The sequence below is a fragment of the Bos indicus genome, chromosome 20, assembly GCF_029378745.1.
Source record: "Bos indicus isolate NIAB-ARS_2022 breed Sahiwal x Tharparkar chromosome 20, NIAB-ARS_B.indTharparkar_mat_pri_1.0, whole genome shotgun sequence".
NCBI classification, from domain to species: domain Eukaryota; kingdom Metazoa; phylum Chordata; class Mammalia; order Artiodactyla; family Bovidae; genus Bos; species Bos indicus.
In genome coordinates, this window is record NC_091779.1 from 70,731,542 (window position 1) to 70,800,901 (window position 69,360).

Here is a 69,360-nt window from a genome sequence, read left to right on the forward strand (position 1 = left end):
TGGGGGCAGAAACCCCGGGCAGCCTCTCCACCTACAGCAGGCACGTGCCCACGGCACAGCCTCGGGGACTCGTCCAGCGGGCAGAGGCTGACTCAGCCTCTGGTGAGGCCGCCCGGCTCAGGACATGCCCTGGGCAGAAGTGCGGGGTCAGGGGATGACTCAGGATCAGCTCAGGGAGCCAAGGAAGAGCCCATGCCGGCCAGCCCCCTCGCCCACACCCAGCCCGATTTCCACGTCACTCTGGCTGCCCCCAGGCACCGCTGTTTTTAACGCGTCTTCTACGCAGCAACGAGACCCGTTTGATGTTGGAGACAAAGCTATGGAGAAGATGTCCCCGCAGTAGTGGAGGCCTCGCACAACCCGTCCCACCAGGAGAGGCTGTCCAGGGTCCCAGGGGCCCCTTTACATGCCTGCTCTCAGGCCTGGGGAGAGGTGGCCGCTCCGTGTCTCACGGGGCCTGGCATTCATACAACGGTAGGCACTTTCTTAGAGATTCCCAGGGGGTGGTAGTGGTGAAAAGACATGCCTGCCAACGCAGGAGACATAAGAGACGCAGGTTCCATACCTGAGTGGGGGACATCCCCTGGAGAAGGGAATGGCAACCCACTCCAGTATTCTTGCCTGGAGAATCCCTTGGACGGAGGGGCCTGAGTCCTTTGGACTGCAAGGAGATCCAACCAGTCCATCCTAAAGGAAATCAGTCCTGAGTGTTCATTGGAAGGACTGATGCTGAAGCTGAAGCTCCAATCCTTTGGCCACCTGATGGGAAGAGCGGACTCACTGGAAAAGATCCTGATGCTGGGAAAGATTGAAGGCGGGAGAAGAAGGGAACGACAGAGGATGAGATGGTTAGATGGCATCACCGACTCGATGGACATGAGTTTGAATAAACTCTGGGAGACTGTGAAGAACAGGGAGGCCTGGCGTGCTGCAGTCCGTAAGGTCGAAAAGAGTCAGACACAACTGAGTGACTGAACAACAACGGGCTTTCTTTAAGGGAAAAGTATAAAGTTACGACAGTAGATCAGGGATGACACTGAACGTTTGCTGAAAATGAGCAAAGGAGGAGCAGCACGTCACGAACGTTTTAAACCCGCAGGACAAGGTCCGGATGAAGGAGGAGCCGCCGCAGGACAGGGTCCGAATGAAGGAGGAGCCACCGCAGGACAGGGTCCGCCGAATGAAGGAGGAGCTACCACAGGACAAGGTCTGAATGAAGGAGGAAACACCCAGCCCAGGCCACAGGGGCCCCAAGCCCGGCCAGGGAAGCTCCCTTCTGCTTCGCATGCCCTGGGGAAGGGCTTCCCTCTGACCTCAGCTGTGCGACCTTCTCACCTGGCCTCAGATTCCAGCTCGGCCAGGTCCTGGGTGCCCGCGGGCAGCAGACAGTGCTTGCTTGGATCTTCCTCTTTCGGGGGGCATCACAGAGGCCTACGTGGGTCTGGGGTCTGGGAGTGAGGAGGTCCTGCAGCAACCAGAACCTCACCCGGGGAGGGGCGCCCCCCCCAGTGCCCCCATACTGCAGAGGATGCTCTGGAAGAGGAGGGGAGAGGGGCCCTGAGGCTTGAGGGTGACTGTGCCGGGCATCCGGGGCGAGGACGCTGTCCCTGGCCGATGGACACGAGCGCCTCCCAGGGAGGCTGTGCCAGTGGGGTGGGCACCGGCCAGAGGCCGCACCCTCGGGGCCAGTCCCACGGCTTCCAGGCTGAAGGAGGAGGAAGAGGGCTTGCTTCTCCGACTGGGGCGCACTCTCAGCGCGTGGACGGTTAACGCGCAGCTGTCGGTGCAGGACGGCATCGTCGTCACGGCGGGGAAGACCTCTGACCCCCTGCAGCCCCCTCACATGCTCCGAGGCCCACTCCCCTCTGCTCACCGGGGACCCCAGCCCCTATGGGGCCATCAGGTCCTTCCTCTCGATCTCCTCAAGCTCAGTCCCAAGGGACGGATCGACCCCTGGGTCCAGCGCCAGCAGCCTGCTTGGGGGTGACCCCGTGTCCCCAACATCTGCCTGCTCCATCTTCCTCTCCGGGGCTGTGTCTCCTCTGTGAACGCCGTCATCCGCCCTGTATCATTCCATCCGTGTCCTGCAGCCAGACCAGACCTGCGAGCATCCCTTTCAGGCCTGGCGGAGAGGAAGCTCGCTGGCTCTGAGGATCTGAAAGGGACCAGAGGCAGCCTGAGCGTCCCTAACGGTAAGGAAGTGGTCATGTGCTGATGCAGAGGGTGAGATTCTGGCGGAAGCGTGCAGATCCGGGACTCCGCGGGCTGTTACTCAGCCGATCGAATCAGAACCTGCAACGCTGATGAAATGGTAACATGTCCACAGGCTTCATATCCGATGGAATCTCTCGTCGCTAGAAACTTTCTTTACTGCTGAGCTAACAGAGTTTTTTTAAGGATTAAGAAACAGATTTAGGTTAGAGCCTAAGAAACGTGTCATATACAGCACGGCGGGGCTGACAAGCAAAGAAGAGGGACTGGCTAGGGTGTCACAGGGTGGACACACAGGGCGGCCCCTCTCACAGGGCCTCTACATTTGGACTTTGGAGACACCACAGGGCTCTGTCTAATGTCCCCTGCAGCCCCGAGGATCCCGTCACAGGCCCGTCAGCTGACGACAGGCTCCCTTCAGGAAGCCCTCAGGCCCGGGACTGGTGGCCACTCTCCAAGCCCTGACTCTGAAGACGTAATTGCTTAGACAACAGGCCCAGCAAGCCCCTGCTCTACATCCTTGGAGTTCAAACTCACTGGGCCCCCTCTGCGGGCGTGGGGAGACACATTGCATTTCCCAGCATGGGAACCCCGTTTTCGCGCTTCATGCCCGTGAGGCTCGGTGGTGACTGCAGAAACGCCTGGGGGAGCAGACGGGCACTGCACGGGGCTCCCGAGCTTCAGAGGCTGGGCTCGTCGCCACGGCCCTGCTGGGATCCTGCAGGGATTCTTCATGGACACTGCTGTCTCTTCACAGCAGAGAACGTTAACTCCTGTGACTGAAAAAGACGGGACTGGTGTCAACTTGTTCCCACGGTGGAGTCACCACCGGTTACAAGAGTATTTCCGGGATAATCCTTTAATTCTGAACCTGGCAGGGGGTGGGGAGGGGTGACTTGCTGAGACCGATGCCAGAAGACAGCCCTGCCCGCGCCGGGAGGTCCACCCTGGCCGAGCAGACGGACGCAGCCGGCTGGTGAGGAAGCTTTCTGTGCAGCCCGAGGACGGCGACAGCAGAAGGACCGGGTGTTCAGCACGTACTCCAGATGGAGGCCACTCTCAAGTCACAAGATGACACGGAGTACGTGTGGCTTCAACGCTGACTCAACGCACTTCTCGGCACGCCGGCTGCTCGCCCGGGCACGTGCTCCAAGTCCTGGCTCAGAAGTCCTTCCGCAAACACGGGAGTCACTTTCCATCTCTTGTCTCAGGAGCCACACCCCCTTAATGAGTCTTGACGATCAAGAGGCTCGTAGAAGCCCTCTGCTCCAGGTCAAGTTCCCAGCTTAGCAATCTAAGTGCTGATAATGGGAACCCAGATCCTGTTGTGACCGAAAGCCCGACGTCAAGGAGCCAGCTCGGGAGATGCTCTGAGACCAAGCGCTTCCACTCAGCAGGACACCCTGTTTGCTGAAGCAAGAGCCTCTTACACAAAGTGAACCCCAGGGCCACCATGGGCATCAGGCCCTGGAGAAGGGAGTGAGGAGGGCGGAGTGTGCAGGTACAGGTGTGCACAGGCTCAAGTTGTGAGCAGCACGTGCCGGGTGCACAGCTGCTGCGCCCACTCCTCCAGGCTGAGCAGGGAATATGGCTCCACCCCTCCCCCACCTCCCCGTGCAAGAGGCCTTGCTGAGGACCCGACGCCCCGCACTCACGCGCCTGTGAGAGGAGTACAGGGAGGGCGGGGGCCGGCTTGCATGGACCCCACCTCCACCCCCCGGGCCTGAGTGGACGGCGTCCTCACCTCCCCATTCACTGCCCTCCTCCTGGGCCTCTTTCCAGACTTCCTCAAGGGTCCACTCCTCCTCGGAGAACTCCCTGACCCGCCAGCAGGAGTTGCTTCTCCCTTCCTCAAGTTTCTGGACCTTTCCGGCTCCTCTTTCCCACACGCACCTGCTGGCCACCTGTGACGATGCAGGTGTTCCCCTTGGCTGGGGGCAGACCCACATTCACACCCCAGGCTCCCCCTCCCAGCCAGAGTTTGGGACCTACTATATGCTAGTTAGATCAAGATATGGAGATACATGTCACTGCACCTTCCAGAAGAAACTTTTCGGGTCTTCGAGTGAAACTGTTCCTCCCTTTTTCAGATAATAATATTATATAACCAAAATATCTCAGGAGCTGAGAGCGAAGGTGGCATCTTTGAGATATGTCTCCTGAAGACTGACAGCGTTCTAGATCTTTGAAGTGATAAAAAGGTTCAGGAGATGTCAGACCAGCCAGGGCAGGAGGCCCTCCTGAAGGAGAGAAGGGTGGTCTTTGGGGAATGAAGTGGTTTGGGAAGGGGTGACGGGAACCAGGCCAAAAGGTCTTATAGGAGCTGGGAAGAGAAACAACAAGGGGATTGGAGAGGAAGCAGGAGAAGGCATATTCAGAGGGGCTTAAGGGGCTTCTACATCAATGCACAAAGATCAGTACCTAGATCTATGTCCATACAAAAAGATCAAAAGCACATCTTGTAGGTTTTGCTCAGGCTTTGTCTGTGTGTGTGTGTGTGTGTGTGTGTTTGGCCTGGGGTTTTTTAGTCCAAGCACCCCTAGTGGCCTCTATATTCATTAGGATTAAGTTTATGTGCAAGTAACAGAAAAATCCCAAACAATAACTTAAAGATAGAGAAGCTTACTTCTTCTCACAACCATAACTGCCAGCAGTAGCCACAGAAGGTTGGGAGTATCCTTCATGTGGTCCAGGACTCAGGTTTCTTCTTTTGGATTGGTCTGCTAGCATGCCTTCCACTCCCAAAATTGTCTCATGTCCCAGTATGGAGGCTGTGGCTCCAGCCATTGCATTCACCTTCTAGCCAGCAAGAAGACACTCTCTCATTACATTCACCCTTCAAGTTCCACACATCTTGTGCCTACATCCCATCTGCTGCCAGAGCTTATACTGATCACAGCTAACTGGCAGGTGGGCTGGGGAATGCAGTCTATCCGGCTGGCCAAGCTTCCCTCTGAAATGTGTGTGTTCTATTGCTAAGGAGCTGAGGATAGATGTGGCCTGGCCTCTGCCCCCTCCTCACAGTGAATCGCCTCCTTCTGGAGCATACCCTTCTTCTGAAACGTGAGGTCTCTCTTCGCAACTTCGACTGTAAAAATATTTCGACACAGTATTTCTCAGTGCCAACTGGAAAGAATTACCGTAAGCAATTTTTCATAAAAGATCACTCCTTTGAGAATATGTTTTCATATTTTGCTTTTTTTGACATTTTGGGAAGCAAAATTACATGCAAACATTTGTTCTGCAATTGCAATGTGTGAAGAAGCTGTGCCTCTGAGTTTCAAAATCTAGTTTGCGCCGAGGCCCACAGAAGAGCGTGTCATCTCGGCTCACGTTCCAAACCGGGGAACACTTGCTCCGTGCCAAAAACTGGAACAGGTGATGCTGCTAAGGAAGAGGGTGTGGTGATGACCAAATTCCCAGGGCCTGCGTCTTCGTGAAAGGGGTTTCAGATCCCCAGCTGCAGCCTCAGGGTTACCCCACGTGGGCTGAACATTAAATGACAGCTGGAAACTACACATGAGGTGTAGCATCCCGTCAAGTATCTAGATACTGACTTGAGGTCCAGGGTCTTTATCTTTGAGGAAAACAATCTTGTCTGGAATCCACGTGTTGTAGAGATGGGACCTCTCTCTGGAAGGCCACCTGCAGAGACAGGTGACCCAGGACACGGACCACCCTGACTCGTCCACAGGAGGAAACAGCTTCAGTCTTCACTGGTCCCGGATCGGATCTCAGCTGCCGTCTCCTGTGCCGCGATTTTCCTGTCTATGAAATGGCTCTAACCTGGTCCAGGTGAGAGGGACGTGGAGGAGGGGCAGGCGGGAAAGAGAGGCCAGGAGAGACGAGGGAGACTGGGGAAGGTGCTGTCGGGGGTGGATGAGGCGGGGGGCCACCAGCCCGGGGAGGGTGGGCAGAGACTCCAGGGGCATCTGGGGACCCGAGCAGGAAGGCTGAGAAGGAGGGGGTCAGCAGAGAGATGCCCTTGAGTGTCCAGGCGCTGAGGGACTGGGGCGGGCCGGGTGGACGGCAGGAGCATCTCTGGGAGGGCGGGCAGGGGGTTCAGGTGCTCCCGGGTATAGCGGCTCCAGCCTGTGGGGCCCACAGTCCAGAGAAGGCGCCTCCACCATCCTGCTGCCTCCAGAGCTCCCAGGACCGCCCAGGTATCACGGAGCAGCCGTGCTGCGGGCAGCAGACCAATACAGTGGGACCGAGATGCTGGTCAGGCCGGCCCCTCCCGGGCAGCCCGGCTCTGCCCGAGACAGAGGCTTCCTGGGCCCATCCTCATCTCTGCCAGGTCTGCGGGGTAGGAAGGGCCCAAAGGCCATCCACCCAGAACCTAGGAAACACCGAGGGAGCCGTGTCGTTTTAAGGAGACATCAGTTCACATCGGTTCCTTAGAGCACAGAAGCATCAGTTCCTTAGAGCACAGAAGCGGTGCTTTCCTTGCGTTTCCATACTGGACTGTGCTCTTGAGACTGAGTTGAGTGCAGAGAAAACGCCTCTCTTCACCAAGCACTAGATGCTTGCAGATACGTGCAAGACTTCTCGGCTGGCTGACGTTTATGAGCATCATGTGTGGACAGGTGGCAATCCCCAAGTAGGTAATATTTTCTTTTCTTTTCTTCCTTCAGGTTGCATCAGTGTCGAGTTGAATAAGGAAGCACAAAAGGGGCTCCTTCAGAGCCTCAGAAGCACACCCGCCCACACCGTCCCCTTCGCCCCCTGCCCTGGGGAGGGGCCCTGAGGAGGCGTCCCCATGGCTCTCAGGGGTTTTGCCGCCCAGACACCTCCTCACTCAGAACACAGCCAGGACAGGATGGCCGGTGGGTACCTGGGGCAGCTCGGCCAGCGAGATGTGTGGGTTGGAGAAAGTAGAAACACCGCAGTGAGCTGGGCGCCCGGGCATTTCACGGTCGGATGCGTATGGAAAACTCTTCCAAAGGGATCACCGAGGGAAGCAAAGAAGGAGAGGGTATTTGGGGGTGGGGTGAAGCCGCGGTGACCCCAGGCCCCAGAGCAGGAGGGGCCCCCAGGCCCACGGCAGAGCTCGTCCAGGGCTGGCGCGTCCTGTGACTCCCTGAGCCGCCCGCAAGGGTGCTGGTGCCGAAAGCTCGCTTTGGGACGTGGGCATCTTCGCTGAGCTGCTTCCACTGAGGTGACAATGCCCAACTCACATGGCACGGAGTCCCAAGCCCTGACCTCGACTGGTGATGGAGGGGATGGCCCGAGGGGTCACGTGGAGCCAACACAGGCTGTAGTCCATCCTTAACATCTATTCATGCATTTTGCCAAAAATCACCCGAGATTAGCTGGCTGCAGTGGGGTGGACTGTCCCTCCTCCCACCCCCTACCCCCGCAGAAAGACGTATCCAGGTCCTACACCCGGTACCATGGGACAAGTGTGACCTTGTTTAGAAACAGTGTCTTTCCCAATGTAATTAAGACATCAAGATGAGACCCCCCTGGGTTTAGAGAGAGCCATACATCAATGACTGGTGTCCTTCTAAGAGAAAGAGGGAGATTGGAGACCCACAGACAGTACCCTGCAGCTGTAAAATAAACTGAATCCAAGTTAAAAAAAACACTCACAGAAAGAAAACTGGACACTCGGAGGGCTTCATGGGAAATTCCACCAAACTTTTAAAGAAGAGATGATGCCAGCTCCATATAAACGCTTCCAGAATTTCCAGAGAACGGAAAACCCTGTCAAAAGGCTGGCATCGCTCTGATCCCAAACCCAGACATGGATGTCACAGGAAAGGCAGCAACACCATTTGTGAATATGGATACAAACCTTTAAAATGTCTGCAAACAGAAGCGAACAACGTGACAACGACTGTGCGTCGGCCCACGCGAGGAACGACAGCGCCTCCACCGCCACCATGTCTACCCAGAGCCACACGCGTGGGCCCAGCGGTAGGAGAGGAAGACGAGAGGAAGGCGTGAGACTGTCTTCATTCGCAGAGAACACGGTCTTCTGTTAGGAAAGCACAGAACCTGTGAAAAAGACAGTGGCCTTTCAGGTGGATCCAGTCAGCTCAGGACACGGAACCCGCCTGAGAAACGGATCACGCTCCCATATACCAGCGATGAACGATCAAAGCGGACGTCTTTCAACGAGCGTTTCCTGGGCAGCACAGGGACCCACGCTCATCATCTTGCTTTGTTGCTGTTTACTCGCTAAGTTGTGTCCTGCTCTTTGCGTCTCCATGGACGGTAGCACGCCAGGCTTCCCTGGAGCTTGCTCAGATTCATGTCCATTGAGTCAGTGACGCTGTCCAACCATCTCATCCTCTGCTGCCCTCTTCTCCTTTTGCCTTCAGTCTTTCCCAGCATCAGGGTCTTTTCCAGTGAGTCAGCTCTTCACATCAGGTGGCCAAAGTATTAGAGCTTCAGCTTCAGCATCAGTCCTTCCAATGAATATTCAGTGTTGAATTCCTTTAGTACTGACTGGTTTGATCTCCTTGCAGTGCAAGGGACTCCCAAGAGTCTTCTCCAGCACCACAGTTCAAAGGCGCCGATTCTTCAATAATTGGGAAAAAAACAGAAACTAACACAATATTGTGCATCAGCTGCCATTGCTGTTCAGTCGCTCAGTCACGATGGGCAGGACAGTCCTGGAATAGACGCGCACGTGTGCAGTGGATACTGACAAAGATACAGAGGCAGGTCTGCGGAGAAAGGACGGCCTTTACAATAAATCGTATGGAATCATGGATGCTACGTGCAAAAAATGAAACATCTGTCATCACATAACAAACGAGCTCACAGGGACGTCCCCGGGGGCCCAGTGGTTAAGAACGTGTCTTGCAATGCAGGAGACTTGGGTTTGATCCCTGGGCGGGGAAGTAAGATCTGTCAAGCACAGATGCTTTTAGGTGTGACATTAAAATGCATGACTCACTTAAAAATGATAGATTAAAAAAAATAACCACGAAGGACAGAACTCAAAATAAGAATAAATATGATCAAGCAGAGGCTTGTCCAGAAAAACGAGGTTGGTTTAAGGTTGGAATATCATCTCCTTTAGTTCAGCATATTCGAAGAAGGCAATGGCACCCCACTCCAGTACTCCTGCCTGGAAAATCCCATGGACGGAGGAGCCTGGAAGGCTGCAGTCCATGGGGTCGCTGAGGGTCAGACACGACTGAGTGACTTCACTTCCACTTTTCACTTTCATGCGTTGGAGAAGGAAATGGCAACCCACTCCAGTGTTCTTGCCTGGAGAATCCCAGGGACGGGGGAGCCTGGTGGGCTGCCATCTATGGGGTCGCACAGAGTCGGACACGACTGAAGTGACTTAGCAGCAGCAGCAGAAGCAATTCAGCATATTAAGAGGACTGAGAAGAAAAGCTAGATGATAGATCTTTGACAAAATGACAAAAATCCCCAGCCAGCTCCAGCTGGGACTAGAAAGGAACGTCCTGAACTTCACTGAAGGTGGCCGTGAAGACCCGAGGCTGAAGTCGAGATGGGATGCGTTTCCCAGGACTGTCAACAAGGCCCCACCTCTGCTCAGCATCGAGACCTGACGCCACAGTCAGTGAGGTGACAGAAAATAAGAACAGAAGGCACCGTGTTCGGAGGGGAATGTAAAACTACCGCGACCCCCAGGGAGCGTGACGGGGAACAGGGGAAGCCCTGCGAACACGCCGTCAGAAGCGGTCAGTGAGGCCACCAGGGCTGCAGCACACAGTAAACACGCAAGGTCCAGCTGTGTTTCTCTGTATGAGCAGAAAACTGGCAGAGACTGGACTTAAAAAGCAGCGCCAGTCAGGACTTCCCTGGTGGCCCAGTGGTTAAGACTCGGCACCATCACTGCTGGGGCCAGGTTCATCCTTGGTCTGAGAACTAAGATTTCACAAGCTGCAAAGGGCAGTCAAGAAAAGAAAAGAAAATCCCATTTACAAGGGCACCAAAACATAAAATACTTAGGGGCAGAATTAGAGAAACAGGCAAGACCTGTAAGTGATAAGCAAAAGTCATAAAGCACTGCTGAGAAAAATTAAAGGAAACCTAAATCAATGACGTATATACCACATTCAAGGACAGACAACAGTATTACTCAGATGTGGATTTTCCAGATTAATCGGTACATTCAACAAAAATCTCCTCAAAACCCCCAGCAGATGTTTTGAGACATTAACAAATGGATTCTAACATTTATAACAGAAGTGAAAGGCTCTGGAAGAACGAAAACAACGCTGGCAAGGAGCAACGAGGTTGCAGGACCCACGTGATCTAATTTCAAGACTCACCACAAAGCTCCAGCAATCAAGGCAATGTGGTAACAGCAAAGGCTGTTGGCGTACAGGTGAATGGGACATGGGGTCCGAAAATGAACCCCAGATTCACGCCACAAAGCTCCCAAGGTGAGTCAAAGGGACAGACACGGTCTCATCAAGAAACGGTGCTGGGCCCCCTGAGAGAAATGAACGTAAGCGTCTGCCTCCATCCTCTCCACGGGGCCTCACAGGATAGCAAAGCATGATCCACCAAAGACCCAGGTAAACCAGGCTTCATCAAGATGCAAACCGTCCTTTTTGAGGAACGTTGTTGATGCTTGGCAACCACACCAGCACTCAGGGACTCACTGTTTCTCGGAAGGCTGCGGTTTTCCTGGGAGGTTTGTGTCCTGCACAGGCTGGGGTCCCTCACTCAGCTGCGACGGCGGGGGAGTGGGGGGCTGCAGCAACCCCCACAGGGCCCCTCCTCCCCTGACTGACCTCACTCAGTCTTCAAGATCAACAGTCAGTGCTGTTCCTTCATGTGAGTCAGGAACAATTAGAAAAAGGAATAAGAAACAAGATTCCTTTATTTTACAACTGCAAAATTACAACATATCCAGGAATCAGTCTAAGAAAATGTGGAATCTTTATGTAGAAAAAATTTAAATGCTACCAAAGAATTAAAAGAAGACCAATGTAAATGGAAGCATAATCATATTGGTGAAAGATAATGCTTAAAATTGCAAAGTGTCTTATCTTCTGCATTAATCACGTTTTAACACAAATACTTTGACGTCTTGTGGAGAAGGAAATGGCAACCTACTCCAGTATTCTTGCCTGGAAAATCCCCTGGGCAGAGAAGCCTGGCAGGCTACAGTCCATAGGGTTTCAAAAGAGTTGGACACGACTGAGCGACTAAGCACACTTTGATGTCTCGGGGCCTGGCTGACCCCGAGGGACCACCCTTAGGCCTGCTTTCGTGGGGCTCATCCTTCCCATGCAGACGGGCCAAGCCAGAGTCCACACCCAGCCCTCCACCACGGGGCTCAGACTCCCAGCCGCTGTCACAGCCAGCAACAGTCCCCTGAGACGAGTGCCAGGAGCCAGGGAGGTGACCCACACCAGCCAACTCTGGGCCTGTTCACCCCACCTGGCCCGTGCCCGCCTGCGGGCACCACAGGGGAGGGGCTGGCCCTCACTTTCTCCTTGCCCTCGGCCTCCTGAGCAGCTGGCACTTCCCAGAGGCCCCGAGGCTTGTCACCACTCCTGTCTCCGGGGACCCATGGGACCCGCTTCTTCTTCCAAGCCCGTCTTCCTGTATCCGTGTATCTTACCAAATACAAAACTAAGTCCGGGTCCCCTTACAACACATTCTTACTGAAGTAACATAAACACTTCACGCACTTCAAAACAAAACCGTCAGTGGGAGTCTTGGGTGACTGCATAAACGGATTCTATGCTGTTCAGTAGCTAAGTCCTGTCCCACTCTTGGCGACCCCATGGACTGCAGCATGCCAGGCGTCCCTGCCCTTCACCATCTCCTGGAGCTTGCTCAAACTCAAGTCCATTGAGTCAGTGATGCCATCTAACCGTCTGTCACCCTCTTCTCCTCCTGCCCTCCATCTTTCCCAGCATAAGGGTTTTCCAATGAGTCAGCTCTTCCCATCAGGTGGCCAAAGTATTAGAGTCTCAGCTTCAGCATCAGTCCTTGCAATGAATATTCAGACTGACTTCCTTTAGGATTAACTAGTTGGATCTCCTTGCAGTCCAAGGGACTCTCAAGAGTCTTCTCCAACACCACAGTTCAGAAACATCAATTCTTCAGCGCTCAGCCTTCTTTATAGTCCAACTCTCACATCCATACATGACCACTGGAAAAACCATAGCTTTGACTATAGGGACCTTATCAGCAAAGTGATGTCTCTGCTTTTTAACATGCTGTCCAGGTTTGTTCTAGCTTTTCTTCCAAGGAGTAAGCGCCTTTTAATTTTGTGGCTGCAGTCATGAAAACGATTCTATATTTAGATGGAAAAACTAAGGTCTATGAATCATTAAGACAGCTCTTCTTTTTTAGTTTGGCTTCCCTGGGTCTCAGTCATAGCACGTGGGATCTTCTCCGCGTCACTGGGGCTCTTTCGTCATGACCTGCAGGCTCAGTTGTTCTGCAGCAGGTGGGATCTTAGTTTCCCCAGCAGCGATCGAACCTGTGTACCCTGCATTGGAAGGCAGATTTGTAACCACTGGATAGTCAGGAAAATCCCAAGACAGTTCTTGAAACACCAACTGGAATTCTTCCTCCTGGTGACCATGGCACAATATCCCACAGGTATAGAGATTAGAACAGTGTGGAACCAGCACAGGAGCAAACAGACCAATGCGGTAGAACAGAGCATCCAGAAATAGCTTTATATAAACACTTCTGCTTGTACCCAAAGCAGGACAACAGTAGGAGAGACTGATCAATGGTGTTGAGAGCGTCAGTGTATCACGCGGAGAAGGAAAATCTGTAGCTGGGTTAGAAACAACCCCGAAGGGCAGAACTAAAAGCAAACACTGGAGCAAAATGAAGGGCCTCTCTCCCTCTTCCTTAAATAACTCCAGACTCCAAACCATACACAAACCCCACCACCCCCACCAGCCAGGAGCAGGCGAGGCCCGCGCGCGCTCGCTGACCGGGAGCTGGAGGTGCAGCGCCTCCGTCTCCAGCCCGAGCAGGCGCGAGCAGACAGCGGCAGGTCTGAGCTGCGTCCCCGGAGCACAGCCAGCGCCCCTGGGTCCGAGGGTCCTGGAGGTCCCAGGCGACGGGCTTCAATGGTTCAAGGACACACCAGGAGGTTTCACCAAAATCAAGAAGTGAGGGCCCAAAGATAGCTGAAGCCTTTCTTCCTCGTCCACTGAAAGGAGCTGCTGTAACTGCCCACCAAGAGCAGCTTCTCCTGACCAAGCTTCTGCAACCTTCCATCTCATCATGAAAATCGGAGCCAGCCTGGGAACAATGACCAGTGTGAACCAGTGAGCTTCCAGGCCCCCGCCCCTGCCCCACCCAGTTCCCAGCTCCCTCACGGGGGACCCTCGCCCCCAGAGGCTCCCCCCAGACCCCGTCCCCTGATCTGGGACCCTTCAGGGTTTCCACCTCCCTTGTAGGGGGCTGGCTTTCTGCCTCCTGCGCCCAGACCCTCCCCAGGGAGCCTAAGCCCCTGGATCCTAGCCCCCTCCCCAGGCCTCCACCTCCCTCCTGCTCCTCCAGCCAAGCTTCCCCACTGCCCACGGCAAGCGGGTCTCCACCGTGTCGACAACCACGGAGTGGCCATCCCAGCTCTATCCTGGCCGGTTCTCCCAAGGGAATGACCCCAGACGCACACCTCACTCCCCAGCCCAGCTCTTCCGGAGGACGGCCCACCACCCTCCCCAGTCACTGGGGGCCAAGCAGGCTTCGGCCTGTGGTCAACAGGGATGCGCCTCCGCTCCCTTCCCCTCCGCCTGCCCAGACCATTGCATGGTCCCACCAGCCCTCCACGCCGTCAGAACAACAGGCAACTTAATGTTCAGGAGGTCAGCAGAGGGCCGGTGGCCTCAGAGAGTTTCCCGCAGCACACAAGGTCTGGCATGGCGCCGGGGGCGTTGGTGTGGTCGGTCACTGCTCTGCCGGCCTCTTACAGACGTGACTCCTGAGATTCTGCGGAGCGGTCACTCCCCCAGGCGAAGCGTGAGGCTTCGGAGAAGCCTGCACCCAGCCTGCACTTTGCCTTCTGTACTAACAACTCCTGTAGGACGCCAGAGACTTCGGGGGGACCCTCTCCCCCCAACGTCTCTCCATGGAAACACAGAAGGGCCTTCAATACAGCGAGTCTTCACCAGGTCACCTGGTGACGGCATCCGCTGGGTCATCAGACGGCCGACCACTCCCTGACTCACCGCCCAGGCCCAGAGTGGCCCGGAGCCCAGGCCTTTGCAGAAGGCCAGCCAGGCAGGGCTGTGGTTTCAGGCGTACACATGCCAGCTGATCCTTGCTCAGCGGACACCCACGGCCTGGCCCTCTCCATCTCCTGCCGTCTGGGCCACAAGGACAGACCCACAGAAATGTAGCTGTTCGTGACACTAAGGGTTCGAGGCGGCTTTGAAATGGATAGATTTTGAACAGGGTGCACTTCCATTTGCCCTAGTTAGCACTGCGCCCACCACGAACCAGAGACCCCAGTGTCCCCCGCTTCGCCCACAAGGCCACGCCAAGAGCCAGAGTCATTATCCCCTTCTCGAACCACTGGGTCCCAGTCAGCAAACGCCTGGACCCTGTGATCGGGGTGGACCCCAGGCGTCTGGGATGAGGCCTGCCCTTGCGGCCGCTGGTCCTCCGCCCAGAGCCTGGAGGGCAGGACCAAGCAGCGCGGCGGGGCGCATCTGAGGAGGACCGGGGTCTTCGGCGGGCATGCAGTGGACCCTTACACACGCGGCGTGGCCAGGCGCGGCCCAGCGGTGTTCCTCGGGGTCTGAGCGGACAGCCCGGAGGCTCGGCGCCCCCAGCCCCGGGAGCGAGTGCCAGACGCCCCGGCTGCCCCCACGTGGCTGCACGGCGCCTCCTCTCCCGGCCGCGCCCCTGCTGGGCGCCCTGAGCAGCGGAAGGGGACAACGTGGCGGGGACCCAGGGGGAGCGTCCCTGTGGTCCCGCCGCCGCGACGGGCTCTCGGCCAGGGCCTCGGCGCCGCTCGGGACCCGCCCCCAGCGGTTCGCTGATCAGACCCGGAGGGGGGCGCCGGGCGCAGCGCGCGGCGCGGGGCGGGCGGGGCGCGGGGGCGGCCTCTCGGCGCCCGCGGGGCGGGGCCAGCACACGCCCCTCCCCGGCCCGCCCGCCGTGAGCCCCCCCGCCCCGCCCGCCCACGTCATGCAGCCGCCCCTCCCGCGCCTGCGCGGCCGCGCGCCCGGCCCGCTCCAGCCGCCGCGCATCCTCGCCCAGCGCCCCGCGCCCCGCGCCCCGCTCCGCACCCGGCCCGGCGCCCCGCGCCCCTCGCGGCGGGCGGCGCGGCCATGAGGCTCCGGGGACGCGATCTTCGCGCCGCCCCCTCCTCCAGCGCTGGGGTCGGCGACGCGCGGCGGCAGGCGCCCCCGGGGCGGAACCCTTTCGTGCACGAGCTGCGTTTGGGCGCCCTGCAGAAGGCCCAGGTGGGTGTCCGCCGGGAGCCCAGGCCGCCCCGGGCCCGGGGCCGCGCCGAGGCTCGGGGATGCGCGGCCGGAGGGGGCCGGGAGGGGGACCTTGGGCGCGGCCCAGCTGAGCGCTCCCTGGGGCCCGCGACCGCCACCCTTCCCTGCGACCCGCAGCGCTCATCCCCCGCCGTCCGCGCCCCATCCCCGGTTCCCGCCGCCAGCGCCCAGAACCTGGCTCCGCATCCCCTTTCCCCAGGTCCTCGCACCCGGCTCGTCCCCCTTTCCCCGATCCCTGGAACCCCCCCTCCCGCCCACCCCCGTATCCCTTTTCCCTAACCCCTGCATCCCGGCCTCGGAGCCACTCCCTGGTGGATGGGCGCCGCGCGGTCCGCGGTCCGGGCGCCCACTCCCGCCGTGTGCAGGCCCCGCGCCGAACCGCAGCGGCTCCCTCTGGATGTGAGTTTGTCACTTGATGCGCTTCGTGTGTGGGACCTCGCTGCTCCCCAGAGTCAGTGTAGCAGCGGTGGGGGCGGGCTCTGGGGTCCTGGGGTAACGGCATAGGGGTTTTGGGGGGTTTCCGGCCTGCCCCGGTTCAACTTGTTCTGGGGGATCTTGGTGCTTATCTAGGGCCTGAATCGGTTACACACAAGCAGGTCCCGCCTGGTGAACAGTCCAGGCGCCTGCTGTCGGGCATGCTCTGTCTGTGGGATGCTCTAGCCCTGACTGGGAGGCGCTCGGGGGCGCCCCTCTCCGTCTGTCCTGCCTTCCGCTGTCCCTGACCTGGCGGGCTGCTTCTCTGCCCTGGTGGGACCCCTGAGTGGACCGCGCCGACTCTGCTTGTGAGCTTGTGAGTCTCTGTAGGACTGCCCACAGGCCGGCCTGTCTGTGACTCCAGAACTACCTGTAGGAGGAGCATAGAGTTCCTGGTTCTCCTGGGTGGTCTAGCCCGTGGGGAGCACACCTCCGTCTGTGACAGAGCTTTTTGTAGGGAGATCGGGGTTTTTAACGTGTAGAGTAATTCATCTGAAGTAATGTTAAAGCGAAAAGTTCTTGAAGTCAGTCTACGGTTGTCATTTCCCCGGACGCCTGCCTTTTTCTCTAAGTGCCAACTCAGCGGGCCTGGGCACTGGAGGCCCGCCCTAGCCCTTCTCACCGGCACGTGGCTGAGGTCAGGGAAGAGCAGGCGGGCCGTGTTCTCACCACCGGGCAGGGCAGGGATCCTTTGTGCGTCCCTGGTCGCCAGGCAGGGTTGGGGCCAAGTCCATGTTTCTGTCCAGAGGCCTGTGGCGCCAGGCCTGACGCGGGGTGTGCGGTCGCGGACTGTCCCCGTGCCAGTCCGCAGGAACGTTTTGCTTTTCACCAGCAGCGTCTTGCACAGCTTCTCCCCTTCATGTGCTTAGTTTGCAGAGCCGACTGGCCTGTCCACGCAAGGGCAGCCTTCCTCTCGAAATCAGCACATAAACGGACCCCTCGATGTCCGAGACGATCCAGGGCCACTCGGAAACTCGCCTCCCTTCATCCTGAGTTGGGATTGACCAGTCTGGTGCCTGTGTTTACCTGTTGGCCTTTGCTGGGGGGGAGGGGCTGGCGCCTATCTGGGGATTAATGACCCCTGGGCCCATCTGTCATTTAACGGCAGATTTAGTGAGGAGCTTAAGCATCTCTTGGGACAGAAACCAGCAAGTTGAGATCCAGGAGCTGCGACTCCTGGGCCATCGGGCCTGCGCGTGGAGATGGTGCTGCTTCGCAGTTGGGCAGTGGTCTCCTGTCCCCCCTGGGTTTGGGGACTTCCCGCTGGAAGCCCCGGGCCAAGCACACCCCGCAGCTCTGGTGCTTCCCCATTTCTGAGCCCCTGCACCGATGTCACGGAGAGTTTACTTCCTGGACAGCAGCCTGGTTTCCCGAACGCCCTGGAACTGGGCCGCAGGGGTCACCAGGAGGGTAGGTCCAGGGACAGGCCTGTCCAGGGGGCCTGCGTGCAGCCTGATCGCCCAGAAGCGGGTGGTCTTGGTCTGCTGACAGAGCAACAGCAGGCACCTGGGGGCTCGTCGGGATGCAGCCTTAGGGGGGCTCTCCGGGAGGGGGCAGGGACACTGCCGGCCGCTCACGAGGAGAAGTCTGATTCACATCTGTGGTTGCCCCAGTGCCCTGCCCCGCAGGCACACAGACCAGGCCCCACACTCTCCCCCACGTCTGGGTGCTCCTTGCACCCACCCTGGGCAGCCCTTCATCCAGCCCCTCCTGGGACCCACAAGCCCTGCCTGGTGGGGCAGGGAGGATGGGTGAATGGGGAGGTGGCCTGGCCCGAAGCCCGTGTTCTCGGGGGCTGGCAATACCACAGCTGGGAGCGGATGCTGGGGGCCCTCCGAGAGCGCGAGTGTCCCAGGGCAGGACCAGGCTCGGCCCGAGGACCCTGTCACCTTCTGACGGCCAGGAGCACAGCCCTGGGACCCGGGCAGGTGAACAGCCAGGCCGTGTCCCCGCATCCAGGCGAGGGGCCAAGGCCCAGGCCCCGTGCTGTCCCTGGACTCCAGGCCACGTGGGCTGGCTCCGGGTGGATGTCTGACCTACCCGCTTTCTCCTCCGACCCGCCGGGAGCCTCCTGTGACCCTAGTGTCATCTTCTTGAAGGGTCCGCAAGTGAAACTGAGCTGTGGTTAATGATGGGGACTGAGAAGGGGGTTCAGGGTGGCGGGCCCCCTCCGCTCTTTCTGTTTATAGATATTTATTTGGCCATGCTGGGTCTTGGTTGCAGCCCGTGGGATCATGTCCCCACCCAGGGCTGAACCTGGGCCCCCTGCGTGGGGAGCGTGTGTTCCCACCCAGGGCTGGACCTGGGCCCCTGCGTGGGGAGCGTGGAGTCTTAGCCTCTGGGCCACCAGGGAAGTCCCGGGGCTTTTCCCTAACCACGCTCTTCTATCCTGGTGATGCGCACGTGGACACGGTTTTCTCTTACCCCTGCTCTCATCTCTGAGCGTGGAGCTAAGCACAGTCCGCCTCACTCCTCATTGACAAAGCAGGATTTTGTCCCCAAGAGCGGACCCCGCCCGCCCGTCCCCGCAGGCAGGCCCGTCCGAGGCGGTGCCCGGGGGTCTCGGCAGGGCCCCCACGAGCCCGTCACCCAGCTGGACCCTGCCCCCCGCCCCGGGACTGTCACCACACAGACAGGATGGGGCCCCCCGCCTCGGGGCCCATCACCACATGGACGGAACAAGGGCCCCCCCGCCCCAGGACTGTCACCACACAGACAGGATGGGGCCCCCCGCCTCACGGCCCTCAGCACACGGATGGAACAAGGGCCCCCCACCCCGGGGCTGTCACCACATGGACAGGACAGGGCCCCCCGCCCCGGGGCCGTCAGCACACGGACGGGACAACGGCCCCTTTCCCCAGCGGCCAGGCCCGAGCGGAGTCCTCGCGGGTTGGCTGCGGCCTCAGGGCGGGGCTTTCTGTGTCCCATAAATCCCTGACTCGGTGTGAGTTACTCTGAAAGGAGCCCAAAGGCAGTGTGTGTCTGGAAACCCCTTGTTGAGACATGGTGTGGCTGTGCTCCCCTGAAGCCCGCCTCGCCGCCCAAACGTTCATGCACGTTCGCAGTGTTTTGCTCATTCACACACGACTCTGAGTTTTAACCACCTTCCAGCCTGTGAGCCAGTGTATGTGTGCCTGTGCCTGTGTCTGTGTCTGTGTGTGTGTGTGTCTCTGTGTGTGTGTCTGTGTGTCTTTGTGTGTGTGTGTGTGTGTCTGTGTATCTGTGTCTGTGTGTATGTGTGTGTGTCTGTGTGTGTGTATCTATGTGTGTGTGTCTGTGTATCTGTATCTGTCTGTGTGTCTGTGTGTGTGTCTGTGTGTATCTGTGTGTGTGTATCTGTGTCTGTGTGTGTGTCTCTGTGTGTGTCTGTGTATCTGTATCTGTCTGTGTGTCTGTGTGTGTGTCTGTGTGTATCTGTGTGTGTGTATCTGTGTCTGTGTGTGTGTCTCTGTGTGTGTCTGTGTATCTGTATCTGTCTGTGTGTCTGTGTGTGTGTCTGTGTGTATCTGTGTGTGTGTATCTGTGTCTGTGTGTGTGTCTCTGTGTGTGTCTGTGTATCTGTATCTGTCTGTGTGTCTGTGTGTGTGTCTGTGTGTATCTGTGTGTGTGTATCTGTGTCTCTGTGTGTGTCTGTGTGTATCTGTGTGTGTGTATCTGTGTGTGTGTATCTGTGTCTGTGTGTGTGTGTCTGTGTGTGTGTGTGTCTGTGTATCTGTATCTGTCTGTGTGTCTGTGTGTGTGTCTGTGTGTGTGTCTGTGTGTATCTGTGTCTGTGTGTGTGTCTCTCTGTGTGTGTCTGTGTGTCTGTGTGTCTGTGTGTCTGTGTCTGTGTGTCTGTGTGTGTGTCTGTGTGTGTGTATCTATGTGTGTGTGTCTGTGTATCTGTATCTGTCTGTGTGTCTCTGTGTGTGTCTGTGTGTATCTGTGTGTGTGTATCTGTGTGTGTGTATCTGTGTCTGTGTGTGTGTCTGTGTGTGTGTGTGTGTGTCTGTGTGTATCTGTGTGTGTGTGCGTCTGTGTGTCTGTAACCGTGGCCGAGCGCCCCCTCACTGCATCTCGGCCTCCCGCCTCTGGGTCTCCCTCCTTGGGCACCGTGTCCTTTGTGGTGCTCTGCAGGGGTCCTGGGCGGGGGGCGGGAGGGGGGCACGTCCGGTGGTCTGGGGCCTTAACAGTCCCCGTTTCGTCTCAGAGATAGAGGCTCTTTTTTTCTTTTTTTTAATATGTTTATGTATTTTAACTGGAGGCTAATGACTTTACTGTCGTGCTCTTGCCATACGTCAACATGAACCCGCCACGGGGGTACACGTGACTTCTTTTCTCTAAAAAGTTAGTTGCCACTCCAGTGTTGTTTAAACACTTTTTTCCGGACCTTCCCGTCCCCGGGGGTGGGGACACACAGCTGGGCTTCGCCATGGGGGGCTGTACTTGGGGTCCCGAGGTCTGGAGTGGGAGGATGGGCCACCCAGCGGACCCCAACCCCAGCCACCCTCGGAGCCCACACTGGCAGAGCAGCCTTGGTGCCAGGACCACAGGGTGCTGACAGGCGGCCAGCCTTAGGTGGGGGCCTCTGCTCTGGGGGTCCGTTTGCCGCCCTGGCCAGCCCCGGAGGACGGCAGTCCCCCGTCCAGAGCAGGTGGCGCGAGCCCTCTCCGTAGCAGGTGGCGCGAGCCCTCTCCGTAGCAGCGGGCGCGAGCCCTCTCCGTAGCAGGTGGCGCGAGCCCTCTCCGTGGCAGCGGGCGCGAGCCCTCTCCGTAGCAGGTGGCGCGAGCCCTCTCCGTGGCAGGTGGCGCGAGCCCTCTCCGTGGCAGCGGGCGCGAGCCCTCTCCGTGGCAGGTGGCGCGAGCCCTCTCCTTGGCAGGTGGCGCGAGCCCTCTCCGTAGCAGCGGCGCGAGCCCTCTCCATAGCAGCGGGAATTTCTCCCCAGCGGGGAGTCCCTGTCACTGCTCTACCTGTGACTCTCCACCTGACCCCGCCCCGGGCCCACCAGGCCCTCCAGCTGGACGCCTGTCCCCCCTCCCACCAGCTCCCTTCATGCTGCTGGTCGGGGGGCCTGCGATCACCCAGCGTGGAGCAGCTTTGTGGGACACGGGAACCCCCCCTCAAGTTTCCCCACTGTCCACAGAGGATTGACCCCCTGGCCGGGGCACAGACTGCCCGAACACCTCTCTCCTCCCGCGCCCGTGACCAGGACCGCAGTGTGCCCAGTGGGCGCGGCGCTGCCTGCAGCCAAGAGGGCAGAGTGGGGACGTTAGGTGGGGGGGTTCTGTCTGCTACTGGGGAAGTCCCCGCCTGGGGGTCACCTTCACCCGGAGGGGGTGTCCCGCCACTGCGATCAGAGCCAGGATGTGGTTGGGGGGGAACTCCTTGCATTTGGGGGTGGGGACAGGATGTGGGCCTGAACCCAGAAATTTGGTTCAGGGCCTCTCCAGCCTGTGGGGGTGGGGTTGAGCTGAGAGGTTCGGTGAAGGGGACTCCCGGTACCTGAGGGTGGGTTGGTGTAGGAGGTGCCCAGCTGGGAGCCCGGGCCCCCACCCCTGCCCTCCTGCTCTGGGCAGGTATTTGCTAAACAGGTGAAACCCGCAGGAAATGCTGCAGGTCTTGAACTTCGAGATTCTTTTACTCAAACCCTGCAGTAAAGGGCCCTGTGGAGCAGGCATGTCCCGCACCCCCCTAGCATGGCCTGGCTCTGGGCGGCTCTGAGATGGGGGTGGGGGCTGGTCCGAGCTTGTCAGGCCCCTCCTCTGCAGGCAGCCCTGCTGCTGGGCTCTCTCCGCACCACCCTCCCCACCCCCCATTCCCATGGCTCCTGCTGTTGCTGGCCACCTGCCAGGGCACCCGCTTCAGACCGTGAACGTGTGGAACGCGTGTCCTTAGAGCCCCGAGGGCAGGGCTCCCGGGACACTGCCAGGGCCTTGCAGGTTGGTAACTATGGCCTCTGGCACTCAGACCCCGAGGTGCCTCAGCTGCCCCCAGTCCCCTGCTCCTGTCCCCCCAGGGAGACGATCCCTGAGGCGGCGGGACACCCAGAGCCCGAGCTTCTGACCTGTCTGTAAGAAGTGTGGCCTCCTGCGTCCGTTTCTGCAGGTGAGGTGCTCAGGACCATGGACTTGCTATTCCAGGATGTCCCAGCCCCACCAGCCAGCTGCCTATGGAAGCAGCTCAGTGGCTGCTGCATCTCTGAGCCCCATCTCTGGGGGACCGTCGGGCTCAGGACGCCATCTTCCTGGGCACGGGCAATGCTGGGCTCAGGGGACCAGGCAGCCGCAGGAGGGCTCCAGCCTGGGGTTGGCTTCACTGTGAATGTCACGCCCAAAGGGGACAGGGGCTGAGGTCACAGTCACCAGGACCCCGGGACATGGGTCCTGAGAACCCAAAGGAGCTGAGATTTTGTACAAAACTTGAGTGAGTTGGGAGAGCAAGAAGGCCTGAGAGGTTGCAGGCAGAGCCTGGAGGCCAGCCTGGTGGCCGCCCTGCCCACCCACTGGCCCACCCGCTCCTCCAGGCCCAGCCCCACGTGGTGAGCTCTCCCCTTGCTCCTCACATGCTTCCTTCCGTCTTCGCTTAAATCCTACCCACTATAATTCTAGAGGCCTTTCCCAGCTGCCCTGGAGATGTGGAGTCCACGTGGCAGGCTGCTGGCTCGCGGTGCCTGAGGGTTCGCCCCCACGCAGGCTCCTGTGTCCCGAGGGTCTGCCGGCCCCTCCGTGCGTCCAGCGCTGCCGTCTCTGCTGCAGTCCCCCGGAGGGCCCCAGTGGTCCCACCACGCTGACCACAAGCCCTGTTGTTGCTTTCCTGACCCCTTCCCCTGTGGACCGTGGGCCCTGCTGCCCCCGGCTGCCTACGGGGTCCAGGAACTTGGGACCTGTACGCGCTGGCTCTCTGAAACCGTCGTTGTGGGGGCCGTGGGCCAGAAGGGCAGGATTGGCAAATGTGAAGGTGTGACCCTCCCGCCCCCTGCCCCAGACCGGTGGCTGTGCAGAGTCTCAGACTTAGGGGTCTGTTCCCCCAGGTGTGATGACCAGGGCTGCCCCTCCACGACCCCACCATCAGCTGCCATGTGCCAGGAGTGGTGCGTGTGGTCGTCCGGGAAAGTCGCTCTGTGGTTTTCTCTCCTGTGGGACAGGTTTGTAAACTTGGTGAATTACTGAAAGACACCCGTTCTGTGGAAGCCTGCAGCCTCGGCGATCCGCGCTAAGATTTGAGTTGAAAGCTCTTGAATAGAGACTGGGATGGTGGCGAAGTTGAGCCTGCCTCATGGTTTGAAAGAAAAAAATAGCTCTTTTAGAAAAGCTATATTTAATTTTAGATTTGAGTGGGAGCACTCAGAAGAAACAGCTTCTGTATGCAGTCAGCATGGGCTCTGAAAGGAGAGTTTTCCCAAGTGGAGGCACAGGTTATCCCCGTAGACACACAACAGGGAGGAAAATCCAAGGTCAGAAGACACTCACACATTAGTAAGAAAAAGACAGTGAACCCGGTGTGAATTTGGGCACAGGATTTCCCTCAATGCCAGACCCCAGAGGAAGCCCAGATCCCAGCAAGCATAAGGTGCCCCCTTGGCAGGGGGCGGGACCGGGATCTCTGGAGCCCACCGGCCCTCCCAGCGGCCCTCGCTCACTACTGACCCTGGGCCTCTGGCCACACGCGGCGTGTTGTCCGACAGCAAAGAGGAGCCTTACCTCGCGGTCAGGCGTGTATGACGAGGTGCAGCCCGCAGCCGGGGTTCCGACGGCCGGCTCTCCCTGTTTCAGTCTGCTTTCGCGTCTGAACTACTCGAGCTACTTGTGAGAAGGACTGCTTGTTTGCTATTTGAAGACGGTGTACGGTTTGGACCGAAAGGCATTTTACCTTTCATAAAGGTGTTTTTGCAGATGGGGCAAGCGGAGGGGAGGCGTCTCCAGGTCGGTTGGCTGGGTTTGCACCTTACTGCTGGGCCCCCGGCTGGTGCTCCTCCTTTGCTGCTATGAATTCAGGGGCCTGGGGCTGGGCAGTGCCAGCTGGTGGGACCCATGGGACCATCACTGTCGCTGTGCCCCCTCTCAGGAGAAAACAGGTGAGGTAGACGTGTCGCTCTTTTCTCACTGCTGCAGAAGAGTGTTTCCCCGAGGCTTTGCCCACCTCCTGCCCCGCACGGCTGGGGTGCAGCCCCCCGCTGCCAGGACATCAGTTTTGCCTTGGCACTTCCAGTGTCTTCTGCCCACTCTGAATCAGGAGTCTCAAGGACAGCTGGCTTCATCGTTTTTGACTTGTTTTTTAATATAAGGTGAAAGTGTTAGTCTCTTAGTTGTGTCTGACTCTTTCCAACCCCTTGGACTGTAGCCCCCCAGCCTCCACTGTCCATGGAATTCTCCAGGCAAGAAGACTGGAGTGAGTAGCCATTCTCTTCTCCAGGGAATCTTCTCGACCCAGGGATTGAACCCGGCTCTCCTGCATGCAGGCAGATTGTTTACCGTCTGAGCCACCAGGGAAGCCCTTTTTATTATAAGTGACAGCAAAAAAAAGAGGTGGACTTCCAGATAAGGCTCGTGTGTTTGTCCTGCGTGCCTCAGAGATCTTTCTGCAGAATTCGTGAGTCTCGTATCTAATCTGCTCCTCGCGGGACAGCCTGGAGGTGCCCACGACCAGCTCCCGGGGAAGTGCATGGTCAGCCCTGGAATCCACAGCTCCTTTGCCTTCAGCGCTGACCCCTGACCCCTGGTCAGGTCTGGGTGACCTCTGCCCAGACCACAGCCCATCCGTGTGGCGGGTGGAAGGCGACTCCTCTGGTGTTTGGAGAAGGGCAGGGGCCAGGGGTCTGGCCCCTCACACTCTGGGGGTCTGGCACGGCCCTTCCCTGGAGCTGATGGGTGTCGGGGTTGGGAGCCCCTGTGGCGCTTTGGGGAAGACATCCCCTGAGGAGGTACCAAGATGGGGGAGGGGACCTGGGGCCTGAGGGTGACTGCAGCTCTGCATGCAGGGTGGGGAGGGGGCCTGGGCTGCACCTTGGGGTGGGGGCATGCCGATTCTGAATTTGGGGGCAGAGCTGGGAGGAGTAGGAAAAAAGGGTATTAAATATAGATGCCCAGGTGTGTGTGTGAGGAGCTGGCGGGGAGTTGGGGGGCGCCTAGGATGCTGGTTTGGGGCGGGTTTTCAGTGACCCCATTGATGCAGCTGGAGCCCAGGGCAGCTGGGACGGCAGTGTAGGGGCGTGGTGCCCATCTGGCCCACACTGTCCTGGACGTGCGAGTGCTTGCTGGAGGGGGTGGGTCCTGTCCTGGGCTCTGCCGGTGGCCCCTGCTCCCCAGGGAGGCCCCTCCTTCCCCCTGCCGCTCCTCAGACCCTGGCTTGTCTCTGACTAGCCTCCCTAGCTGGCCTCAGTTTCCCTGCCCGTCGGAGCCCACGCACTGTGGGTGCTTAACCATGAGGGTGGTCCACACTCCGCCTGCCTGGAAAACCTGCCTCTGAGCCCCGCTCCCCCTGTGGCCTGCAGCCTGGGTGGGGGCCAAGCCTGCTTGCCTGCGTCGCGCACGTGGTGCCCTCACGGTGTGGGAGCGGGGGACTGACTGGAGTCTCCTGGCGCCCGTGCCCTGGGGTCCTGGCCTCCTCCTGGACTGGGGAGACCATGGGTCAGGACAGCTTCTGTCCCCCGCGCCTTGGAGCCAAGCACCCTGGCAGCGGGCTCAGTGTGTCCCGGGCCCTGTGCTGCCTGTGCAGGTAGCACCCCCATTCATCGCCCTCCACCTGCCCGCCCAGGGCCCCCCCCAGCCACCCCCATTCATCCAGGCTCCACCTGCCCGCCCAGGGCCCCCCGGCCACCCCCATTCATCCACCTCCACCTGCCCGCCCAGGGCCCCCCAGCCACCCCCATTCATCCAGGCTCCACCTGCCCACCCAGGGCCCCCCGGCCACCCCCATTCATCCACCTGCCCGCCCAGGGCCCCCCGGCCACCCCCATTCATCCACCTCCACTTGCCCGCCCAGGGCCCCCCCCAGCCACCCCCATTCATCCAGGCTCCACCTGCCCGCCCAGGGCCCCCCGGCCACCCCCATTCATCCACCTCCACCTGCCCGCCCAGGGCTCCCCAGCCACCCCCATTCATCCAGGCTCCACCTGCCCGCCCAGGGCCCCCCGGCCACCCCCATTCATCCACCTCCACCTGCCCGCCCAGGGCCCCCCAGCCACCCCCATTCATCCAGGCTCCACCTGCCCACCCAGGGCCCCCCGGCCACCCCCATTCATCCACCTGCCCGCCCAGGGCCCCCCGGCCACCCCCATTCATCCACCTCCACTTGCCCGCCCAGGGCCCGCCCGGCCACCCCCATTCATCCAGGCTCCACCTGCCCACCCAGGGCCCCCCAGCCAGGAGAGGTTGGTGCCCTCTCTGCTTGTCCACTGAGGTCTGCTGTCCTTGTGAACACCAGTCCAGGCTGTGAAGCCATCCAGCTGGCTTGCAGAGGTCGGTCCTGTTTGTCTCTTACCCGTTCCCCCAAGTGTCACATCAGGGGGTGTCCTCTGAGGCCCATGTAGCTGGTGGCTCCTCCCCAGGCTGGTCCCTGGCATCCATCATGCGGGTGACGTGCGGTGCACCTGGCCAGGTGCCCATCCCGAGATCTCACCCGCTGCACAAAGGCCCCAGGGTCCTCGAGCCCGGGGCCGGCCCTGAGCTGCTGCTCCTGGAGCCCCAGGAACACGTGGACCTGGCGGCGGCTGTGGCCCCGCCTCAGCGCTCGGCGTCCACAGCGAGGCCGCGTGAGTCCAGGGCCGGCATGTCTGTGGTCCACACCCGCCTGTTGGCTCGCGGACCTGACCCACCGCCCGAGGATGGTTTGTGGTGACCATGGGCAGGTCGAGTGCCCGGCATGTCTGCTCCTGTTTCTGTCACATGCCGCTCAGAACCGCTGAGTGCGGAGGACCGGGGACGTGAGCCGAGTACCAGTGTCCGCGGCCATCGGGCCCGCGTGTGGTCTCGCTGATGTTTTCCTCTCATCGTGGGAGGAGTGAGTGCATTTCCCTCCAGCCTCTTGGAGGTGCGTTTCCCTTGGGATGGCGGGATTTCCCTGCGCGGCCATGGCGCTGGGTGGGAAGAGGCCTTCGGGAGAGTCTGCTGTGCCCACGGTCAGCACGCTGACCACCGTCTGGGGCGGCGCCAGCCCCCCCCCCCCCGTGCGTCCGGCCCACGCATGTCCTGTCAGGGTCCTGCGCGGCTGACTGGGGTCCCCAGGGTGGGGGGCAGGCGCTGGAGGACACGCCGCAGGGCGCCCTGGGGCCCGTCCTCCCCCAGGACAGGGCGTGGGCCTCTGCAGAGGTCTTGGCTCTTCAGTAGCACGCGGGTGCCTCCATGCTGGTTGTGAAACACAAGGCACTTGGGCCGGTTGCACCTGGGTGATGCCAGTGACCCCGGTGGCCTGGATGGGGCGGGGAGTGCTTGCCGGGCAGGTCTGAGCCTGGCATCGGACCGCGGGTGCTGCACGTGGAGCGCTCCAGACCCGTGGGCTCCACACGCTCGCTGTGAGCTGGAGAGCGTTTTCCGTCCAGAACCAGCGTTGCCATTTTCATGGTTCTTACCACGAGATGTTTTAAACACAGCCAGTGTTTTTGCTTGGGCTACCGGATCGAAGCGCCGCAGGGGGGTGGCTTCAACAGCAGGAGTTCATCCCTCCGTACTCTCGAGGCTGAAGCGGAGAGCCAGTGTTGCAGGCTTGGCTCCTCCCGGCCTGTCGCCTGGGCGCAGCGCTCAGCTGTCTTCCCGGGTGCTCATGCGGCTGCCCCTCCGTGCGCGCCCCCTCCGTGCGCGCCCCCTCCATCCGCGTCCCCTCCGTGCGCACCTGCTTGCCAGTCACATGAGATTAGGGCTGGCCCCGTGACCTTGTTTGCCTTAATCTCTTCTTTAAGGACCGAGCTCCAAAGACTGTCACATTGTAAGGTGCTGGGGGTCACAGCTCAGCCCCTAACACCCCCCACCTCCACAGCCCCCCCGATGGCCTTTCTGGACCCACTGACCCCGCCCCCATGTCCCCTTCCAGCAGTGATCCGGAAGCAGTGCCCAGATGTCATCACTGAGCCCATAAAGATCCCATGTGTATCTGCATCTCAAGGACAAGAATATCTAGCGGTCACCATGCGGGCTGTGTTGCCCTTGAAGGCACAGTCTGCTCCTTGGCACTGGGGGCGGGCGCTGGGCTCAGCCATCAGGTGCCCGGTTCTGGGTCTTGGCTGCGTCTGCACCCGCCTCCACCTGCACGCACACTCTGACCAGAGGGTTTGATTTTTATCTCGCACTGAGTTTGGGGTGTCTGTGTTTGCTGGTGTGTCCTGTCTTCTGTGTCTTCTGGAAGCTGGTGGCCTGACCTAGAACTGGAGGGCTTCCGTTTCTGTCAGGCTATGGGCTGGTCTGGAGGGAGGGCTCTGGACGCCCATGCCAGCCCCTCTCGGGCACGTCTGCAGACACGCCCCTTGGCTGGTGCCACAATCAGAAATGAGTCTTCTAGAGTCGTCCAGAGGCAGTTGGTGAGGCTGGGGTGCCTGTGTGTGGGCGTGGGCGTGTGCCTGTGTGCTTCCCCCAACACGTGGACTGTTCCTGTGGCTCCATCTGCGCGGAGCCCTGGGTCCTTTCGGTGGGAAGCGGGGCACCGGGCTTGGACAGATCACTACTGGAACCCGCTGTGCCGGGGACTCGTGGTGAAGTGTGCTGGCTGAGAGCGGGTGGCGCGCCTACCACTCTGGGTTAAACGACTGACTGACAAAATGGACGTGCTGGGAACACACACGCCCAAGTCTGTTCTTGTTGAGCCCATTTTGTTCTGTTTACACCAAAACCATTTTGTATCAGGGTGTAGCCGCTTAAGTGTTGCTCGGGTGAACAGTGAATGGACTCAGCCATCCGTGTGCATGTATCCATTCTCCCCCAAACCCCGCTCCCATCCAAGCTGGTACATAACACTGAGCAGAGTTCCATGTGCTGTACAGGAGGTCTCTGTTGGTTATCCGTTTTAAATACAGCAGTGTGTACGTGACATTTGGATGGTTTCTCGTGAGCGACCTCTGATAGTTGCACTGAGTAGCTCAGCCCAGAACCCTGAGTGTCGCCCTCACGTGGCCTCCGAGAAGGGTGACCACACAGTCAACCTGGCACTTTTGAGGATAGTGGGCTCCTGATGATGGCGGCGGGGGCGAGACTGTGGGCTGTGTCTCAGGAGGGAGGCGGGTCCCAGCTTCTCAGGAAGCCAGGCCCTTCTGCACCCCGTGAGCTCCAGAGGTGCCCGCCTCCTCCGGGCAGCCTTCACAGCCCAGCGTGCTTCCTGCCTGCCCGACCCTCTGCGGACCCCGGGCAGGTCTACAGCTCAGGCCTCGTTCTCTCTGCACCTGCCTGTCCTTGTCTGTGGGTCAGGGCTGCGTGATCACTCACACGTGTCCTCCCCCTGCTGGCTGCAGAGCTCAGACACCAGGCCCGTGTCTCCGGGGCACACAGAGTGGGCACAGGGTGCATTCCCCGGGGGGCAGACACGGTCACGTGTCACGTCCATGGGAGTGACCGGTGAGCCCTGTTGTGTTCAGGATGCTGTCCGCTCGTTAACCTGCAGCTTCAGCGGTGGTGCTTGTCCCAGCTTTGGGGCTCCCCCTCCGGGCCTGCTCACCACTCCCTGTTGGCGCAGATGGACTGAGGTGCTGCCTCCGAGCCCCTTCAGCCTCAGTCCTCCGAGGCCTGGGGCGGGGCGCTGGCCACTGCTGTTCTTCCTGAGCTGCATTGTTCCTCTCTGTCACCTGGAGGAGCAGCCGCCCGGGGCGTGTCACTGTGCACCCGTGAGCGCTCTGAGCGTGGCGGCCCCCACAGCTCCTGTCCACCCCGCTGTGTGCTTGTGCTCTGACACAGGCAGCAGCTTGAGTGCCGGGGTCCAGCCCCAGTGGATCCAGGGAAATTCGAAGGGGAGACGGCTTCGGCGATCAGGATACGATAGCTTTAATTAAATATTAATTAGAGATATAAAGAGTAATAGAATAAGGATAGTTCAGTAGGAAAATTCAGTGGAGAAAAGAGGCTGAATAACTTGGTTTATGTGGAAAGCTAATAAAATTCCAAAATAAGGAATTTACGTCACCTAGCCGCAGGCGTCCTCCCGTTCTCCCGAAGGAGAGGAGACACTAAGGCCTCCCCAGTCAGATCTTAGAAGCCCAGGCAAAATCAGTAGGCTTGACGAGCCTCCATGCTCCAGATGGGAATTCAGCCAGAAGGTGAGAGAAAAACGACATGGGGAGACCAGTCTTTCGAGGAACTGATCCCAAGTCTTTATTTTCCAGGGTCTGTTTTTATACTGAGATGTTATACAAAAGTCACGCGGGGTCAGCAGTCCTGACTTTATTAAAATCAGGTGCTCCATACAGATGTATACAGAGGTCTTAGGGGTGTTACATCATCTTCTGGCCAGGGGGCCTGCTGACAATTTATGAGCCTCTCCTTGTGACAGTGGTCAGTCAACACTTATTTCTCTGTTTTGTTCTTAAAACAGACGCCACCTTCCGAAGGTACCAGATAAAGTTACATTCTTATAGGGTGAGGGTGTAGTGGGTTTTAATTAAGGAAAGAATTTGCTTAGCCTAAGGTCTAATGTGATTAATATCAAGGGTTAATACTTATGTCTCTTATATGTTAGTTATATTCATTAATGTGTATAAGGGGCAAGGGATATGGAGATGTAAACATTGGCTCAACAAATGAAAAACCCTTCACCAATACAATTTCTAATCAGCCTACTATACTATACTAATAGTTTTCTAACTTCTCTAAAGAACCTGTTTTTAGAAGGTTTAAAGCATCTCGTGCCTCTCACAGTTGGGAGGATGTGAGCAATCACATGTGGCCAGACAAGCCTGTCAGGCAGGCTAGAGAACCTTCAGAGGAGTTTGTAGGTTGAAACACTCCTATCACACCCAGGAATTATTATTAACTGGAGCTCTAAGTTAACTGCTTCTTCGAAAGAGGTGGTGGGGGACAGCCCCCGGTAAAGTCAGAGGTGTAGGTGAGAGCACAAAGTAGTAAAGTAGGCAAGCTCTGGTTATGGGGGTAGATGCTCGAGAATTTCCAGGGGGACTCCTGAGGCTCGATCCCGCCTTTGCGTATGTCGAGCCTTCTTCCTCATGACCTTTGCCACAGGCGGAGCTCCTCACGCCGGCTCCCGGCACTTGAGGGTCCATTTGTAGGGACACACAGGGGACTCTCCCTGGAGGGGCTGGCAGCCACAGGCCGTAGGCGGAGCAGGCTTGAAGCACAGTCCCTGGTGGGCCCTGGACGGTCTTCTAGACAGGCAGCCTGAGAGGTGGGGCCAGCGGCCGAGGAGGCGGGGTGTCTGCCCTCTACTTCTTTGCAACAAAGTTACAAGATAATAGTAAGAGTTCAAAAAGATATACCATTTAACCTAAATTTTAACAGGAAGGAAAGGCTATGTTTTAAACTGCTGCTGTTGCTGCTGCTAAGTCGCTTTAGTTGTGTCCAACTCTGTGCGACCCCATAGACGGCAGCCCACCAGGCTCCCCCGTCCCCGGAACTAGTGGAGTCGAATTTAAGTACTTATAGAAAGCGCCGTTCTCCGTGTGAATTGGGGGAGATAAGGTACTTCTGAAAATAACGCTCCAGGCTCTTCCCTCAAGAAGTTAGAACAGCAGAGTAAACGCGAGTGGAAGAGAGAGGCGCCTGTGAGATCCAGAGTTCGTGCGGCTGAACGGTCCCAGCAGGGACGAGCGACAAACTGCATGGGTGGCTCTGTGAGCAGGTTGGTAGAGGAGGGGCCCGTGTGTCCTCTCAGCCTGAAACATCTGAGAAACACAAATCACGCGAACCGCAGCCCGGGCGTCAGGGCAGGGTTCGTGTAACTCCAGGCCAGCGGCTTCACGCGATGACCCTGAAGGTGAATGACAGGAAGCCCAATGGGAAGAGCACCGACCAAGGACCCCCAGAAACTTCCTCCCAGGCGAAAACGAGGCATGGCTCCAGAAGGTGGGAAACCCAGGTAAACAATCCGAAAGCATGGGAACAGCCATCAGAAAGCGCCGCAGGAGCCCCCCAACAAGGTGGGCTGGTTTCTGGTGTGGTGTCCTCGCTGCAGGACTCCCCTGAGGACGGCAAGGTGGAGGCGGTGGCCAGGCTGGCCTTCCAGAGGCGTGTCTACAGACGGACTCAGCGAGGCCTTCAGAGAGGCGCTTCCCACTGCTGGAGCCGAGGCTGTGATAGAAAAGCGTGTCATGAGGACTGGGTGACAGACGAGCACATCCTCTCCCCGCAGGACACAGGGATGAGGTGTGGCAACGTGACCCCTTCATGTTGACCCCAGAACAGGACCCTTAGAAATCCGGGATGGGGGGCGCCTTCCCACCAGCATGGTCCTGGAGTGGGACACACACCCCCGCTTCACAGGAAGCGCGTCACGACGGAGCCGGAGTCGCCGCCCCTGTCCCACCCTGCGCTAAAACTGGAGGGTCGTCCTGGGGACCCTGGCCCCTGAGGGCAGGGGAGGAGAGACAGTTCAAAGTCGTGTGGTTACCGAGTGCAAGTTACCATGCCTGCTTCTGTTGTTATGAAACAGCGGGGAGGTAAGGAGGTAAAGTGAAAAGGCCAGTAATCTTGCAGACATCTCCTGGCAGGGCCAGCCTTGGGGAGGGCCATGTTAATTCCTTCTTTCCTGTAACCTTCCACAGGTGGGCAGGGTTCTGTGAGTCAGGCCCTTATATATGGACAGAATCCTTTTAGTGAACAAAAGCAACAGGAAGCAAAGGTTAAAGTAATAAAACAATTCCAACGAGGAGTCAGGATTGGCTCCCAAAACAGCAGTGTGTGGAGATGGCCCACACTGGCCGCGGGCAGCATAGGCCACTGTGGCTGCATGGCGTGTGTGATTGAGATGCGCTGTGTCTGGATCCCTGGACATGACGGGGGAGAGAGTAAAGCGGCTCATGCACTTTGTCCTGAGCGCTCAGATGATGGAATTTCAGGGGTGTTGGCTTAAATTAACTGCTTGCTGAATTGGTTTCATCACCTTTGTGTTTTTAAATGTGGCTGCAAGAAAATGTAAAATGACTCACTTGGCTCGCGTTGTATTCCTCTGCTGGCCTTGATGGAGACCTCAGGGATCAGGGATCTGTCAGGCTGCGGCTCTGCAAGTGGCAGAGACCAGCGGGGGCGGGGGTGGGGGCCAGCAGTGAGCTGCTCAGACCTGGCTCTCTTCCTGTCTCTTCTGTTTCCTGTGCACCAAACCTATGTATCTCATGTGTGTATTCTTGCAAATCATCAAAAACTGCACCTATTGGTCATGAGGCTCTGTGAGTCTTGAGTCTTTTCATCACTCCGCCCCCTCCCCATTTTCTAATCAGAATTTCAAGTTCATCACAAAACTCACTGGTCCTGAGCATCCCCCTCCCCCCACCACGTGGAACCAGAGCGTCTTTTGTACTGGACCTCCCGCACAGCTGCCCATCCACTCGGCCTCCGCTGACCCCGTGGGTCCACCCTCACCAGCCCCCACAGACTTGTGGCTGTCCCCCTCTCCTGCAGGGCCTCCTCTCCCCACAAGCCCGAGCCAGCCTTCCCTGTTGCCGGGAGCCGGTGAGGCATTCCGCTCGTGACAAAGGTCATGAGGAAGGAGGCTCGGCATACGCAAAGGCGGGATCGAGCCTCAGGAGTCCGCCCGGATATTCTCGAGCATTTTCCCCCAAAAAACCAGAGTCTGCCTACTTTATTGCTTTGTGCGCTCACCTCTGACTCTACTGGGGGCTGTCCCCTACCACCATCTCGCTCTCTCTGTCAAAGAGTTAACTTACAGCTCCAATTAATAAAGTTCCTGGGCAATTAGGAGTGTTTAAATCCAAACCCCTCAGATGGCTCTCTAACTCACCTAACAAGTTTACCCGGACTCCTACAGCTGTGCATACGATTGTTTACAGTCTCCCAGCCTCAAGAGGCACGGGAAGCTTAAGATATTCAAATAGCTTAGAGCCTCGCAGAGAGTTAGAAACTGTCAGAATAAACTAGTAAAGGATTTCATTGATGAGCCAATGCTTGTTGCCAAGTTTTCACATCCCCTGAATTGTATCCTTGAATATGTATTAATTAATAGTTGGTATGTAGAAAAAATAAGTAGTGGCCTTGGTGTTAGTAACTTTAGACCCTTAAGGTAATAAATTCTTTTCTTTGTTGTAAACTCATTACACATCCGCCCTATAGGAATGCAATTTTATCTTCGGAAGATGGCGCCAAACCTTAAAATAATTACTCTTAGAGAAAATAAGTCTTTGTTACTAAGTCCTTGTCAAGAGTCATAAAATGTTAATAGGCCTTCTGGCCAGAAGATGATGTAAATCACCTAAACCATTTGTATACGATAAATTTGCAGGAAAGAAACCCTGGTTTTTGATAAGAATCAAAGACTGCTGACTTTGCATCCCCTATTATCCTCTATGTGTAACTTAGGGTATAAAAGCCCCTGTTAAAAATAAAGCTATGGGCCTTGCTCACCAATGCTTGGTCTCCCCATGTCATTCTTTCCTTTAACTTCCGGCTGAAGTCTCCATCTGGAGCGTGGATATCCTCTGCGACCACTTATTTGCCTGGGCTTCTAAGACCCACTCGAGAAGGTGTCTAAGGTGGGGCACCTTCCGCTATTCGAGAGGGCGCCTGCGGCCTCCGTGGTCAGAGCTAACCTGGTGTCACGGGTTATATTGATTTTCCACGTAAACCAAGCTACTCAGCCTCTTTTCTCCACTGAATTTTCCTACTGAGCTATCCTCATTCTATTACTCTTTATATCTCTAATTACCATTTGAATAGGTCGCCGTCGCCGTCTCCCCTTCGAATACCCTGGATCAGCCGGGGCTGGTCCCCGGCACCCTGTGTTCTCTGGACCAGACCTGTGGCTTTGGACACCCCATCCCTGACTTTCTGGGGCTGGGAAGTCCTCGGGTCCCCCTCTCCTTGCAGTCCAAGCCCAGTCCTGGCGGCTCTGTGCCTCCCGTGGCAGGAAAAGTGTGCCCATGTGGGGGCGCTGGGAGCAGGGGGCTCCGGTGGGCTGTGTGCTGGGAGTGGGCGGGGCTGTGTGCTGGGGTGGGCGGGGCTGTGTGCTGGAAGTGGGCGGGGCCGTCTGCTGGGAGTGGGCGGGCTGTCTGCTGGGGTGGGCGGGGCTGTGTGCTGGGAGTGGGCGGGGCTGTGTGCTGGGAGTGGGCGGGGCTGTCTGCTGGGAGTGGGCGGGGCCGTCTGCTGGGAGTGGACAGGCTGCCTACTAGGGTGCTGGGACTGGGCAGGGCGCCATCCACCAGGAGAGAGCCCCCATCTCCAGGTCGTTCCCTCGGCGGCTGCAGGAGGCACCAGGAAGGGGTCGGGCAGCTGGGGAAGGGTGGGCCTGGCGTGAGGAGCCTGAGGGACAGCCCCCCGAGTGACTGTGCCCTGTCCGCAGGTGGCCGTCATGACGCTGACGCTCTTCCCTGTCCGACTACTGGTCGTCGTCCTCATGATGCTGCTCGCCTGGCCCCTGGCGCTCATGTCTTCGCTGGGACCCGCCGGGCGGGAACCGGAGCAGCCGCCAGCTTTGTGGCGGAGGTGAGTCTGTGTCTGCGGAGGCTCCGGGGTAGTGGGGGGGTGTCCCAGGGCCGTTTCTCCGTGGCTCAGTTCTCTTCCCTGTCCCAGGCACAAGCCACCTTCCCCCTCTGCACCCCTGCCGCCCCTGCTGCTGTCCTACTCGGAGGCTCCTTCCAGGGCTCCGCGAGCCACTTGACTGCTGTGCTGGGTCCTGAGCACAGGCTCCCGAGTGTTTCCCTGCCCCCAGCCCTCAAAGCCGTGTGTCGGCCTGCTGCCCCGGGTCTGCTCTCTGCTTTTACACCATGGACAGTGATAAACCATGGCTTCGCATAGATGGATGTGTAAATGCAGCTTAACTAAAGCTCCCAGAGGGATCCGGCAAAACCAGATGAAGTCACAGCCTTTTCTTGTGTTAAGTACCTAATGCTGTTCCTTAACTCTCTTTGCTGAGCTTCCCTGGTGGTTCCCCGCCTGCAGTGCCCAAGCCACAGGTTTGATACCTGGGTCGGGAAGATCCCCTGGAGGAGGAAATGGCAACCCACTCCAGTATTCTTGCCTGGAGAATCCCATGGACAGAGGAGCCTGGCGGGCTACAGTCCACGGGGTCACAAAGAGTCAGCCTGAGTGCACACATGCAAAAGCTATTCTTTAATTCTTTGCTGTTAGTGAAGGGAAGTGTTGAGCCAGTGGAAGGACTTTCCTGGGCATTTTCAGTGTCTTAAAAGACACTGTTCCTGTCCTAAAACCAGGGCACTCATAATCTGCTTTGTCTACATCTCTTATCCATCCTGAGGACCCTGGGATGGTTTATTCAACATAGAAATGTTATTAGTTTAGTTCGGTTTTATCATTAACTAATAATAAAAATGTTACTAGTTTAGATGAGCCCACAGCCCAAACATGCTGCCACCTGTTCTGTGAAGGAGGTTTTATTGGGATGCAGTGCTGCCCATTCATTCGTGCACCAGCCTGGGCCGCTGCTGGGCATTGAGGGTTCCTGTGGCCGAGGCCAAGGGCCCACGTGGCCTCAGCTGCCTGCCGCCCCGCCTCCAAGGTCTACAGACCAGCTCAAGGCACCCCCTCTCTCCTGCTGTCCGATGGCGCCCTCAGAGGCTGCAAACTAGCGTCCCTCCTGGCCCGTGGTTCTCTGCTGCCCGCGTGCCATGGTCAGAGTGGCAGTTACCACATGCAGGCAGAGAGAGCCGGCTACTAGGCCAGGGTTTCCTTAGCCGTGGGTGAGCACTGCGCCCGGGGGCCCCTCACCCCCTCACAGTGTTTCTCATCCTCAGACCGTCCCCAGTCTCTAGTGAACCATGGTCATTGTTCCTCCCTCAGAACCGGGGCAGGTGTGGCCGGCTCCACGGATGTGTCCCAGCACAGCTGGGTCACGGAGCCTACCTGGTGTCACGGAGTCTGTCCAGAATGAATGAGCGGGTCCGTGAGTGAGTGAGCGAGAGGGGACAAGAGCGAACCAGAGGGTCGAGGGAGCTGGGCTTTCTACTCTCTTTGGAAATCGTACTTTACCTCGAAAGATTTTTTTAACTAAAATATGAGGGAGTAGGGAGTGAAAGTCGCTCAGTTGTGTCCAGCTCTTTGCAACCCCATGGAGTATGCAGTCCATGAAACTCTCCAGGCCAGGATACTGGAGTGGGTAGCCTCTCCCTTCTCCAAGGGATCTTCTCAACCCAGGGATGGAACCCAGGTGAATTTGGTACCAAATATATAACGAAGGAAAATAAATCCAGGCCAAAAAGGAATCAGAATTTCAGTTTCTCTAGATTAAGAATCCACAGAAAGCAGAGATTTTGTAGTTTTTACCCAGGAGGAGTGATTTGATAAAAGTGTCTTTATTCCCTGTTCCCGCCCTCTGCTCGGGCTGGGCTCCTTTCCTTCCTGTTCTCACCCGTGAAGGAGGAAAGCTCGCACGGCCTCCGAGTCTGTCTTTTCACACAGGTGACCTGGGGCTCCTTGGATTTCCCTGTTCTGACTCCTGTGGCTTTTCTTGTCTGCAGTGATGCACTTGATCTCATCGGGTGATAAGTGGACCACAGCAAAGTTTAGTTCCAGCGGCCCACTTCACAGAAGCATCGCGTGTGGTGTGTGTGTGTGTGAGTGAGTGAGAGAGAGAGGGAGAGACAGGCACACGACGTGTCCCACCTGCAGAGACATGGGGTAGTTTCACGGGAGGTCTGGGCGTTCGTGTCCACAGAGAATGAGTGTCGTTTTGAGTGTATGCGTGCATGTACACGAGTGTACACGAGTGTGTACAGATGAGAGTGTGTGTGCGTGTGCATGCAAGCGTTTGTGTACTGGCGTGTACCCCAGCGGCACACACACCCACCTTGTGTGGCTCTGCCATGGCTTCCATCACCCAGGGAAGGAGTCGGCCTGTCGGGGTCAGAACCCAACCCTGAGGGGCGCCGGGTGGCCGGCGGGTCTGGGGCCCCGGCTGGGCGATGCTGGCAGTCAGGGTCACCATGGGCTTCCCTCACACGTGGCTTCTTGAAGTCACCTGCAGGTCCGCCTGCTGTGTGAAGTCCGACCTTTACTTCCTGTACTGTCTTTTTCCGTTTTATGGAATTTCCAATTTTATGTTGCCTTTTATGAATAGAATGATGAGCCCTGAGCATAGCCTCAAAATTCTTTGTCCCTGAGGTCCCACGCCGCGGCCTGGGGGTCGCTGTCCCCAGGACCTGGGGCCCTGATCCCACCCGGGGTGCATCCCTCCTCTGCTGCTGTCTCAGGCGTGGTCTGCACTTCCTGTTTGCTTTTTCTTTTTGTTTTTCATCCAAGATTTTCTGGAATGTCGGATTCTCATCTCAGAAAGAAGATATGCGGAAGGAACTCACTCCCCTTTCGTGTCTGGAAGTGTCTTTATTCTGCTCTGTGCATTGGTGGGTAGTTGGGTTAGGTGCAGAATTGACTCAGCGCTTTCGTGACGCGCCGCTGACTACCTGCAGCTAGATGCTAGAAGCCCACTTGTTCCTCTCTGGAAAGTTTTGAAGTCTTTGTTGTTGGAAATTGGAAAACTTTGGAAAGGAGATTGCATGAGTATTTTTTTTTTTCTTAACAAAATACATTGTGGTCAGCGCCTTGACATGGTGCCGGGACCTGTGCCTTCCTTCAGTCTGAGAAGCTGTTTTCTTCGTGTCTCATGGTTCCGTCTGGGCTTTTTCCGGCATGTTCTGGGTGATTCCCTCTCCATTTTCCAGCCTTTCTGGGGCGCTGGTATTTCTGCAGGAGACAATTGATTTTCACACATGCTTTCTTTTTCTTGTTCTCTGGATGATCTCAGAGCACCTGGCTCCGTAATGTACTGACGTGGGTGGGTTCTTCCACGTCTCTTCTGATGCCTGCCCTGGGGTCTCGGACCTTCCTCCTCTGCCCACACGCCTGAGTCTAAGGTGTCTACAGTGTGACGAAGGGAGGACGGTGGGGGGAGGGCGGGCCCCTGCCCTTGTAGATCTGTCTCCCAGCCCCGCTCCCTGGAAAAGCTCTGCGTCTCCGGTGTCACGGGTGCCCTTGCCCGTGAACAGGGGTGCTGGCACCATCTGGGGTCGGTGTCGCCCCGACGGGCGTGGGCCACAAGGCGCTGTCCCGACGGCCGCGTGTCTGTTGCAGGGTCGTGGACGTGCTGCTCAGGGCCATCATGCGCACCATGTGGCTCGCCGGCGGCTTCCACCACGTGGCCGTGAAGGGGCGGCGGGCACCGCCCACCGAGGCTGCCATCCTCACCCTGGCTCCACACTCCTCCTACTTCGACGCCATCCCCGTCACCATGACGATGTCCTCCGTCGTGATGAAGGCAGAGAGCAGAGACATCCCTATATGGGGAAGTGAGTGACCCCCCATCCTGCTGCAGTGACCCCCAATCCTTCTAGGGGAGTGGGCCCCGTCCTGCTGGGGGAGTGGGCCCCATCCTGATGGGGGAGTGACCCCCATCCCTCTGGGAGAGTGACCGCCATCCTGCTGGAGAGTGACGCTCCATCCCGCTGGGAGAGCGACCCCCATCCTGCTGGAGAGTGACCCTCCATCCCGCTGGGAGAGTGACCCTCCATCCCGCTGGGGGAGTGACCCCCATCCTGCTGGGGGAGTGACCCCCACCCCAGTCCCCTCATCCTTGTGGCAGTGATCAGCGCCCCCCATCCTGCAGGGAGTCAGTGAGCCCCACCCCTTCCATCCTGCTGGGAGAGTGACCCCCATCCTGCTGGAGAGAGTGACCCTCCATCCTGCTGGGGGAGTGGGCCCCAGCCTGCTGGGAGAGTGACCCCCATCCTGCTGGGGGAGTGACCCCCATCCCGCTGGAGAGAGTGACCCCCATCCTGCTGGGGGAGTGACCCCCCCCAGTCCCCTCATCCCTGTCACAGTGATCAGCCCCCCCATTCCTGCAGGGAGTCAGTGAGCCCCACCCCCTCAATCCTGCTGGGAGACTGCCCCCCATCGTGGTGGGAGTACTGAGCCGCCCCCCATCCTGGGAGCACTGACACCCGCCCTGCTGGCTGGTCCAGGTCACATGACGGTAGACACATCACAGGTCCCACCCGCGCGAACTAGGCCCTGGACCTTGACCTCTGTGTTATGATTTCTTCTGATATTACAAGTACCCTCAACTGTGAGGTGTCACAGCGCTCCCTTAGCTCACAGAAGCGCTGGAAGCTGGGGCTAGCTCAGTATCTGTCCCGGAGGGTAGTTGCTGGGCTCTACTGGTTGGTGGGCTCCCCTGCCTCAATCTTCCGGGTGGTTCCACCAAACGTCCCTATCTCCTCATGGTCCTTTTTAGTAGCGTCAGGAATAATCCGTGAGGAAGGAGGAAATCGTTTCAATTGCATGAAAAAGCAGACAGGACAAAGTGTCACTGAGAGCTGCTTCGATTTTCTGAGCGCCGTGGATCCAGCTGGGAGAATTGTATTCTTAAAAACGTTCTCTTTTCGCTTTTGTAAGACCTCCAGGAAATAAAGGTCATGAAATTTTATTGTTTACAAGTCGCAAAATGCTCAGAGAAGCAGCTCACAGCCCATCTTGGGCCCAGTGAGGACTGGGCCTGGGGCAGAGCAGGTGGACACCCACTACTGCGGCCTCACCAGCCCGGAGGGTAACCGAGTGCCACGGCCTCCGCGTGCCATCAGGTCAGAGTTTTCTCTCCTAAGAAGTATCTTCCCACCTTTAAATGCTTATTCAAGGACCAGCGTGTTGGTTGTGGCCGTCAGCTGTGGTCGTGGGAGTCCTGAGCGTCCCCCGCCTCACACCCACACACACACACTTGCTGGGGGCTAAGAACGGAGTCTCTGTTTCTTTTGTTTTTAACCACGCAGCTTGCAGGGCTGTAGTTCCCTGACCAGGGCTTGAGCCCATGCCCTCAGCAGTGAAAGCACAGAATCCTCACCACTGGACCCCAGGGAATTCCTAAGAAGGGGGTGTCTGTGTCCTCAGTGGTGACCAAGCATCGCACAGCCTGGGGTTTAAAACAACCGAAATGCATATCCTCTCACTGTTCTGGGGGCCAGAGTGAAAGGCCCAGGTGTCAGCAGGTTGGTCTTGAAGGAGAACCCGTCGCAGGCGCCCCTCCGGCATCCAGTGTTCCTGCCCTCCTGGGCCCACCCCGGCCGTGGCCGTGTCCCCGCGTCCCTGTCTCTATCGTCACCTGGCCATCAGTCCTCCTTAAGAGGACACCAGTCCCTGAACAGGGCCCACCCCGTGCAGCGTGACCTCATCTTGACTTGGCCATATCTGCAGAAGTCCTGTTTCCCAGGGAGGTCACCCACAGGCCCTGGGAGGTCAGCCGCGGGCCCGGGGAGGTCACCCACAGACGCAGGGAGGTCAGCCGCAGGCCCGGGGAGGTCACCCGCGTTTCCAGGGAGGTCCCCCACGTTTCCGGGGAGGTCACCCGCGGGCCCAGGGAGGTCACCCGCGGGCCCGGGGAGGTCACCTGCGGGCCTGGGGAGGTCAGCCAGGCACCCTGGGCTCTCTGGCTCTTCCCCCAGTGACACAGGTGACCGGCGGGTCAGCCCTGTCTCTCTCTCCTGACTTGTCATGGGTGGTCCCGCAGGTGGGGGGCTCCCAGCCGTCCTCTAAGACTTCAGTGCTGTCCCTTATCCCTTGTGGTCGGCACCCACGGGGAACCTCTGGGGGGGTCACCGCACCACGGGCAGTGCCCATCGGCCCCACCCCCCACAAGCACCCCGCCCTCTCTTTCAGCTCTGATAAAGTACATCCGGCCGGTGTTCGTGTCCCGGACAGACCAGGACTCCCGCAGGAAGACAGTGGAGGAAATCAAGAGGCGGGCACAGTCTGGAGGGAAGTGGCCACAGGTGGGCGGCCTTGCTTCTGTCCTGTGTGGATTTATTCTGAAAGGCATGAACGTGGGGGTCAGAGGGGAAATGGAGCCCTGAGGGCCAGAACTTGGCTTCCCTGGAGACACTGTGTTTCATATTATTTTTGATAAATGCAAATCCAAAAATGTGCTTATATATCAGGTATTTTTGGTTCTGGCATTTTAAAATAAGAAATGGGGGAAAATAATTTTCACATGCATCTGAAGTTCCCAAGTAATCTTTTAAGTTCTGCGTCAGAACTAGCGGGCTGGCCTGGCTCCGGGGTCAGCGGTGTCCGAATGCTGCACAGGGCTGCATCCCCTTGCTTCTCAAAGCTCGAGCCTGCCTGGCACGCTTCGGTTCCCTTGGGGCCCCAGGAAGGCTGGCCTGGGCTGTGGGGCAGAGTCCTCACCCAGCGGTAGCGTGGGTGTGGTGTGACCCCTGCTTTTTACATACCTAGTTTTTCTTTTCTGTTGAGCCGCCTTGAGAAGCTGGAGCCCCACAGGACTCTCTGGGTTCTGGCTGCTCAGAAAACAGTGACGGCCTTGCTGGTGGGCCCCCTGCCCATGGATGGGCAGCCCCTGGGGGGCTGTGCTTCCAGGGTCCCGGCTGCCACCCCCACAAGAATGGCATGACCCCCCTCCTCCATTCCGCTCACCTGCCCGACCCAGGGTTGGACCCAGCCCCCTGGAGCTGGTCTTTCCTCCAGGGCCCGGGGTTGAAAGCAGCCTATGGGCGGGATTTTCCAGCACGGGGGGGAGTTAGCTTCCACCCCCTGCCCGAAGTCGGTACGAGTCCGAGAGACGGGAGATCCCGGTGACAGGGTGTTAATATTTTCCAGCACAGGGGGGAAGTTAGCTTCCACCCCCTGCCCGAAGTCGGTACGAGTCCGAGAGACGGGAGATCCCGGTGACAGGGTGTTCACTCCGCTGCTGGTTCCGAGGGTGTCTGCGTTGTGGGCCTGGCCCCGGCCCACGAGGCCCCGTCCTCAGCCTCACGCTCCCCGCCCGCGCGCCCCTGTCCTGCCTGTGCCCGTGGGCTGGCCCATGTCTGGCCCACGCGGCGGCTCCAGTGGGCACCGCGTGTCCCGTTATCAGAAGGTGCCTGCTGTTTGTATTTCTGTCATTTCCAGAGTTTAGTAAAACCAGCAGTTAGAGGGGGTTCATGACGCTTCTGTCTGCCTCTCACCTTTCTCCACTGAATGTGTTTGAAGTGCCTGAACCACATCGGGCCCAGAATTAGCAGGTTGGGAAGTTGGCCCCTGAACCTGCACTTTGATGCTGATTTTTTTTTTTTTCCTCTCATTTCAAGATAATGATTTTTCCAGAAGGCACGTGTACCAATAGGACCTGCTTAATCACCTTCAAGCCTGGTAGGTAGTGTCTTAGTTATCTCTCTTTCTCTGCAAGAAGGTGGAGGAGCCCCTCACCCCCGGCAGAGTGCCTTGGCCCGGAGTGTTCTCCTGTCTGTCTCCTGCGACCCTGGGGTTTGGTCTGAGTGTCCGTGGCCGGCACGGGGTGTCCACGGCCGGCGCCCAATGGCCTCTGACCGGGAAGCCCACTCTGTTCCGAGACCCAGCCGGGCCGTGCGGGCGGGGGACGTGCCACTGCGGAAACGAGAGGTGTCCCTCCTCCCTCCACAGGTGCCTTCATCCCGGGGGTTCCCGTCCAGCCTGTGGTTTTGCGGTACCCGAACAAACTGGTGAGTGAGTTCTCCCGGGCACACAGGTCCAGCGAGTGTTCCAGAGTGTCCCCCCGTACTCGCTCCTGAAGCCCTGCTCTCGTGGGTCACAGAGTCCTGGCCCGTCCTTGAGCCGGGCCCACTGGTGTGAGACCCCCGTCTCCTCAGCCTCTCTGCCGCCCGCTCACACTCGGGACCTTTTAAAACCGAGACTAAGCCACACCGAGCTTCCTCGGGAGCCTCGGCATGATGGGGCATGGCGGGGGCGGGGGCTGGCACAGACACGCTGGGATCCCTCTGACGTCTGTGGGCCCCAGAGGCTTTCGGCGCCCCTGCTTCCGAGCCGGGTCCATGGGCCCCAGGTCTGTATGCTGAGCCTGTGCCTGCTGGTGTGGATAGACCCGGGGCCTGAACGCCTGTAGAGCCGGCAGCCACGTGGGCTGGTGCAGCCGTCCTTACGGCTCTGAAGAGGTGCGCTCCTTGGCCGGTTTCTGAGAATGAGGATCCGTCACCAGCCTGTAGAGCTCTAGATTTCTCCCTCTTCAGTTTGTTCTGTCAGCTCGTTTGAAGCAGGGCACTGGGCGGCCCTGGGAGGAGGGGGATTGTGGGGACGAGGGGCTCTGTGGGGACTCACGGCTGCTCTCCTGCCCCCAGGACACCATCACGTGGACGTGGCAAGGCCCGGGAGCGTAAGTCAGAGCCCGCCCTGTCCTCCCCTCCAGGGGCCCCCGAGCTGCTTACTTTAGGGGTCGCCACGCCAGCCAGCAGTTCAGTTCAGTCCAAGGAGTCCAGCTGCATGAGGCAGCCTTCCCTGCACCCAGGATCCCGGGACTGAAGTTGATGGTCCTCCCTCAGCCGGAGGGGAACGAATTCCTCTTCTCGCCTGTGTCTTGTCCACTCAGCGATCAAGTGCACAGCTTGACCCTGGAAAGGAAGGGGGCGCGTGGGGCCCCCACCCCTGCAGCTGCAGGGGCACACGGGGGCCCAGGTGCCGGCGTGTGTGCTGGTGTTTGGGGGCGGGGTGGTCCTCCCAGGGCCCCTGGCATGCCTGAGTGGCAGGGGTGGCATCACCAAGGCTGGAGTGGGAGATGAGGAGCCAGGGGGAAGCTGGGAGAGGGTCTGGGAAAGGGGTCCTTCAGGGTCCTGGCCAGCTAGGCTTAGAGCGGGCCATGAAGAGGTGGCTGTTGGGAGGGGTGCCATGACCTCAGGCCTGGGGGGCCTGGAGGGCCCTGATGCTGCGGAGACGAGCCGTCCTGAGCTGGAGGGCAAGCAGGGCTGCGGCCTTGGGCCACAGCAGGCAGGCATGGGCGTCTCTGATGAGCTCGGCCTAGTCCTCAGGGCTGGGTCCAGGAAGGCTCAGCGCCTCCCGGAGACCGGCCTGCTCAGGGGTGCCCTCTGCAGGGGAGCGGGGCGTGGAGACTCGGCTTCAGAGCTGCAGCGAATGAGACTTAACCATGCTGTAAATCTGCTCATGTTTAAGGTTGAAAATCCTGTGGCTCACCCTGTGCCAGTTTCACAGTCAAGTGGAAATTGAGGTTTGTCTAGATGCGGCGTGCGCGTCTTGCGGGGTCTCTACTGGCGCGATGTTTCACGGTGTCGGGCCGTGTGTGTCGATGAATGCTACCTATGCCCCGTTAGGGCCTCCATGGGCAGCGTGTTACCAGGTTGACGTCTACACAGATGCAGTGTTATATCAGATCTCTGTGGACGTGATGTTACACAACATCCTGCTGGTATCTCTACAAGGTTACAGGTTATCTGTCTTGCTTTGAACGCTCCGTTTCTCATGGCTTCTTAGAGGGCTTCCCAGTGGTTCCGTCACTTTGTGTCTCTTGTATGACCTTTTATCCGTTCAGATGGAATTTTAAATCTCAACAGGAAGCTAAGCCCATTGTTCCCTTATTATGGTTAGTTTAGCTTAAGAGCATATAAAGTTCGCACACAAGCAATTAATGATTCTCTTGGCTTGTATTTTCACCTGATGCTAACACAGCTGGCATCGTACTACCAAACTTACCACACTCTTGTCCTCTGCTGAATACCCGCTCAGACAGGCGGACTGCCGGCCAGTCTCCAGCCCATCTCCAAAGTCCCAGTACCCGTCCTCTCTGCTCAAACATGCCACATTCATGCAGCCTGTAAATTTAATCGAGTAGATGAGGAATAGTCTGTTTTCTTAAAAGTGGAATTCACTTGCTACTCCTACATCTGATAAATGAAAGGCTGGTCTTACGCAACGTAAAGCTTTTCATTTGCTGCTGCTGCTGCTGCTGCTCAGTCGCTTCAGTTGTGTCCGACTCTGTGTGACCCCAGAGACCTTCCAGTAAACGCTGCAGAGTAAGGCTGGATTTACGCGTGGTCCCGGCCTTCAGCCAGGCTTTTCACTAGAAATAAGCCACTGAGTAAAGGACTGAGCTGAAAGGGCCGTGGCCCGAGTCCAGGGGCGGCCGGCCCACAGCCCAGCACGTCTGCTGTGGCTCATCTGCTGGTGGCGGAAGGCAGCAGCGGGGCGAGACTCTGGGGAGGACGCCCTGTTTTACACTGGCTCCTAATTAAGAGTTGAAACTGTGTGGCTTTGTGACGTCGCTCTGAACTCCTTCCTGTGTCACCCCTACAAGGCGCCAGTGCTGAGGAGGAGCTGTTGCTCTTGCAGAGTTTTTAGAAAGGTAGCAGTGAGTGAGAGACCAGACTTATCTGATGAGAGTGGATAGGGTGGCGGGCATTCCTGTATTCTTGAGTATCCGTGTTAAAAGGGTGCAGTGATGTTTTTTTCCTTTTCTGCAATGGAGCCTGGCCCGAGGTGTGGGCCTTACGTGCATAAAGCACTGTGTGAGCTTCAGTCACACAGACACCCGAGTTCCTGGGGCGATTTACCCTGCCCTCCAAATACAGTAGCTGTCCAAAAGCTGCTGAGAGCCTCTCACAGGAAACACAGAACTGAGACCGTGAGAAACGGGAGCACATGTTTGATTCTTCTGCATCTAAAGACTGAGCCCCTGGGTGAAGTTACCGCTCCATGCCCTGGCTCCGGCATCGAGGGAGTGGTGCTCCTGGTGAGGCAAGGGGGTTTGGGAGTGTGCACACGTGTGGGTGTGTGCATCTGTGTGTGCACACGTGTGCCCCTGCTTGAGCAGGAGTGACAGCCCCAAAGACAGTTCCTGTGGAAGGTGCCCTGACCGCCCTTGATCTGCCAGGGTGGAGGTCGCGCTGTGGTGACGGCGGCGGGGCGGGGGGAGTCCGCTCCTGCAGGTGACCGGCTTCTCTGTGTCCGCAGTTCCTCCCCGTGTACACGCCCTCGGAGGAGGAGAAGAGGGACCCCGCCCTGTACGCCAGGAACGTGCGCCGTGTGATGGCAGAGTGAGTGAGCCCCGCGCCCGCCCCGCCCCCAGCGCAACCGGGTGGGGGTTCCCTGGACGCCCCAGTGCCCTTGGCCTCGCCAGGCACTCATTACTCGGTGTCCTTGTCCGCCGGTGTCCTGGCCTCGCTGTAGACCAGCCGGCAGCGGGGGGAGCTGGGTTTGAACCAGCCTGGCCGAGCGTCAGCCAGACTGTGCTTGGCCGCGCACTTTGTCTCCCGGTCCCGCTGGAGGATGCCTCTGCTTGTTCAGCCTTCGGAGGACGGGTCGCTGCCCCCGAATTCTCTGCATTGCAGCCTTGCCTGTGAGCCAGCAGTGCCTGCGGGGCTGTGTCTGTGCGTGCCCCGTGGAGACAGGCAGCGGGACCGTGAGCAAGAGTGCGCTGGAGGGCCTGGGCCGGCACGTCCTGGCTGCCCTCCCCAAGAGCATTACTGAGGTTCTTCCTCTGCTGAGCGTGGGTTTTGTGCACTTAATCCTGTGTCGCTTATGTGATGGCGTGCCTGCAGCCAGGAGCATCCCCCCCTCAGTTTCCCTGCGGCTCCCGGCTGGTTTCAGGCTCCGGCAGCCTCATCCCAGAGGTGTTCGGTCTGCCCACATGCCTCAGAGCCTTGGTGCTGGGAGCAGAGTCTGGGGGGGACACGCCCCACCCCACCCCAACACTGACTCTGGGACAGAGCCGCCGGGCAGCAGGAGGCACTCGACTCTCACCTTTTGGGTAGTCAGGGCGGTGAGTGACCCTGACCAACTGCTGGACAGATACACTGTCCACAGAGTCAAAGGCCTGACAGTTTGCATGTGATTTTTTTGTTGTTGTTTAGTTTATATTCAAGTAAATTAACTATTAAAAATCTTGAATATGTGCCCTAAGGAAACTTATGCTGTCACACAGTTTGTATCGGCCCAGTGGGAAAGGACAGATACCCATGGGGTCTCCTCTTGCCTCACGGGTGCAGGAGGATTCCAGAACCATGAGGGTCCCACCCAGGGTCCCACAGGCCTTGCAGGCGGCCCGGGGACACTCTGGACCTCCTGCTGTGGCTCTGGCTCCCATCCCCACATGGCCAGACTGCATGCTCTTAAGGGGAATTGAGCGGCCGCGGAACGGAGCCTTCAGGGTCATCGCCATGGCAACCAGGAACCACGGCCGTGCCCTCCTACCTGCCAGGGACTAGGTCCAGGGCCCTCAGAGACCAAAGCCCAGGAGGCTGGAGCGCCTCGTGTGTGGTGGTCTTGTGCGCTGCCCTCCGCGTCCTCGGGTGTGGAGCCTTGGATCCGGAGGGCCGACTGTCCCGCCGAGACGAGTGAAAGCCCACTCGGTTATGGAGACAGGGTTGGCAGGGTCGTTTTCGATACCTGGTAAATTTCCTACCATGAATGCACTTTCCATAAACGTCAGGAGAAGGGTGTTTTCCGTGAAATCTGAGACAGCCTGTGGGATGACCGGTTTTGCCTCCCTCTGACCTCAGGGCAGTGCCAGCCTGGAGAGCAGGGTGCCCTGCACCTCGAGGGCGGCCTCCTGTCCCTGAAGGCGGCTGATGCGGGCTCCATCCCTCATGGGCAGAACTGCAGAGGTACCAGGCTGGCCCGCAGCTGGGCAGCCCCAGGCCCCCAGTCACTGAAGTCTGCGGTCAGCTGTTCAGCCTCTGTGTTTAGTGCCGAGCGTGGTACTTACTATCATTGCCATTATTTTGTATTTTGGCTGCACTGCTTGGCACACAGGCTGGTTCCCTGACTAACAATCGACCCCAGGCCTCCACAGTGAAAGCGCCAAGTCCTAACCTCTAGGCTACCTGGGAGCTCCCTGAAATATGCTCTTTAAACATCAGCGGTTTACATGCCTCGGCATCCAGAGCGCTCAGCGCCCAGCTGCTCCTGTTAAAGGCTCCTACGTGGAGGTGGTGGGTGTTTGTGGGCTCCACGGGCACCCTCATCCCATCCTGCAGGCTTGGGGGAGCCCAGGGGGAGGTCAGGGGCTCCCTCCTCCCTCCAGACCCTGCTCAGGGCCCCCCAGACGTGGCTTCTGGGGGGAACTGACAGGAGGGGCCTCAGTCCAGCAGGGCCGGGGGCAGGCCTGCGGCTTCTCCCCGCATCACGCGCAGGTGGGAACGGCCCGGGGAAGCCGAGCCTGCCCCTCTCTGTTGGGTGGGAGGACTCAACGGGGCGCTGCCTGTCCTGCCTCCTAGGTCGGGGGCGGGGGGCCCCCCCAGAGCAGCTGGTCCCCTCATGCGTGTGCAGACTCTCGTCCGGCTTCCACACCCTCTGACGCTGCGGGGCTTTGTCCCCCGAGTCCCTCCCCGAGGCTGCGTGCCAGCAGGAGACCCCGAGCCGCGCGGACGTGCCCGGGGCTCTGCCGGTGAAGCCGCCTGTTCCTCCAGCACCCCCCGTGCCCCATGTCTCACCCAGGGGGTCACTCCTGTTCTTGGGGAGCTGGTTCTCTCCATGACTCCCCTCCACCCTGAACGCCACCTGTATCCTTATCAACTTCTACTTTTAATGTGTAACTAAGCTTCACTGAGGCTGCAGAACATGGAAACCTAAGCAGAAGCACCACTTACAGGGCAGACAGCTTGGGTCGTGCGGAGGGCAGTCTCTTATTAAAAACGCACACGTTCGGGGGACAGACCACTTCAGGGCGCTGCACCCACGGGTCCCAGAGCAGGAAGTAGGGCGTGTGACTCGGCAGGCGTCACTGTCGCATGGCTCTCTGCCATCAGAGCTGAGCCTGGAGCGAGAAGGGCCAGGACTCGGGGCCTTCGCGTGTGACGCCGCTGTCTGGCCGCTGCATTCCTGGGACAGTCACCCTGCTGCCCTGGGGGCGGCTGACCCGGCCCGTCCTCTCCCGCAGGGCCCTGGGCGTCGCTGTGACGGACTACACGTTCGAGGACTGCCAGCTGGCCCTGGCGGAAGGCCAGCTCCGTCTCCCCGCTGACACCTGTCTTCTGGAGTTTGCCAGGCTTCTCCGGGGCCTGGGGTGAGTCCCCTGGCCCTTTGCTCGTGGGCACTGAGTCGGGACGGCCGTCTCATGGGCACTTGGGGCAAAGGAGTGAGACCTTTCAGCGGGCACAGGTTTCGTGTGGGCCCCGCCTGGGCACTGATGACAGCCCGGAGGTCGCAGGCGGAGGACAGCTGAGACAATTAACGGTGCTCCTTCTGAGGTTTCGGGGTTTTTTTTTTCAAACGCCAGCGTCATTCCACGCACAGGTGTCTTAAACCCTGAATGGCTGGCCTGACTGTCTCCTTATGGACGGCCTCTCCGCCCCCCAGCCCCGCCCCGCATCCTGGGAGGGCCTGTCCCCGGGTGGGCCCGCACGCCACAGGGTCCCAGCGCTTGCGGAGGGCACAGTCGGCCCTCGGGCTTCCAAAAGAGCCCCTCTTCCCGAGGACTGACTGATGCTCCATCTCGGAATCACCTTCATGGTTTGCGGGGTCTTAAGACGTAACAGTGAAGCTTCCATTTTCAGCATTCCGTGACTTTATTGAAAACAATCTTCCCCTCATATTTTTTCTTTAGACTAAAACCAGAAAAACTTGAACAGGATCTGGACAGGCACGCAGAAAGCGCCAGAATGACGCAGGGCAGGAGGGTGACGCTCCCCGAGTTCGCGGCGCAGCTGGGGGTCCCCGAGTCTGAGTCGCTGGAGGACCTGTTCTCCCTGTTTGATGAGGTAGGGGGTGGGGTGGGGTGGGGTGGGGACAGCTGTTTTTCCCTGGGGGCGATTTTGGAAGCAAAGGAGAGACCAGCCTTTGCTGCCCGTCTCCCTAGCCACCTGTCTTTTGGTGTGTCTTCTCCTGAGCTTCTCAAACGCAAATAGAAATCTGGCTTTTAAGTCAGTGTTTGCCGACCAGCACGCCTGTAGTTGGGGAACTGAAGCTGGTCACTCGAAGACCCCTGATGCCACCTGTGCCCTCGGAGGTGGCGGGGCCCTCGCTGAAGGCGTCTCTCCCCAGGGCGGCGGCGGGGAGGTGGACCTGCGCGAGTACGTGGTCGCCCTGTCTGTCGTCTGCCGGCCGGCCCGGACCCTGGACACCATCCAGCTGGCGTTCAAGGCAAGTGCGGTGCTTCTGCGACTTTAACATGTGGGGTCGGGGAGACACAGGCTCGTCTGACCTTGATACACTTAATAGTCCCTTAGGATGCTGGGGAACTCAGTCGTGCGGCAGCTCCTTTCACACGAGCTTGTACCAGCCATTGCTTGCAGAAAGGCCCAGAAGTGCCTCTGCCCGGCTCCTCCTAGATGAGAGTCCCCGCTCCCCTTCCTGAGTCCTGCTGGTGCCGAGCAGGGCCGCTGGGCTGTCTCTCCCCACATGGCCTCCCCGTCGGGTGCTGACCAGAAGGAAGCAGGGCTTCAGGACTGAAGAGCTACCTGCCCCAGTGTGACTCCGAGCCAGGCTGCTCATGAGGGGGGCAGTGAGTCTGGGAGGCGGGGAGAGGGTCATGCTGGAGTCCTGCCCCACCCAGATCCACCCAGCGGTCCCGAAGGCTGGTCTCGCGGGGTCAGCCCCCCAGGACGGAGCGAGGCGGGCCTTGCCCAGCGGAGTCAGTCCCCCAGGATGGAGCGAGGCAGGCCTTGCCCGGCAGGGTCAGTCCCCCAGGACAGACCGAGGCGGGCCTTGCCCAGCGGGGTCAGTCCCCCAGGATGGAGCAAGGCAGGCCTTGCCCGGCAGGGTCAGTCCCCCAGGACAGACCGAGGCGGGCCTTGCCCAGCGGGGTCAGTCCCCCAGGATGGAGCGAGGCAGGCCTTGCCCGGCAGGATCAGTCCCCCAGGACAGACCGAGGTGGGCCTTGCCCGGCAGGGTCAGTCCCCCAGGATGGAGCGAGGAGGGCCTTGCCCAGCAGGGTCAGCCCCCAGGACAGAGCGAGGCGGGCCTTGCCCGGCAGGGTCAGTCCCCCAGGATGGAGCGAGGTGGGCCTTGCCTGGTGGGGTCAGCCCCCCAGGACGGAGCGAGGCCTTGCCACCAAGAGACAGGCTCCATCTCTCAGGTACAGCTCACATGAGCAAGACTCACAGGCACCTACTGTGTGCAGGTCAGGGGACCTTGTCCCTCAGGGGTGGAGAACGCCGCCTCTGCCTTCCAGCCCCAGCAGACCTCCCCACGGCTGGGAGGGTCCCCCACGGCACAGGGTGGCTTCTGCTAGTCACAGCAGAGGCATTAACGGGCGGCATCAGAGCTTGGTGGACCCAGGCCGGAAAGCCTACCCGCGTCCTCCGGCCTCGGCAGGCACCTCTCGGGGCTCATCGCCCCTGTGCCAGCCTCGCCCCGGCAGGCGGCCCAGCAGCAGCTGCACGGACACCACTGGGTAGAATCTGCCGTTAAGATGGCGGCTGGTGGGGGGCGGGCGACCTGCTTTCAGTGCAGCCGCCGAGCACGACCATGAACGCCAGGGCGCCCACCCAGATCCAGGCGCACCGGCCGGCGGGGGCAGGGCCGCCTGTGCAGTTGCCCCGAGGCTCCCGGTGCTTCTCCATGATGGCCTCCCCTGCAAGAACCGCCCCTCCTGGGCCCCCCAGACAGTGGGCAGCCCCGTGTCCGGTGTCCCCACAGGGCGCCCGCGTGTGCTGCTCATGTGGACGGGCCGCCCCACCTGACGCTGACGACTCACAGGCTCTTCCTCCGTCCCCACCCGCAGACCAGGGTTGTGGCGCGCTTCAGCGGGTGCGGGCAGGCGGCCCCGAGACGCGGTGTGGGGGTTCTGCACCGTGCCCTGCCCGAGGGGTCCGTGAGGTGCCCTGCCCGGGGGTCCGCGAGGTGCCCTGCCCGGGGGATCTGCGCGGTGCCCTGCCCGGGGGGTCTGCGAGGTGCCCTGCCCAGGGGGTCTGCGAGGTGCCCTGCCTGGGGGATCTGCACGGTGCCCTGCCCGGGGGTCTGCGAGGTGCCCTGCCCAGGGTGCAGACGCGCCTGTGCCTTCCTCACGTGCTGGTCACAGTCCTTCCGGGCCGATGGTTGAGATGCAGCATTACCGTGGAGTTCAGGCTCCCAGAGACCCGTGCTGACCTGGGGCTTCCCCAGAGTGGTACTCGCGGGCAGCGTAATGTACTTCTGGGTCCCTCGTTTCCTCTTTCTCTATTGCTGTCAGTTCAGTTCAGTCCAGTCGCTCAGTCATGTCCAACTCTTTGCGACCCCATGGACTGCAGCACGCCAGGCCTCCCTGTCCATCACCAACTCCCGGAGGTTACCCAAACTCATGTCCATGGCGTCGGTGATGCCATCCAGCCATCTCATCCTCTGTCGTCCCCTTCTCCTGCCGTAAATCTTTCCCAGCATCAGAATCTCTTCAAATGAGTCAGCTCTCTGCATCAGGTGGCCAAAGTATTGGAGTTTCGGCTTCAAAATCAGTCCTTCCAATGAACACCCAGGACTGATTTCCTTTAGGATGGACTGGTTGGATCTCCTTGCAGTCCAAGGGACTCTCAAGAGTTTTCCCCAATACCACAGTCCAAAAGCATCAGTTCTTCGGCGCCCAGCTTTCTTTATGGTCATCATCATGTGACCTGCAGATAGGGTCGTGGTGCAAACACCATCAGCTCAGGAAGGTGAAGGGGGGAGCCCCGGTGGCTCCTGGCCTTTCTCAGACAGACAGCAGGGTCGTCTCTGGATGTAGAGACAGGTCCCCTCACTTTTGGCATCACAGATTCAGGCCTCAGGCCCGGTCGTCTCCCCAAAGCGTCTCAGCGCTGGTGGGTGGGAGGCGCCCACGGGCTGGGCTGGACTGTGGGGCTCTGGAGCCTATGAGAGAGGTCTGTCTGCAGATAACCTGGTTTGACAACCGTAAAGAGGAAGCGAGATACGAGGGGATTCGGGAGCTGTCCACCCCATAGCCCCAGGCCGGGGACGGGGAGCGGGCTGGGCCCCGGAGGCAGTGGAGGCAGCCCCCCAACACGGAAACCTGGTGGAGGCTGCTGGAAGCGCCTGGTGGCAGGTTTCCCACTTCCGGAAAGCTGTGTGTGCAGGTGGCCGGCTCGTCTTGCTGACAGAATTCAGTGAGCCCCCCAGGGTGCCGGGTGGGGCCTGAGCTCTGCCCGACCCGGGGAGCAGGTGTCCTGCCCTGGGGAGCCCGGCTCCAGGCAGGAGGACTGAGTGGATACTCCAGAGGTCATGGGGTCAGGGAGCAGCTGGGCCTGGGGGCCCCCAGGTCACAGAGTGGGGAGCGGAGCCCGCAGGAGGCACGGGGGTGGGCAGCCCCCAGCTCTGCCAGAGCCTCGGGGGGCCAGGGGGCCTCCTCCAGAACCGGGTGAGAGGGGCGGCATTGGGAAGGTGGGCCGCACAGGGACAGGGGCTGCGGGTGGGTCTCAGCCCGGTGGTAACCAAGGCTGTGGGTGCACCGGCCCATGTGGCCTCACTGTGGTTGCAAGGCTTCAGCAGCGATGACCGTCAGGGACCCCTGAGAGGACAGGCCTGTCACTCACAGGTCCTGGAGGGCCCACAGCGCCCCCGCATAGCAAGGTCACTGGCAGAGAGTGGATTGGGCTCTGCCTTTGGGGGGGTGAGGGTGGGGCCTGGGGCTTCGGGGTTCACTCTTCGGCGGTGAATTCAAAGCAGAAGGGGGAAAGTTAGAGAAGGAGGGGAGAGGGGATCACTGCGGTGGCCCACTGAGTGGGTCACCAGGGCTCCTTGGAAGGGGACCTTGGGGGCTGGGGGCCGGCCTTGCTCCTCACCCTGCGGTTTGCCAGTGACCACAGGTCACGGCTGTGGTGTGTTCACCCAGGGGGACGTCTGAAGTGGGCACCTCGCAGGCAACGGCCGAACGCCAGGCCATTGCAATGCAGTGTCCATAGCACCGTGTCTGGTGGATTTAAGACGTAAGAGCAGGGAGTTCAAGGCCCGAGGGCTGGGTCGTGGACCTGGGCTCCTGCCCAGCCTGAGAGCGGAACAGCCGCGGACTGTGTGGCAGGGGAGGCCTCTGGGTGACGCCCGCCCTGCCCCGCAGATGTTTGGGTCCCAGGACGGCAGCGTCGAGGAGCACGCCCTGTCCAGCATCCTCAAGACGGCCTTGGGGGTGGCGGAGCTGACAGTGACCGACCTCTTCCGGGCCATAGACCAAGAGCGGAAGGGCAGGATCGCGTTTGGTGAGTGGCCGGGAGCCGGGGAGGACACCCCCGTGCCAGGTGGGGCGCCCCGCTCCCCTGCGCCACCTGGGGCCTGGCAGGGCTGGGGCAGGGCTCCCAGTCTCCTCTGTGCGGTGGTTCACTGCATGGTCTGTCTGGCAGTGAAGCAGACGCCCTCCCCAGGGGCTGCCTTTGGGCGGAGATCAGGGCCCCTGGGGCCAGGAGGGGTTCCGCCCTGACTCCTAGGGCACCTCCTCTCCGGGGGGCTTGGCCCTGGCACTTGACGGCTGCGCGCCTCGGGCGGGAATCCACCCTGACGAGGGCAGCAGGAGCCCCGAGGGCAGCCGGCTCATCAGAGGATGAGCCGTAATCTCCCTGAGATGAGCGCTGAGTTTGCTCAGGAAAGGTCACCTTGTTTGGCTGTGTTTTAAAATCACATCCAAATGTCAGGAGGAGCCGCCACGCCTCGCTTTGGGTGTGCACGCCTTCGGTAAAGGGGCCGCGGGGAGCCAGGGCTACCGCTGCTCTGAGCCCCCAGACTGCAGACCCTATGGAGGCTGTTCCTGCCGCCCGAGGGAGCACGGGCGCTTCTCTGCAGCCGCCTGGAGCCTGCGGCGCCCCGACCTGGGGCTCAGAGCATCGCCGAGCCCCCAGGGCACCCCCAGCAAAGCCCCAGGGCGTCCCCCACCCAGAAGCCAGGTCTCAGAGTCACCGGGAGACACAGCACAGGCCCCGCGAGGGCTCAGGGGGACCCTGCACTGGGTGTCCCCAGGGCACAGCCGAGTCCGTCTCAGGACACTGAGCACTCAGGACACACCACGGACTTGAGCCTTCAGTTCCCGGAAGGGCGTGGCCGAGGCTGCGTGGCGGCCGCCCAGGTCTCCGCGGTGACTGGAGCGCCACAGAAAAAACGCGCGGGGCCTCCTTGGCGTGCACGTCGATCCTCCTGGGCGTGCACATAGATCCCAAGACGCCCCTGGGTGTGAGGGGGGCGCCCGGAGAGACGCCAGGCTGGAGACCTTTGCCCCCCACGCTCTAAACCAAGGTGCCCGTGTCTCTCCAGCCGACTTCAAGAGGTTCGCGGAAGCGAACCCCGACTTCGCGGAGGAATACCTGTACCCCGAGCAGACGCGCCCCCGGAGCTGCGCCCGGACGCCCCCGGCTCCCACCCCCAACGGCTTCTGCGCCGACTTCAGCCCCGAAAACTCGGCCACTGGGACGGAGCCTGTTCGCAAGAAGCTGGACTAGGGCGGAAGGGTCTGGAGAGAGCAGGCCTGTGCTCAGCCGGCCTCACACTCCCGCGCGAGCTGCCTGTGCCCTGCCCTCGGGCCGGGTCCTGGGCGGAAAGCCGCAGCAGCTCGCGGGGGCCGCTCCGCCCGCTTCCAGGCGGCGCTCGGGGCCCCTCAGTTGCTTTGTCCTCACCTCGAGCCTCGGCTCTGCCCCCATCCTCTCCCTCGGGCCCTCCGGTCCGGTCCAGGCAGTGCGGGCCGGCGGCCTCCACGGGCACTTGAAGGTGTGACTCCCGCCCGCGTGTCGATTCCAGCACAGTCTCCGCCGCCCTCCGCGGAGTCCGCGGGCGGGGCCGCCGTCGGATTTTTAAACGTTTCTATATTTGCAGGAGCTCATGAGTCTTTTGTAAACTTCATTTAGATACTTCAGGAAACATTCAGCCTTTTTTTTACCAGAAGAGAATCGTTTTTCTACTTCGTTTTCCTTTGAGGGTCGGAGGATATTTATTTATAGGCCCTTTTTTGGTAGATCCTGGGGCTCTTTGGGGCTTTGAGTTGACCTTCTCTCCAGCCCCTTCCATCCGGGCAGCCCCCCTGCCCCGCCCCTGCGTTGGGGAGCCACAGGCGCCCCGTCCGGAGCCGCCTTGCTGCCGCCTCAGCCCTCTTCAGCCCCGCTGCTCTTACACCAGCTTGGGGTTTCTGTTTCGGGGTGACCGGATCCACTTAAGCGAGTGCAGGCTGGGACCAGAGCCCAGAGCGTGGGGAGGGGAGTCCGGCCGCGGTGGAAGCCGGCGGGGGCTCCTGTCTCCCCGGCTGGCACCCTGAGGGCACAGTCAGTCCCCAGGAGGCTCCGCCAGCCGCTGACTCCCCCCAGCACCCTCCTTTGCCCCAGGTTTCCCGGGGTATCAGGAGCCAGGGGAGCCTCAGGGAAGGAAGGTGTGGGGAGCAGGTGGTGGGGTTCAGGGAGACCTGGGGGCTGGGGTCCCTGTCTATGCCCGGAGGTGGGGGGCAGCAGCTCCGGGCTCAGGGAGGGGCTCCAGGGGCCTCCTTCACGCTCACGAAATGACCTTGATTCATTTCCTCAGGACATGATTAGAAACGTGTCCTCAAAGCACAATGACAACCACACAGTGTGTTTCTGGAGCAAAGCTTCTGGGTTTGTTTGGGATTTTTTTTTTTTTTTTTTTTTTAATTTCCAAGGCGATTGGATTTTGTCTTAGGGCCATGGAAAGTGGCCACCAGAGCTGGAATTGCAGAACAAATATTTACTGACTTCCTGAGGCTCGGAGACCTACATGTCGACAGACAGAAGGACAGGCGTCAGGAAAGGAAACCCCCTTCACTTCCGTTCATTCCAGAGCCCCTCCCGCCCCGTGTGGGGCAGGGGGCACCGGACATCATTCCAGGGCGCTGGCCTGTAGGACACAGAACTTCTAGCACAGACTTGGCAGCAAACAGGACTGAGGTCATGACCATAGAGTGCATGAAGGTTCATCTTTACAAGACAAAGCCCCGCGCCCGGCCATGAAGGAGGTGAACGAGCCGAGATGTTCTGAGCAGGGGCCTCGGCCCGCGTCTGTGGATGAAGGGGTTTTGAATGAAACGCTGCTATGCGTTTTCAGGAAAAAATCTCTGATAAACAGACCCTGAATGGATGTTTGTTCCTCCTGATTCTCTTTTCTCTTTCGTAGTGACTTAGGGCCGTGGGTTCAGAGCTGTGAATGTACAGAGCTCAGGGGTGAATCCCCCTTGGGTGGGACCAGGAGCTGCGAGGGGCCCACCGCCTGCAGGGGCCCCACAGGGTGCTGGGGGTGGGGGAGGGAATGGGCAGCTCCAAAACAGCCAGAGGTTTTCAATAGAACGAATAAAACATAGCGTCTTAAATGCTTGAGATTGCATTTTGTTATGTGTGTTTTTTTATTAGAAAGGCAACAGCAGGCGTGACTCAGCCTGTCACAGGAGCACCGTCTGCATGGTTTCTTGCTGCTTTTCTAGGAGGCTGGGAAAGCACAGTCATTGAAACTCCGTAGGAAACACTTTCTGGATAACAGGAGTGTCTGGATATTTCATGCTCACATAGACAGCAGCTGACGTTTCCCAGAACTCAACCTCCCAGGCTGTTTGCAGACCTGTGGTGTCAGTTTCTGTTCTTTCTCAGTGAAACCCATACCTTCCTCACACGCTGTTGAGCAGAGACCAGCAGGGATCTTGAATTCGGGCCCATCGACTCAGTAAAGGATTTAGAAATAGAAGGAAGAGCTGAGGTACTGCAGCCCCAAAAGCCGAACGTCGTGAGTCGTGAACACAGGGTTCTGCTGAGAGCAGCGGGTGGCCAGTGACCACACTGTCCATCCCTGCGGCCACGCAGTGTCCATCCTGACCTCCCTGTGAGACAGTGACTCCCATGATGTCATGACCCCTCCTCCACTCGCTCACTTCACTTCGGAGAAAGTGGGGTCCCACCGCCTCTGCTTAGTTCTAGTGCCAGTGGACATCGGATGCTCTGTCACATGGGAGACTAGGTGGTGAAGTTCCCACTCACTACCACTGCCGTCCCCACTGTAAAGCAAGAGGGGGGTGTACATACATGCACGCACACACACGTATACATGCATGCACGTGTACACACAGGCACACGCACAGATGCAGGTACATGTGTGCATGTGCACACACACGTACACACAGGCATGTGCACATGCATGCACGTCCATGCGCATGCATACACAGGTGCGTGCGTGCATGCACGTACATGTGTGCACATGGACATGCACGTGCACACGTGCACACGTACATGCATATGCATACCTGTGTGCACGGGGACACGTGCACATACACCTGTGCACACGTGCACGTGCATGTACGCACACACTCATTTCCATACATGTGTGCACATGTGTGCACGTGCATGCATATGTATGTGCCCACATGCATGTACATACATGTGTACACATAGGCACACAAACATACATACACACATGCCAGTCAGGAAGGCAGTTGCTAGGGCACCGCAGTCCTGCCTTCTGGGGCTGGTGTGTGGCTGAGGCTGGTATTCTCTGCTTCCTTCCCCTCCTCCCCACCCCCAGGCCACAGTCCCCACATACCTTGACCAGTCGGGTCTTTCCCAAGAGAAAGGAGTCACATTTTGTTTCCAAAGCACCTGGAGCCTTTGTGGTCTTGCCTCCACTAGTCACGGGTTCAGCTAGGAAAGAGCTGAGAGGCACCCAGAGGGTCCCCTGCCCCCTCTCTGCTGTCATTAGCATCTGTAACAGCACCCCATCCTGCTGCCTCACTGGCAGGAGGACCCCTAACAGCTGTGACCACCTAAGCTTGCAGGGCAGTGACTCCACTGTGTCCCTAAGTAGGAGCATCCCATTCGGGGGAACTGAGCCCTTAAGACAGACAAGCCCGGAGTAGCAGAGAAGTTTCAGGGCAGTGACAGGTGACCCCACTCCCTGTCCCCAGGCACCCCCCAACCCTGCGCATCTCCGCGTCCCCATGCCCATGTAGCCTCTCTCCTGGGACCCGCCAGGCAGATGCTCGGGGAAGAGAGAAGACGCTGATGCTTCTGCAGAAGTACAACGCCAGCCCCACTCACATTTCCCAGCCACTGTGCGCCACCTGGCCCCCAAGTCCCACAGGCCAGACACGTGTCCAGCAGACAGCGAGCCAGGACATCCCCAGACACAGAGCCACACAGGCCCCCAGGGTCACCAGGTGAGGGTGAGAAGAGCTTTCCCTCAGCTCCTCCCAACCCCCCCCCACCCCGTGTCACAGACGTTGGCCCCGCCGAGACCAGCTCGACACACATCCAACGTGCCACGGGCACCCCATTAGGACCGACCCTGGCACTGAGGTGGCAGACACTGACCCTCCATCCGTCAGGCCAGTGCTTCTGGTGGGGACTTGCTCAGAGTGCCAGGCTTCCCTTGCAGTGAACCAGACCCCTTCTTGACGTAACACGAGGTGGGCGGTCAGCAGTGGTGAGCTCTGCCCTCGGTGCTGGTGGAGACTCGGAGACAGGGCAGGGGAGGGGGGAGGGTGGACAGGGACTGCATTACGACAGAACAAGCCCTTCCCCTCCAGGACGGGAGGGACCGGGGGGCAGGCGGGGTCTGGCCACAGCCACGCCAGCCTTGGCTGCTCCTGGCTCGGCTCTGGGTGTGTCCCCCTAACCCTTCTGTCCCTTGTCACCTTGTACTCGCTGGGTTGGCTGGAAAGAGAGGCCACAGCTACCACCCAGGTCCCACCCCGGACAGGGTACCTGAGATGCATGCTGCAGAGCAAACACCATGAGCCCCTCGTGTAGCCACATGCGTGTCCGACGGAGCACACACGGAGGGGAGGCCGACCCAGAGCGGCACTAAGGGTCCCATCACGGAGATGCCACTCCCAGAGGGGAGCACAGGACAGAAGAGACACCGAACAGACGTTAGCCAGACTTCTCCCCAATCTCTCGGCTCAGACAGCCAAGAAGCTCCATTAGCCACAAACAGAAGAAACATAACAAAAACACCGTAAGGCTCATCACACAATGTTCTGGAAGCTGGTAAAGAGAGCCTTAAAGGCAGCCAGAGAAAAAGAAAATACTGCTGTGGAAAAAGGTAAGAGCGTGACGCATGTGGGAACCTGACTGCAGGAAAGTGTTATCTGAAGGAGGCTGTGAAAACTTAAAATGTATGGTAAGCCTCCAGAGAAAACAGAAGAAAAACACAGAGGTAGGGCTTCCCTGGTGGTCCAGTGATTAAGAATCCGTCTGCCATTGCAGGGGACATGGGTTCAATCCCTGATCGGGGAAGATCCCACAGGCTCTAGGCAACTACGCCCATGCACCAGGAATACTGAAGCCCGTGCTCTAGAGCAGGCTCTGCAACGAGAGAAGCCAGTGCAGAGAGAAGCCTGCACGTCCGACTCGAGACCAGACCGCTCGCCCTGACTCGAGGGCGGACCCACTCACCCAGACTCAAGAAAAGCCTGTGTAGCAACAAGAGACCTAGCACAGCCAAAACTAAATAAACAAAAAATAAATAATTTTTTAAAAACATAGAGGTATAACTAATAAGCAGCAATAAAATGGAATGCTTTTGGATAATAATTTCATCCAAACTAAGCAGGACAGTAGAGAACAAAGAACAGATAATACAAATAGAAAACGAACAGCAAACGGTAAAATTAAATCCAACGATACTAGTGATTACATCAAATACGGACCCAGAACTCCTAAAGGACAGTCGCTCGGCCAAACGAAAAAACAAACAAAAGATTCTAACTCTATGCTGTTTAAACACATGCTGAAAGTTAAAAAACAGGAAATATATGTAATATGCAAACACAACTCTGAGACAGTAGATACGGCAGGATTAATACCGCACTGTGACCTTTAAGACAAGGAGGATTACGTGTCAGGGCAAACACTGCGGCTGACTCGGGGTTCAGCCCCCCCAAGGACCAGCCATCTCCCGTTCAGCGCCCCCGTCACGCAGCTCGCAACGTGCTAAGCAAACACTGACAGAACGAACAGGGGAAGCAAATAGATCAGCAAAGAGAGCTGGAGATTTTTCACACAACGCTCTCAGTAATCGATAGACCCACCAAGGGCAGAAGCGCAATTATGCAGATAATGTGAACAACCTTTTTTACCAAACTGACTTAATTGCCATTAAAAATGCACAGAAAGCAGTTGACAAAACAGACTCTTTGCCCGGGTCAGGGCAACGCTCAATAAACCCGAGACGTTTACGACCGACGGTGTCTGTCCTCTGATGCGGAGGAAGCCTCCTGTCCAGGGGCAGAGCCCAGCTCCACGCTCCGACTGCACGAGGGTCTGGCCGGGTCTGCCAGCCGAGGGCCGGTCTCTGTCACAGGGTCACCAAGAGCTGCTCAGGCTCTGATTAGTTCTTTTCAACTTAACAAAAGTTAATGAGTCCATAGTTTCACTTCTGGTCAAGATGGAGGCATAGTGGCTGTTTTCACCTCTGTCCTGGAAGGTGTGATCAGTGCAAACTCAGGTGGGCTTTGCCTGAACCATGAAGAAATCATGGCCCCTCGGCCAAACACAACACTGGCCCCAGTACACAGAGCTCACAAGCAAGGCCTGAAAGAATGACCAAACTCTTTGCAAGGAGCTTGCCTGCAGCCCAAAATTCCAGAACATTCAGAGGGATATAAAACTACCCAGCACCCAAAGAGTCAAGTTCACAACACTCTGCCTCCCATCAGAGGTCACGTAGGTGCAAAACTCCAGGAAAGATGACCAGTCATCAACAGAAACAGACCCAGAAGTGACTCGGATGACGGAATTAGCAGATGAGAGCACTGACGATCACTACGCAAAATCACTGGACTCCGTGTTCAAACGCCAGCTGGAAGCAAGGCTGCCCATGAATGGTGGAGATGCAAAAGGTGTCTTTTAAAAGACACAAACTGGACTTCCCTGGCAGCTCAGCGGTAAAGACTCCACCTGCCAACGCAGAAGATATGGGTTCCGTCCCTGGTCCAGGCAGATCCCAGAGGCCACGGAGCAACTGAGCCTTTGCACAGCTATTGAGCCATGCTCTAGAACCCAGGAGCTGCAAGCACTGAAGCCCTAGAGTCCATGATCCAGAACAACAGACGCTCCACAAAGAGACTGACATCACAGAAGAGATGGCAAGTGAACGCGAAGGGCAGCAGCAGGAACCACCCAAAACAAAACAGAGACAAGAGACAAGCGACGGTGGGGCTTCAAGTCGCCCGCTAGCCCCGCCACTGGAGTCCCCCAGGAGAAGGGCGGACTGAAAAACGTTTGAAGAAATACTTTCCCAAGTTGGATACAAAGTATAAACCCCTGGGTCCAAGAAGCATAAGGATTCCAAACAGGAGTGCCACAGAGGAGACACACCAGGAGCATCGTAATCAAATGCTTAGACCAGACGAGGAACAGAGTCAGCAGAGCAAAGGGCTCAGGGCAGCAGGGTGAGCAGAGGGCAGAGCTGTACCCTGCAGGGTCCACGGAACAGAGGACGCTTCACGCAGCAAAAGCATCTCTTCTGCAGTGTGTATTTTCTTTTAATTTTAATTTTTTTTAACGCAAAAAAAAAAAACCCCAAAGGGAAACAACAGTGTTTCTAAGCTCAGAAGCTGAAGGAATTCATCGCCAGCTGGCCAGCACACCTCACAGCACAGTGAGAATGCAGGTCCTTAAGCCTGAAAGGGGCTCCGCTCTGGACCCGGGCCTGCGGGGGCTCAGCCGGAACCACATGGGGGAACGGAACCACTGCTGCTCGTTGTTTAGATCTCTGTCCAGGATGATTATCTGACGCAAAAGCGACGACGCATCCTGGGATTCGTGACACAGAGGTGAAGACGGTGCGACGGTGGCCGGGAGGGGTGACGAGCAGCGGCCCAGGTCGGTGCAGAGGCAGCGGGCAGCTGTGTGCATCATGCGAAGGAGACACCAGAACAGCACGGCAAAGGGACACGGCTCAGAGTCCAGCAGAGGAGGCAGACGTGGACTCAGAAACAAAACCCCCGGCCTGCAGGTCGGCAGAAACGCCGCTGAGGGGTGGAGGGCACGGTGCGGCGCCTGGGGGACTGAACCCAGGCATTTCAGCACCACAGGGAGCGACCTGCAGAAACCGTCAGACAGGATGTAAACGTGAGACCTGACCCCGCGACACCAGTAAGCACACCACACACGGATACAACGGGCCGAAGGGAAAGGGCGGTGCTAACTCCATCAGGAGAAGGTGCAGTGGACGTCAGTCTCAGAGCCCAGCTGGTCAGCGGGTCTAAGCGAGGTCATGCATGATGAGGATGTCGCTCCCGGGAGGACGTGGTGACCCTAAGGCGTGCGGCTGACTAGAGGGCTTCCCGGTGAACGACACACGTCAGCAGGACCCCAGGGACGCAGGGGCCGCCCACAAGGCTGTGCCCCAAGTTCTCAGCATGTCTCTCTGCGTGACCCACAGGACAAGGGAACGAAACCAACCTACACTTTACACCATGGGAGTGTAAAATGGGTCCCACACACAAGGCGCAACCTAAAACTTAAAACTCTTAGAGAAAAACTTTAGGAGAAAAATTTTTGCGATCTTGGGTGAAGTAAAAATTTCTCAGATACAGCACTAAAAGCAGGATTCATTTAAAAAACTGGTAAGTTGGGCTTCATCAAAAGTAATAACTTCTGTTTTTCAGAAGACTCAATTAAGAGAATGAAAAGACAATCCAAGATCGCAAAAGATATTTGCAAGTCGTCTATCTGATGAAGGACTTGTATCCAGAATATACAAAGAACTCTCAAAACTCAACAGTTGTGTAAGAATCTAACACAATGAGTGGGCTTCCCTGGTGGCTCAGATGGTAAAGATTCTGTCTGCAATGCGGGAGACCTAGGTTCAATCCCTGAGTTGGGAAGATTCCCCTGGAGAAAGGAATGGCTATCCACTCCAGTATTCCTGTCTGGAGAATCCCATGGACACAGGAGGAGCCTGGCGGGCTACAGCCCATGAGGTCACAAAGAGTCAGACACGACTGAGCGACTAACACTTTCTCATAACATAACAAACAACCCGAATGTGCAGAAGATTTAAACAGCCACTTGACCAGAAGTGATGAGGATGCCAAGCACACACGAGGACTGCAGAACACTTCAGTCACCAGAGAAACGCCGTTTAATCTGTCACCAGATTCTACCACACTTACCACAATGGCTAGCATGTAAACATTGAAATCAAGGGGCCATTCTAAGTGTTGACAAGGACACAGAGCAAGAGAAACGCTCACACACACTGCCCATGGAAATGGCAAATGGCATCACCACTCTGCAAAACAACTAGTTTTAAAAAGCAGTTAAGCGCACATCAGCAAAATGGCCCGGCCATCCCACAGCTAAGCTCTTAGTCAAGAGAGGTGGAAGTGCATGTCCACACAGAGACTTGTGTGCAAGTGTTCACAGGGGTTTTATTTTAAGATCCAAACGTCCATCAACCGGTGAAGGGGGGAACAGATGATGCTCTATCTATATGTGAAAAAATAAAGTGAAGTCGCTCAGTCATGTCCGACTCCTAGTGACCCCATGGACTGCAGCCCGCCAGGCCCCTCCATCCATGGGATTTTCCAGGCAAGAGTACTGGAGTGGGGTGCCATCGCCTTCTCCACTGATGGGAATATGAGTGCAACAGCACAGATTCAGCTCAAATATGCCAGTTATGGTGTGGTGCCATTAACGTACAATTCTAGGAAGAATGAAGGGATCTATGGCTGGCAGACAGGCCACAGGCCGGTGGGGCGGGATAGAGAAGGGTCTGCAGGGGCACGAGGAGGGTCTGAACACAAGGAATGTTACCCTCACGGGGCGCGTGTTCTGTGACCACAGAAACCTCCTAGACGGCGCTCTTCACATCTGTGCAGTTTGTGGTTCATCAATTAAACACCAATAAAGCTGTTCGTAAAGCAAGGACACAAATGGCAAGATAATGACAGAAAATAAGATCAGCTTTATGTGGGAGGCGGGGCCACAGAGTGTCCTGCAATCTTGTCTTTTCCAGCAGTGTTTGGCTATCCTGGGTCCCTATACATTTAGGAACCAACTGGTTGAGGTCTTCAAAAAAGCCAGTTAGAATTTCAGTTTGAGAAGCATTGGCATCTTCATGACACTAAGACTTAAGATCATGGACCTGGTCTCTCCACTTCCTTCAACCTTTTAGTTCTTCAGCAATGTTTTCAACATTTGTCTCTTGCACACACATGGCAGTTTTGGAACCTATTCTAAATGAAATTACTATGAGTTTTATTTTACGGTAGCTTGCTGCTGGCGCACAGGAACACAGCTGATGTTTGTACATCCGGTGCCCTTCTAACTTCCCTCGTTAATGCTAGCGTTTGTCTTCTACATTCACTCAGATTGTCTGCATAGGTGATTATGTCATCTGCAGGTAAAGCTCTTATCATTAATTTCTCAAGTTTCTGTGACATCTCCACGATACACTAGCCAATGGGCAAGAATCACTGAGGCCCGCACCTCTGAACCTCCCCACTTCTCAGCTCAGGGTGCCCTGCTGGGGTGTCTGCCCCCCAGGAAGATTCCCCTCCCTTCTGAGTGTAGCTGCTTTGATGGCAGGGTCGGTACACTGTGGTATCCATATGCTTCTGCGGTCATATGGTCGTGGGACGTGCCCGTGACGCCCAGGAATGGGCTAAGGGAGTGCCATGGATGGGGGCGGGGGGCACGTGCTCCTCAGCTCACAGAGAGTCTCTGTAGGAGATGGACAGGTGGGCGAGCATTATAACTGACGGGGCTCAGCTCACCTGCGGACGGGGCTGCAGCTCGGAGCATACTCACCCCAAAGGAGAACATCGGTTTTCTCAAGAACGTTTGGTTATTCTCCAAAACCCCCCAAGGTCTGCACTGAGTCCCTGCAGGGCTGCCAGAGGCTCCACGCAGCACCCCTGTCTTCCAGAACCTTCCACACCCCATGGGCCCAGCCAGGTCTGTGCTTCTCAGAGTGTGGTCCGGGGACCAGCCGCAGCTCATCCCCCGGGAAGTTGTTAGGAAGGCAGGCCGCCACCCAGGTCTCCCCAGCCCAGCTGACAGGTTCTCAGGGTGAGCCCCGGCTCTGCACTCAAGGTGCGGCTGGGGTTCACGCAGCCCCCCTCGGGGCGAGGGGGGATGCTGCTCTAGACCACGGTGCTGTCTGGGGGAGCCGCTGGCTCCGGGCTCCCCTCAACACTCAACCTTGGGAATAACTCGGGCATGTACCCACCCACCCGCCTCCTGTGTGGTCTCCGCAGCTGCCCGCATGCACTCGGCCAGCTCTCCACCGCAGACTCCAAGCCGGGCCTCCTTGAGCCCTCGGAAAGCGTGGTCCTGGGCTCCCAGCCTCCTGCTGGGGGCGCCCGGGGTGTGGGGGGCAGGGTGCTCCCGGGGGTGGGGCCAGGGGAGTCCAGGGGTGTGGCCGAAGGGGTGCTCCTGGGGGTGTGTGGGGGGTGGGGGTGCCCGGGGATGTGAGGGGGGGCCAGGTACGGGCACCGGGCACTGTGGCCGGAGAGGGGCTCTGGGGGAGGCAGGGGCACCCGGGGGTATGGGCGCCAGTCCCGAGAAACCCAGGGCGGGGGACCGGGCGGCGACTTCTCACTCTGGCAGACCCACGCAGAGCCCCTGGGCTACGGCGCAGCTCTTCCTTCTTTGCTCACATCCCTCCGTCCCCACACGAGGGGCAGGTGGGCCTGGGCATCCGGGAGCCTCCGAGGGCGGAAGGCTGCTGAGCAGAGAACCCCGCGGCGCCCTGAGGGTCGGCGCCTGAAGCCGTGGCTCTGTGGGTCCTCTTTGCACCGTGTCAGGGTGGTTGGTGAGCAGGGGGGCGGACAGAGGCCAGGACACTTCACGAAGGCCTTGCGACCCCGTGAACCTGGGATCGGGCCTCAGGCGGGCACCCAGAGTCTTGCCAGCCCCATGGGCACCGACTCTTGGGGCAAAGGGTCAGGAGGGGCGGGGAAGCCACGCACAGATGACCCAAGGGCTCGAGGCCGCAAGGAAGGTGCGGCCACAGAGCTGCTGGCCCCTCACATCTAAAGCGAGGCTGGAGGGAAGGAGGCCTGAGCTAGGGCCCTCAGGTCCTGCCAGCGCCCTGGGAGGGGGCATCCTCTTCTGCCCTCCACAGGCAGCACCCCCGAGAGTCCTCTCTTCCCTGAGAACATGGGCTCACCAGAGGCCAGCTCTCCTGCACCGGCTCTGTCTGCCTCCAAGTCTGCACGTCCTGGCCTGAGCTGCGGGACCACACGCCCTGTGTGTGTGTGTGTGTGTGTGCGCGCGCGTGCACTTAGTCGCTCAGTCAAGTCCGATTCTTGCAACCCCACGGAACGTAGGAGGCTCTGACGAGTTCTGAGCTGCTCCCCTGGAGAATGGGCTTCTTCTTCTTCTTGTTCAGTCGCTAAGTTGTGTCTGACTCTTTGCAACCCCATGGGCTGCAGCACGCCAGGGCCTGGTAAGGTTCCTCTTTGTTGTGCGTTGAACTGTGCCCCCAAATTCAGATGTCAAAATTCTAAGCCCCAAGACTTCAGAATGTGGCCTTAATTGGACATGAGTTCTTTACAGGGGTTGTCAAGGTAAAAGGACGCATTAGGGGAGCCCTGATCCAACATCACACACACACATGCACACACACACGCACACACGCACACGCACACATTATACCTTGTGAGAACACAAGTGGAAATGGGGTGATGCTTCTACAAGCCCGGGACACCAGCAAACCCTCAGAAGCTGCAGGGGTCTGGACCAGACTCCCCCTCAACCCTCGGAAGGACGCAGCCCCTCCGGGACCTTGATCTCAGACTTCTGGCTCCAGAGTCAGCCCTGGCGGCCGGAACAACCCCGTCACCTGCGTGGTGACTCCTGAGCCCTCCAGCTCTTCCTACCGAGCTTGAGGACACACACGTCCCTCCAGCCAGGCTCCTGCTGGCCTGTGTGGATCGCCCTGCACTGCTGACCTGCTCTGCTCCATCCCGCCCCACTCCGCCAGCCTCCCCTGCAGGCGGCTTTCTGATGCTCAGATAGAATGCTACACTCACCCACCAGGGCTCCAGCCTCTCGGGAACCTCAAAGGCACGACCCTGATGTCAGCGCGTGGCCTTCATCCTCTTGTGGGTGGGGCAGCTGTGGGGGACATGCTCGCAGCCCCCTGAAGTCAGGGTGCTGAGACAGGGCCACACCCAGCGGTGACCTCCAGTGGGGCAGAGCCACAGTGGGGACAGCGGCCCGGCCACGGCTCCCCCCGAACCCCGCCCCAGACCTGCGGCTGCAGCTGGTCCACAGCGGACAGTGAGCGACCGCTCGAGGTCAGCAGGACAGAACTCACTCACCATCACCTGTGGAGGCCTCCGAGCCAGCAGCAGCCACTCTGAAGAAAAACCCTGGGCCGAATTCCAAGCCCGTGAAGGCTGGCTGTTTAATCGGCTCTGAACCCCATAGGTCCTACCTGCACAGGTGGGGGCCGGGGGAGCCCCGCCCAGGATGATGCAGGCGCACCAGCGTCAGGCAGCCGGCTTTCTCGGGCTTCTGCGGCCAGGCCACGGGTCCAGCTCCCTCGGTCTCTGCTCTCCAGCACCCCTGGGTCCC

At 58.7% G+C, this 69,360-nt stretch overlaps 1 protein-coding gene across 1 annotated transcript; it reads left to right on the forward strand.

Moving 5' to 3' along the window:
• The first annotated feature begins 15,358 nt into the window (after positions 1-15,358).
• LPCAT1 (lysophosphatidylcholine acyltransferase 1) lies at positions 15,359-58,158 on the forward strand. Its single transcript, XM_070774888.1, has 14 exons — positions 15,359-15,599; positions 35,526-35,668; positions 39,269-39,483; positions 41,843-41,955; positions 43,270-43,330; positions 43,601-43,659; positions 44,293-44,327; positions 45,119-45,173; positions 46,913-46,995; positions 49,839-49,964; positions 50,505-50,658; positions 50,942-51,040; positions 54,921-55,059; positions 56,102-58,158. Exons 1-14 carry the CDS (start codon positions 15,465-15,467, stop codon positions 56,284-56,286), a joined length of 1,602 nt encoding a protein of 533 aa, XP_070630989.1. The 5' UTR covers positions 15,359-15,464; the 3' UTR covers positions 56,287-58,158.
• The last annotated feature ends 11,202 nt before the right edge of the window (positions 58,159-69,360 follow it).

What these genes read in the sequence shown, in the direction of transcription:
- LPCAT1 (XM_070774888.1), top strand. Translation starts at nt 15,465, where the DNA reads ATGAGGCTCCGGGGACGCGATCTTCGCGCCGCCCCCTCCTCCAGCGCT. An exon ending in ACGTGGCAAGGCCCGGGAGC is followed by an intron (nt 44,328 to 45,118) that starts GTAAGTCAGAGC and finishes CTCATGTTTAAG; the next exon opens with GTTGAAAATCCTGTGGCTCA. An exon ending in TGTTCTCCCTGTTTGATGAG is followed by an intron (nt 50,659 to 50,941) that starts GTAGGGGGTGGG and finishes GTCTCTCCCCAG; the next exon opens with GGCGGCGGCGGGGAGGTGGA.